Genomic DNA, 72,089 nt, shown 5'->3' on the forward strand with positions numbered 1-72,089 from the left:
CAAATATACTCATTTGCTTGGATGGACGATCGGGATCCTCACACACCCCCAGACACCTACCTTCCTCTACCATAACAATTTACATGCAATTAGTAGCTTGCATAATGCTATATTGCAAAGATCTGCATGTGCAAGGGCATATGAAACCCGCTATCTTGTAACAACTCTCTGTGATTTTTAGGAACTGTAAATCTGTCTGGTTTAGGGCATCTTTTGTGACATGTCTCTAAAGGGTCCACTGAAACAAAAATATGAATATCCAGTTTACAAACATGAAAGCACTTTCAGGACTGTGGGTTATATTTCTTGGAATGGCTTTAAATAAATGGGGATGGAGTGTTTTTAAAAAGCTCGGGAGATAAATTGTTTAGATGCCCATGCTTTCCTAAAGCAGCAACCTGAGAGAATTTATCCTACTTGTAGCCAGAATGTAGACTACCAGCAACTTGTACAAGGTTTTGCGCATTGCAAAAATCAGAAATCATCTAAATAATTTGCTGGGAGCTGAGCTAAAACACAAATCTATTTAATGAGCTTGAAGAATGGCAGTTACCAGTTCAGGGAAACCTCCTCTTCTGTCTCCTTGAAGAGTTTCCAACTGCCTCAGCAGGCTGGTCCATACCCCTGCTCCAGATTAGACTGGGTAATCTGAAATGAATATGGACCCCCTTGGTCTCTTCTCCTTTCCCACTCAATTTTTCTCTCCCTTTAACTGTTTGCCTCATTAACTGATTATTCCTTCTTTGTCTCCCTCTCCTTGCCTCCCTGCCTCCTCTTTGACAGAAGGTGACACGCTGCACACGCTGGGAGCGTCCACCAGATGACTGAGAAAACAAGCTCTGGCTTGTAGACTGCTGGAGGAAATGACAGATGCCCCTTCCAAAGTGACTGCCACGCAAGTGCCAAACAGAGAGAGATGAAAATCAAGTCATTTTCAGGAGGAAATGTATCATCTTACCAGGACCTGAACAGCTAACGGTAGCCTGGTCGTGGCAGAAGTATGAGGCTTTCTGCCCAAGCTGTTCCTCTGGTCTGGCAGTTCTTCAGCAGCAGCCTTCCCAGGCACATTTCCCCTTGACAGACTAAAGATCTCGTTTCCAAATATACAAATTTGACCTGTGCCAGGTTGCACAAATAGGGCACTGCATAAGTAAGTACTTGCACCTTGCTATTTTCATTAATAGATTGCTGAAATGCTTTACCGAGATCAGCATCCTCCGCCCTGCTCTGCAGAGGGACTGACACACAGCAGTGCTCTGACCAGCTCCGTCACAGAATAAAGACAGAGCCCATACCTCATGTGTCCCCAGTCAGGGCTTCACCTCCTCCCCCAAAATACAATGATTACTTAATTTATTATTATTTTTTTAATTCTCTCCTACAGAGGCACACTTCAAATACTGTGTGACCTAACTAGACATCAATTCACAGTCTAAGTGGTCACCCTTTCATACAGTCACATGATACCTGGCACTCTCTTCCTGAAAGGGCCAAACCAAGCCATTTTGCTTCCAACTGTTATTTCTTGTTGTTGTTGTTGTTGTTGTTTCAATAACTTTATAAACAAGAAGAATGAAAATCAAGACCCAAACTCCATTTGCTGGATATGACTTTCCATGCACACTCCATCAGTAAGGGCTTTTTTGACACCCCTGGCCAAAACGGTGGATTGGTTTTGAATGGCTGCCTTGGGAGTCTGAAGAGCTTAGGACTGCTTAGAACATAAGCAAAAGTTTTTAAAGCCAAGAAAGCTGCCAGCACCTTCAGCTTCAAAGCTTACATGTATTTTTGGTCCAGTAAACGGTGTAACATCATCTACTTTGCCTACACGCTATTTATGTTAATGCTGGATGGGTTTAAGTGCTGCGTTCAGTTTACAGCTGAAAGTTGTGAAACAGGTAACAGGAAAGCAAGAGCAGTTCTGAGAGCCCTTCCCCTTTCAACACAGTTTGCTATGGTAGCTATTTTATGCCTCCTAAATGTAAAGGAGAATATGAATACAAGTGAATGAATCTTTCATACACTCCAACCTCAGAAAGCACCATTCTGCTCATCTAGCTTGATATCCTTTGTTTAAAAGCTAAACAAAAATAGCAACAAAATCCCCAGGCCACAGAGTTTCATCAAGATGTTGCTGAATCAAACCCATAACTTTGACATACCAGGGCCAAGATAAAAAAAATGAAATCTGCCAAGTCTGCATTTTACAAGAGCTAAGATGTGGGGAAACATTTTTACTTTTCCTTAACAGGAATTGTCTTTAAAAGGTTTGTAATGCCAGCGCTCTGCTGCTTCTTCCTACACCCCCAGCCTTGTCTTTGGCCCCGTTACACAGGAACGGGTGCTGTGCTACAGCACAGTCTGACCACCTTCTTCTGCCTTGCGACTCCTAGCACAGCAATACCTGAAGATCCATCCAGGTGGCTCTGCACTTGTCTGAGCAGTACCAGATCCTGCAGGAATAGGCCAGATCTCCAGGTTTACAAAAGCATCGGCTACATCAGACTAGCAAAGGTACACTATACATACAGTCTGCTGTGGGGAAAATTTGGGCTTGTGTATGGTGGCTGTGTCCCTGACATGGTCAGGCAAATTACATCTGTGACACCCGACTGGTCCCCCAGCCCCATTCCCCACAGCAGTGTGCAGCAGTCTCACCTGTGTCAATTGAAGGGAGAAGGCTCTCTAAGACAGGTCTTGCTGAAACAAAGCCCCAACACTTTTTGTCTAGGAGACAAGTTGAACACTGACAATTTTTTCTTTTGCTGTAAAATTGCAAAACCTATTTAGAAGACTTTTCCTCTCACTGTCTCTTCTTTTTTGGGCTCCAGAAACTTTCACTTTCACTCTTCCCCAATGTTATGCTGAGGCAACTGTATAGCTCCAAACCATATCAGTAAAATGATCCAGATTATAAATGGATCCAAATTAAAAACATGCCATAAATAGTTATTTTTTAAAGCCTGGTGTATCTGACGGTCTGGTGTACATGGCATCCACAGGGAAAGTTATATCAGCTCATTAAACAGGTGAGGGTGAACTAGAGAACCAAGATGGGAAGGAGACGGAGGGCTATGGAAAGCTCAGTGGCCCATTGGCAGGCAGAAAGAGTGCCCATGGGATGCCAGCCCTGGCCTTGGGCTGCCTTGGTCTTCTGTAAGAAACAATCCTGTCCCAAATAGTTCCTGCTTATCCTCATCTTCTCACCTGTAGATACTTGGTCCCTCTCCACAGTGCCCAGCACTTGTGGAGCTGCTCTGGGAGCTGGGCCAGGCAACTGCTCCAGGTCAGAAGTGATGCTTTTGTACCCAGGCGCAGGAACTCCTAAACCGCCGTGTCTGCTAACAGAAGTCTGGAATTACTACAACCTGGATCTGCAACTGCGTGTGCTTTGTTAAGCCGAATCATTGCAGAGATTTAAAGAGCAGTCAGGCAAAACAGCTCAGCTGGCAGTGACCTCCAGACTGGCAAGGGGCAGAGAGACTGCAGTGACGGGCGACGACAATTACTACACCTCGAGCACAGTCACACCAAACATTTAATAAGCTACCTAACTCCCTTTCCACCTCCATTTTCTTTTCCTGTCACTTCCTTGTCAAACTGACCAGAAATAGCAAGAATTTTTAAAGACTAAAGTCCAGGCAGAATCAAATTAGTTGTATCCTTTTACTTAATTATGCTACTGGCATCCAGGTGATCAAAATCAGACTCCTGAATCTGGGCCTAAGAGTAGTTATATTGAACAACGGATTGAACAGAGAGGTCTGGTTGCTTGTAAAAGACACTTCCCCTCAAAACACAGCCACACACCACACTCCTTTCTGAGACCACCTCTATAAATGCTCTGCAGAAACAGACACTGTACTTACATAAGAAAAGGGAATGTCGTTATTTAAAAGCAGTGTGTCAAAATTGTTAGTCTCAATAGTAACACATAGGGTAAACAGACAGGAATTATATGAAAAGTTCTCAAACACTTGTCCTGTGCAATGAATCCAATCCCTTGTGTCTTTCAGAGCCTCACAGAACAAAAGCCAAGAGTGTCTACTCTGAGATATTGTATCTCATCCACCTACCGAAAGGTAAGGATTTCCATTATTAAAAATATGAAAAGGTGTGTTGTGGGCATGCTACAAGTAGAGCACAGAACACTGGAAGCCCTGAGACAGTAAGGAACTCTTGAAGTGGGAAGCTTCTGGAAAATTCAACAGAGTAACATAGACCTCACGCTGCAGAAAGGGACGAAACACCCAGCGTCATCTCTAAACCCAGATCTGATGACAGTATAAACCAGAGTGTGTGATCAAGATATACCAGCCAGATATAAAGGCATGCTTAAGTCCTCACAGTCCTGGTCCACAGAATGCTGAATTTATCCTCTGCCTACGTGACATACATAGTGCAAGTCAGGGATCTTTCTGTGGGGACAGAGCAAGCTGTTTGGGGGAGTCTTAAAAGGACTTAAGTACGGTAGCTGAAGTGTGTCCTTTTGTCGTCTGATTTAACAGGGCTTTTCACACTTCAGTTTGAGTTAACTTGACAGTGGACAAATGGAATATTAACGTACCTGCATTGGAATGATGTGGCAAACAGAAGGCTGCCCATTGTACTTATTTTTTTTTTTACCAGCCACAAAGATGATTAGAGGGCTGGAGTATCTCACCTCTGAAGAGAGCCTGAGGCAGCTAGGCTTGTTCAGCCTAGAGAAGAGAAGAGAAGGAAATGGAGGGATCTCATTGCAGCCTTCCAGTACCTGAAGGGAGCATACAAACAGAAGGGGAATCAGCTTTTTAAAAGGGTAGATAATGTCAGTACAAGGGGGAATGGACTAAAGCTAAAGGAGGGAAGGTTTAGATTAGATATTAGGGGAAGTTTTTTACAGAAAGAGTGGTGAGGTGCTGGAACAGGCTGTCCAGAGAGGTGGTGGATGCCCCATCCCTGGAGGTGCTCAAGGCCAGGTTGGATGGGGCCCTGGGCAACCTTGTGTAGATCCAGGCCTGGAGGTTGGTGGCCCTGCCTGTGGCAGGGGGGTTGGAGCTCTATGATCCTTGGGGTCCCTTCCAACCCAGACCATTCGATGATTCTATGATTAACTGCTGCTTTTACCTCTGAACTATTAACACGTTTTTTCATTTCGGATGCCAGTGTCACACCTATAAAAATGTCCAGGAAGGACAAATGAGTAGTGACAGGTATACATATAGACCTTTTATTCTGCCAAATTCATTCCAGCAGCAGTTGATTTCCAGAATCGATACTGACTGACAGCCAGTCATTCTAAATATCAGCATCCTCATGAATCAAATCTTATTCTGTACCACACTGAATCTACACAGACAGCATAAGAAGAGCAAAACCCTGAGAGCTTCAGTTAGGCACTTCTATGATTGATGTGGCTAAGTTCACTGTACGCACACATGTACTTGCTGAATAATTTGTCCTTAGCATGCTTTCCAATTTCCAGGGGAACGCAGAAGCCTTAACCAATCCATCTACGTGCTTGCAAGACTGATAATACAAGCCTTTTTACAAGAAAAGAGGTGTTTCCCCATCCTCAGCTAGACGAGTTATCAACAAGTTTCGAGCAAAGCAAGGACATTTCAAGCCTGTAAACACTTCACGCTAATCTCCAGCAATGATAATGAGATTCTGACCTTGAATTGGTGTCACCAGACAGCAGCCAGTGGCAGCAGACCCATTTGTTCTGAAAAAGCCATGTTTTCGTGTGATTTAGATGCTTGGGAATACCTGCTGTTCTTGGACTACCTACATCCAGGACACCACACTAGAGGTAGCAGTGGGATGCTACTTCCTGTTTTAAATCACTCAGCAATTCCCTCCAGTGCCCTAGGATCCTAAATTTGCTGGTTACCTTTCTGTGTGACTCCTCCAAAGACCATAGGAGTGCCCAGATGCAAGGTAACTGAGAATGCTCAGCACCTATGCCTGAACCCCAGCTGGATCTCAATTTCAGGTTGAATTTGGGCATTGCCAGTTCACGCATGGAATTCCTAGAGCCAAGGTCCTGCCAAAGAAAGGCCAGAACTAGCTCTTCAGCACACAATGTGCTGAGCCTGAGACAAACACAACCTATCTGACCTCAGGCTGATCTGAAATCCTGCTTCTCCTCTGGGCCTGCAACCAGTGATTCAAGCACCCTCCCATTGCTCTAACCTGGTCAGAAATGCAAGGCTGAAAACACCTCCTGGATTTTGGATACTGAGCTGTCCTAGTGGCTGTTAATCATCTTCCTGAGAGCCGAGGAGGTCAGGTCTCAGGGGCAGGTTTGACTCATCATTATTTCAAGATAACCCAATCTCCCAGGCAGTACTGTGAGTCTCTAACCGTGGACTTGAGCGTCCACTCAGGTGAGTTTAGACATCCAGGACCTTTACTGGTTCTAGTTGTCATGATTTTTTTGGTAAGGCAGCAGTGAAAGGGGCATCAAACCTAACCTGGAACAAAGCCCACTGTACACAAGGTCAGAATATATCCACTATTTTTTTTTTTTTCATTAGCACTTAGATATTTGTGGAGCAAGAACAGGTGGTTCCTTAACAACCCTCCGGAGCATCTTTAAGTTTCTCGTTTGTACTGAACATTTAAAAAGGAAGAAGAAGAAGAGGATTTAAAAAAAAAAAATTTAAAATGTCTGAAAATAGCGCAAAAGCAGTAAAGCAGTCACTGACTTTTCTGGAAATTACTCTAGTTCTTTAGTGAGTGAGAAGGGTTAAGCAAAAACGCTAGATTATTAGACATTTTCACCAAGCAATGAAAGTAAGCCCCGAGCTTATATTTAGCAATCCCTGGTCTTCAGCCAAAAAAAAGTAGCAATAGCTTCCATTTAAGTTTTGGTGCCAATTCTCTAGGTTAGATACTGAATTCTTTTTTGATAGTGTAGGCAGTACCAGTGAAATCAGTTCTTGTTATTCCATCTAAAAAAGGCAGTCACCGCACTGAGCCTAATTACTTGCATTCCCAGCTACCCAGGACATGTCAGGAGGACACTGGATGCGTTGAATAAGCAATTCATTCAGTGCTGGCAGTGAAAATGAGCGGCTTTTTAAAAGCCTGTGATTGACTACCTGGTTTTTGCAGCTCTCCAGCCATTCAAGAAGAAAACAGCGCCGTTATCTATTTTAAGCGCTGTGCCGTTTCAGACAATTGCAAACTATGTTAGCAAGCTGCAGTGCAGGCATTCTCAGAGGTTTCACACAATTACCAGAGGCCACGGAGCTTTGATAATTATTTTCACTTTTCACCTGCTTGGCCAGAGAAAGAGATTAATTTCGTGCTGTAACTGAACTCCCAAAGGGACCAGAAGCCTCCGACTGCACACACGGCAGCTCCTCCATACACTCCAGCGGGCTCTGGGGAGTAAGAACAGCCCTGCCACATAAATAATACGTGATTTACACCTGCAAGTCAGCCGGCAGCGTTAACACACTTAGAGGTAAATCCTGTGGTGGGATACCAGAGCAGACTTTTCATTTGCTCATTTGTACTGTTTCAACAGGCAGCTTAATGCAAAGAAAACCTTTGTGCTCAGTCAGGTGGCATATTTCCAAGCGAAGTACTTTCCAAGCCGTATCATTGCATGGTGGAACTTGTTGCTCCAGAACACTGAGGTGGCCAAAGGTGCAAGTGAGTCCAAAAAGGACATTGTGCAGGCTAAGTTCAGAGGTGGCTGCTCAACGTGATGGTCTAGATGCAACCACCTTCTCAGGAACCTCCCTAAAGTGCCGGACCCAGAAAGAATGATTATGAAGAAGGTAATTTGCAGTGTATTCTGATTTTACGCGCTTCCTGTAAGTGTTTGCTCCTGCCTGTTGTGGGGCACAGGGCACTGGGCATGGCAGACTTCTGGCTCAACCAAACATGGCCATCGCCCAAAATATATAGGAGGGCAACCAGGCTGGTGAAGGGGCTTATGAGGAACGGCTGAGGGAGCTGGGGATGTTTAGTCTTGAGAATAGGAGGCTGAGGGGAGACCTTCTCACCACCTACAGTTACCTGAAAGGAGGTTGTAGAGAGGTGGGCAATGGTCTCTTCAGCCAGGTGATAGGAGATAGGACAAGGGGAAATGCCACAAAGCTGTGCCAGGGCAGGGTCAGATTAGATGTCAGGAAAAAAACTTTCACTGAAAGAGTTGTCAGGGCCTGGAACAGGCTGCCCAGGGAGGGGGTTCAGTCACCATCCCTGGAGGTGTTTAAAAAAAGGATAGATGAGGTGCTCAGGGATATGATTTAGCATAGGACAGGAACAGTTGGACTTCATGATCTTAAAGGTCTTTTACAACCTTGTGATTCTGTGACACTCACCAGCACTAACTAGAAATACTGGGTGACACGGATGTTGTACAGTAACCTCCCTGCAGCTGTTACCTTTCCTGCAACCAATTGAATGTCTGTCTGTACACGGGGGACTATAATAAAAGGGATATTGAGTGTTAATAAAAGTTAATTACAGCCAGTAGGTCTGACCAGGCTAAGTGACTCCCTTCTTTGTCCTTCCTCTGGTTTCCTGGTATCATCTCCCCCACAGGGCACACGGCAGAGTTACATTTCAGACCAGGTAATGTTATCTCTGCTTCCAAGAGATATACTGTTTGTATTTTTTGTAAAAGAATATAAATAAGTGAGTTTAAGAATCTTTCTAGCACCGCTTAAATACAATCCAAAGGCTCTGGCAGAAAGTCTTATTCCCCGTTTGTTTCATATGAACTACAGCAGGCTTAAGCACCTGGTTGTTAAGTTGGTTTTTAAAAAAAAAAAAAAATTCACTTGGAAATTTGGCCGGCTGATGAGAAAGGATATTTCCCCTGACCTTTCCCATAGTGTACTGAAACCAGAAATGCAACAAGGGAAACACAAAGAGCAGGTGTCTAGAGGGTAGGCAGCCCTTCTGGGCTTGTAAACTAGATCTGCATCCAGTCACCTGCCCTGTAACCGATGAGCTGTTATAGTAAAATGCACCAAATTCCCAGCAGCTCCCTGGATGATTCGCCAGGCTTGTAGGGCACATCTTGGGCACCAGGCAAGGAGTACTCAGTTTTTATTTAAGGGAGACTCGTGGCTTCTATTGTATTGGCATTTTAAACCCTATTAGGCTAGGGTTCTAGTGGTGTTTTTATGGCATTGGTTGACCCCTGCCAAATCATCCACATTCATACATCAGAGAAAGGGGAAAATACTACTCTTGGCTTACAAACATCAGAGAAATGGAAACCTATTTAGAGAAATCTTTAAGACACCTTTTGTAATATAATATATCCCGCAAAACTTACAGGGTAACAATGTTACCCTGCTCTCTAGCCCTGACAGGATCATTACACATTGGTATTTCAGTTTATTCCACTTCCAAGAGCCTCCTCTCAGATCAGGGAGGAAATTTCATTAAATCACAGCTTTTATGTGCCAAGTGTAAGTATCATCTGGCTTCTGTTTTCCTTGAAGTGCACGGTAAGTATAACACTAAATTCTTACAAATATCAAGAGATTCGGGGCCTGTTCCTGTGAGGTGCTAAATGTCTTCATTCCTTTGCAGGTCAGATAAGCCCCTACCATCTATCAAACGTGATGCTGAAGCATTGCTTTCTTTTAGCATCCTTATTTTTAAAAATGTGGTTGAATGGGGCTCCAGGCACAGAGTCAGCTCTGCTCTGTTACTTACTGGCAGTTTATCTGGGTTGCAGATGCAGGTGGAGACACATCATATGGCCCTATGCAGAACCGGCTTGGCGCTGGTTTAGTACCCCAGGGACGGCACTGCACAAGCACACCTGTACTGCTCCACACTACTGTCTGGAAGCAACGCTTTTGGGTGGAAGCAGTCCAGCTAGTAAACACTACTGCACTGCTCTGCCAGGTTGCAGTCAGTCCCCTGAAGAACCGTGGAGCTGTCATTGCTCAGAACTCCAGGAACTAAAATATTGAAAAGCAATAGAGCTACTGCTGCATAAAAGACAACAGAACTAGGGCAGCTCCAAGCAGACTGACTAGTGGCCTTGGGTCAAAAAGGAAGTATTGAGGCAAGGAGGAAAGATTGCATGAGCAGCAGCTGCTCTGGCTACTAGTCCATACATGGTGGAAGGAAAGAGGCTGACAAGGTGACCACAGCGACAAGCTCTGCTGCCCTCCAAAAAGGTTTATTGGTCTGGGTGCAGCATTAGATGGCACCAGCTTGGGTTCAACATCCAGGCAACCCACTTCTGAAACCAAACCCTCCAGGTAATGTGTCATGTCATCACCAGAGCGTCTGTTGTACACAAGGTCAGTTGCTCTGAAGACTGCTGCACCAGGCTGCATCATGCAGGACAGATGCTTTCAGAAACCCAGTCTTAGGGCTCAGCCCCATCCTTATTATGCCCTGTTGTCTGGGTGAAAAGGGCTTCCCACCAAGCACGTGGGTTTCAGGTTTTGGTGGGTCACTACCTTTGCAAATGCTAAACGTGGCTAGCACTAGGCTTCAGATTCCACTCTGTGGGTCAAGGAGCAGAGCTGGCATTGACATCCCCTACATGCCTCAATAATTTCCTTAGTGCTGGCTCCCACTACATAAAGCAAGTGCATTGTGCTGTCCTGGCCATGTTCATGTCAGTTTAGAGCTAGTGGTAGCTGCAGCAGACGGTGACGGGCCAGGTACCCCACCTGCCGCCCTGGCTCTAGCCTACCATCCTCCCAGGTGGCAGGAACCGCTCAGGTGAAAAACCCTGTCTCGATATCTAAGAGCTTCCCGAGTCCTTCTGGCAGCAGAGATTTCCTGCATTGTTGCTTATTAAAGAGTGACTTTCTTTATCTGGTTGGTAGCCCTGTCTTTGGGAGCTGGCACCAGGCAGGCCAGTTTTGTTTAAGCATAACGCACACATCAAGGGAAGGACCAACCAAACACTTCAGGGAAGGATGACCAGTTGGAGAAATCGAAACACGTACTTTGACCAACACATACACTCTGATCATTTGCTTTGGGAAAAATTAAGAACCCCAGAACAGAATGCAACTATAACTCTCCACCTGAAGTTTCAAGTTTACTTCTGCTGAAGGAGAATCTTTCTGCATGTGGTGTTCTAAGGGAGTGCAGGTCAGCGGTGGGCGGGCAATGGTTTTGCACCTGCGTGAAGCATCAGTGAGTGGTACAGTAACAAAATAGGATGCTTGGGTATCTGCATTATAACAACGTGTGCAAGAAAATTGGAGAAGCTGTTAAAAAATGGAAGTCATTTGGGAGCATCAGAAAATGGCTTTTAGTGAGAAATGAAGGCTCTTACTCTGTTAAAAGTCTGTTAAAGTGAGCATGATGTGACCTGTTTATGGTTTTGGTACCTCCATGGGAGAAAGCACTACTTGAAAGGCCCTGAAATTTAGGGTAGAAAAGCATAACAGGAACCAATGACTTGAAACTGAAGCCAGACAAAATCCAATTAGAAATAAGGGAAAAAAAGAAAAGACAAAAAAAGAGACAAAGGGATAATATTTAAACAAATAGTAGCAGAAATGATGGACTCGCAGACTCTTGTCTTCAAGTTAATACCATGTGCTTCTCTGGAACAGAAACCTGAGCCAAGCAGAAGTCCTTAGGATCAATACAAGGGTAATGAAAGCAATGTAATGGCCTGTAACACACAGGAGGTCAGACCAGATGATTTAACGGTGCCTCCGGCTTCATAATCTAGGGACAATCATACAAGATTGAAGGGTAGAGGGAAGAGCAGTGAAATGAGTCAGAAGTAAGGCAGCCATTGCCAGACTGCTGTGCTACAAAATTAAGAACTATAGGGCCTCGTTTTGTCTTTCATGCCTGTCCACCTGTTAATTTTGTTCCTCTACCGGAGGATACTTTGTGGATGGATTTCATCACTAACTGTAAACGTTCTCACAGGTTTCTGTAGGTGGCACACTGCTAGGGTCATATTGGGACTTCTGTTAGAACATCAGTGATTGCCATTTCCAGGTAAAAGCCTGCTTTTCAAATTTGCATTTTCCACATTTGGTCTCAAGAGAAAATTTTAAATGGTTGAAGGAGGCCAGTTGTCCTGGGCTTGGACTGAAATCAGGGGGGAAATCATTCATCTGTAAGGAGTTCCTTGGCATTCTTTTCCACTGTGAATTCCAAAAGCCAGAGTTTCAGGTGGCAGGTCCTTGGAGGAAACCAGCCCTGCTGAACCACTCAGCACAAGGAGTAGTAGCAAACGATCACCGGAGAGCAGTTTTGAATATTTACAGCACCGAGCACATCCTTCCTTGAGTTGAACTACTGACAGCTTTATGGAACAACAAATCTTTTACTGTGGATTTTAGGAAGAAATATTTGTGTACCCGTATTTTCTTGATACTCCACAGACAAAAACCAAAGAACTCTGGGATTTAATGTGAATCGATGGAGGCTGCAGCTGCGTGGGAGATGTGTGGTCTCATGTCTGCATAGCATCCCACACTGAGAGGTCCTGATTCATATTGGGATGAGTCTAAACTAGCTAAGCAGAGGTACTTAAACATTTTTCACTAAAGGCAACCTGACAAGACAGTGTTTTCACACTGTGTCTCTCTCACAGAGAAACCCACAGAAAGATATCCAGTCTCTATCTTTTAGATCGAGGGCTGTCCAGGGTAGAGGTACTACACACTGTGCACGAAGACAGGGATTCAACCAACTAGCATGGGGGCCTTCTGGTGTCACCATGTATTATTTCAGTTTGTTTTAATAATTTAAAAATTGTTTTGCATGAAATACATGGAATCTTTGTTCACTTCTTTCTTTTTACTGAAAAGTTATTTACCTGAAGCCCTTGTAGAGAAGGTTTATGGTATGGGACATTAAGCAAACTGTATCCCACTCAGAGAAGAGTTATGAAATTATAACCCTACTCAGACCTGACCATTAATTTCAGGATGCAAAGAGCAATCTAATATCAGGATGCAATAATCACTGGGGGCATGATGCTACCTTTGTGAAGGCTTCAGCTTTGCATAACACTGGCAGCTGGAAGTGATAGAGATGTGTGGTTTAGTGAGCTACTTGCTGCCTCATGCAACCTTTGGAAAGTTACTTGAGATCAGGCTCATAAAAGGACTGAGGCACAACCATGCCTGCTGCTCAGCTCCCAGAAGGGATTTCTTGAACCAGCCAGAGCACCTACGTGCCCTATCCACCAGAAAAACAGTTGGCTGCCTCCTGTGAATCTCCAACCCTGAGCCCGGCTGCCCCTGAATTAGGCAATAGGAAACAGGAAAGATCCAAAGCTCTTCTATCAACTTGAAGCCTGAGGTTAAACACCGTCAGCGCCTTCCTTGACTTGGATCCAGGGAAATCACCTACTCTTTTCACAGATAAGACAGAGCCAAGGGACAAAGCAATGATTCTGACAGACCAGTTAAGCGGAGCACTCGGAAAATGGGAGACTCATTCAGTGCCTTCCTCTACTGGAATGATTTCCAACATGCCTATCTTAACTGTCATTTACCTAAGCCACCCTGCTGTGGTCTACTTGTGATCACTCTCTGTCCCTCCTGTCAGAGCTGGGGGTCTGTATCACAGTGAGTGCAAACTTCTGAAGCACAGGACCGCACAGCATGGTGAGAGAAGGGCCTTGCTGGGCCCAGGTCCCCCTCTCAGCCCTGCTTCTGTATTTCAGCTACGGCTACCGACACCAAACGTCCATAGGATCACCTCTAATGAAACCTCTTCTGGCTGTTCTTCAGTGTGAAACAGTCACAGCTCCTTCCCATGCTGGTGCCTAACACGCCTCTGCCCAAGGCTGCCTGAGGCCATTGAAGGGCGGGAACTTCCAAGCCGCCTCAGGGAGGAGACACCTGAGCCAGCAGCAGCTTGGGAGAGGATCCATTGGCAGCAGACACCAGGTGAGAGTGCTAGTGTCCACAGATTCCCTGATGGCTCAGTCATCGGGTGACTCAGGCTGTGTGGGGATCTGTCTCTTCCTTACTCACAGCTTTGGAACTGAACTTTCAAGTATCAGTCAAAACAGACAGAGAAATATAATTTTCCAGCATAACTGAGCTTTTAGGAAAAGGCAGCAGGGAAGAGGACAGAGGAACTACTAGGTCTGTGACCCACCACATTTTTTGCAATACAAGCAGTCAGGCAGGTTTAAAGGCACTCATGTCTTCAAAACTGTTTCCTATCCTGTGATGGAAAGTACTGCTGGATACACTGATACAATTTGGTTTTATCCATCTCCTCTACCAAAGGTACTGGCTTTCTGTCACAAAGAACTGGCACCTTCATTTCTAATCTTGTTTGAAGCACTGTATTTTCAAGTCTGGAAACAAATGGAAGGCAATTAATGTGAGTGCTTAAGTCTCAATAATTTTCACATTAAATAGGGGAAAAAAGTATATATGAGTCCATGTGTCATTCATACAATATCGTAAATAGTCAGACAGGTGATTTTGGTCCTGTAGCAAAAATATATAACAAAAATATTCAAGAATATTAATTATACTTAAATTTAGTAGTCAATTTGTTAACTGATTACTGCCATTTGCAGTACATCTGTTCATATAGCGATGTAAAATAATCTTGGAGCCTATCATGACAGATGTGTGCAGGGCTGCAACAACTAATCTTATCTGACAATCGGCGAGCGTCTTTCAGCAGCTACAGCCGGGAAAGGAAATGTAGCATCATAGTTTTGTTCTGATTAACTCACATCTTTAGCAGTTAAGGTTTGCATTTCACCATCAGAGGTGTGGTGGCTTATTTCACTAAACAAAGAATTGGCTTATTAAATGCATTACAGCACTGTGTATCTATCTAAAAGAAAAAAATAGCATTAACAAATTTAGTGTATTTTATGTGTTTATTATATATGTTATACATGTTAATTCTGAACATTCTTGTTCCCATATTACAGACTAGTAACAATTGTATCCAACTCACTGCCAGTACCTCCCACCAAAGGGGCTTCCCCCATCTAAGCACACCTAGTGCCCTCAGACTACATTAGTGCCCAGTGTCCCTTCACTGCCCACCTGGTGCTACGTCTCGTGTCTCCCACTTTAGCCTTATATACGCACCAGTACCAGAGCAGGCTCTAGCACCCCCCTTCAAACACAAGAGTGCCACCTCTGTCCCTCCGATTCTTTCCTTCTGCTACTCATCCACATGCCGGGTGCCACAACCCCTTCTGGGGATGAATTTCAGCTAGCAAACAGGCCAGAGACCTGACTCGCTTGTCTCAATTTCACAGACTGTGGGTTTTCCAGAACAGAGCTATTACATAATTTCAGGCAGCTTCCTTCAAGCAGTCAGCACTTCAGCTGCCAAGAATACTGTGCAGGGAAAACATCAGCAAAATAAGGCATCAAACTTGATTCAAATTACTTCTCCCTTGATGACTTGTAGAGAGCTTTAGAAGTAACGCAGTTTATATTCAGAGGCATCCTTAACCTAAAGGAAGGAGAGTCACAAGTGCTGAGTGTTGATTAAAGGCCCCAGGTCCCTTCCTGCAGCAAAACGATGGCGTTACCAGTCAGTAACACCTCAACTAGATGTCCCACATTGCCCGCGTGGTCTGCAGTCGACATCGACAAGCATCCGGACCCACTTCCCAGGTCTCATGCCAACCTAGAGATATTGTCTAATTGCTTATAAATGACCAGGTTTCTAATGCCAGAAGCAATCATGGTAATGATCAAACGACCTCCTGCATGCACATGCATAGCATTTCAGCGAGTGATACGAATATTAAGGTCCTGACCACCATTAAGCTCCAAACCAGAAAGTCTCTGTACTAGAGCTGCAAACTGAGTTAGACCTATTAAACTTGCACTGCATGTATTGCCTTATCCCAGACAGTGTTCATTGGCAATGGATACACAGCTGCCTGGGACAGATCTAAGACAAAGGTCTGGGGAAGTATTTTTGTAGCGTCATTTTTTAAGTCAGTGACTAAAGAAGCCAGATTGCAATTTCCTATCACTGGGGGGTGCAGCACAAAAGCAGGTTCTCAGCTGTCACACGCCCAACTTCTTTACCTCAGCCTAGACTTCATGCCTGGGCATGTCAGTTTGAGACGCCAGATCCTTGTTCAGATTTTCCATGACTCTGCATCTTCTGATTCCCATGAGCCTGTTTTCAGAGTCCCCGTGGGTGAGAGCAGTTGTAATAGTTTACTCATTAGAAACGCCTCTTTCTATGTGTAACCGCTATAGATGCAAATACATAGAGAGACATACTTTGTAATTATGGAATTACAAGGACCAAGGCTTTTATCTAAAGGTTTGTTAGGTTGGGGTTTTTTTTAATTAAAACAAGGTTTCTGGGAGTCTGTATTTCATTCTCTTGAACAAACTGCAGTGTACTGGCACTTGTAAAAAATTAGAGTAGGTTACAAGTGAATAAATCAAAGTTAATATGAGAGACTTAGTATCTATCAGTTTTCTACATCTCTATTGAAAAAAACTTACATTTTCTGTTCCTCGAAAATTAACAAATGAATATTTTTGTAAATTATTAGAACTGTGTAGTGGAGTTTTTCTTCTGGGACAACTCATTACTAACACATGAGCAATTTGAGAAGGAAATCCTCCTACGACAAAACAAGGCAGGAATAATGCAATAGCATGTCTGTCATTAGCATAACAAAAAAAAAATCTGAAGTACAAACTCAATTTAAAAAGCAAAATTAATTATACTGCACCGAGGAAGTTGCTCCAGAACGGGTCTTGAGCTTGGAGCAATCACTTTCAAGTCTGAAGTAGTTCTGCATAGCAGAAAGCTATGATTTTGGACAGTTTTTCTGTGGTATTTTCGTAACACCGTGTCCCCATAGTCAAAATAGGACAGACTCGAAAACTCAGCGCTGCACTTGTCCCCAGGCTGCCTGGATTTGATGGCGTTAACTTCGGGCAGGGCTCTGTTCCCGGTTCTTAGGCTGGCATGCGGTGAGGCTGCCGAGGGGAGGGAACGCCATAGGGCAGGCTGACACAGGGCTCGTGAGCGTTCTCGTCTCCAGCCCGCGCCCCAAAGGATCTGCCCGTCACCAGGTCAGTTTCAGGGGATCCCTGTGAAGAACCAGGACCTGTTGAGGGTGCCCCGGCCGGGCTGCCGTGCGGCGGGCTGCCTGCACGCCCCCCAGCCCGAGGGGAGCTGCCGGCAGCGCAGGCCCCGTACCGAGCAGAGGGGCAGCAGCACCCGCGCTGCGGGGACCCGCGGCAGCCACCCGCGGCCGGGGTTACCGCTCTCCAGTGGCGCCGCCACCCAACCCCAACCCAGTGGCGTTTAGCCGTGAGCCGGTGGCCGAGCGACAGAGGCTGCAGCCGCCTCATGCTTCCTCAGCCCTTCTTCCCCCCACAGCCCCCTCAGAGGTTTAAGGGCTGAGCCGAAAAGCACCAGGGAAGAGGGTCTGGTCTCCGCGCGGGCCGCCGCTTTCCCCTCAGCCAGGAGCTTGCCCCTCAGCCACAGGCGCGCCCCCATGGCGGGCCGGGGGGAGCCCCCTCCCCCGCCGGAGAACACACGCACGCACACCCCTCCTCACCTCCCCCAGCCCCACCTGCCCCACCGCCCGGCCCCGCTCGCCCTCGGGCGGCCCTTTCCCGCCTAGCAGCGTCCCGCCTGGCGCTGGCGGCCCGGCGGCGGGACAGGGGGGAGGGGGGGGGAGGGCCGCCGGCGACCGCGCGAAGAAAAGGAGCGAAGCGGCCCCGCGCGGGCGGGAGCTCCGTCCCGCGCCCCGCTGCCGCGCGCTGACTGCCCGCGCGCTGATTGGCCGATCGCTCGGCCGGGGCTCCCCGGCGGGCCGCGCCTGATTGGCCGGATTGTAAAGCGATGTCTGAGGGCGCCTGGCGGGAGCGGCAGAGCTCCGCGCTCCCCGCCCGCCGGGCCGCCCGCTGCCGCGGTGAGGGCGCGGAGCCTCCCGCCGCCGACGCCACAGGGGTCAGGGCGGCCGCTCTCTCTCTCTCTCTCTCTCTCTCTCTCTCTCTCGCTGTCCTTCTCTCTTGCTCGCCCGCCCGCCCTCCTTCCCCGGGAGCGCGGCTTCGGGCTGCTGCGCTCCCGTCGCGTCCCGCCGGCTACGGCAGCGCTGCCCCAAGGCGGGAGCGGCTGCTCTTTAAGGGCCGGGCTAAAAGCGCCTTCTCCCTTTGCAGATGGAGAGGAGCCTCCTGACGCTGCGGGACCTGGCGGGCGGCCGGCCGGGGCGGCGGGGCCGCGCGGAGGCCCAGAAGGTGAGCGGGCGCGGGTTGCGGCGGGGATCCCCTCGCAAGTTGCTCGGCCTCTCCCGGTGCGGAGCATCCCGCCCGGCCCGGCCGAATTGGGGAGGGGTGTGTGTGTGGGGGGAGTGTGTGAAGGGTGGGTCGGGACCGCGGTACCCCAGCGCTGGGAGTGCTGGGGGTATGTAACCCGGGGGGCTTGGGGGGGGGGTGGTGCTCGGGCCGGGTGCGCGGCCCCCTGGCTCCCGCGGGCGGTGCTCGGGGCGCTGCCCGTCGGGGCGCTGTGGGTCCGTACGGCAGCCCCGTGCCGAGCGCCTGGCGCAGTGGGGTGGCTGGTGCTGGCTCAGCGGTAAAAAGGCAGTCGGGCAGAGTCGTGCCGCCGTTGTCAGTAAGCGAAGCGATCGCGCTCTCGCGTTACCCCCGGGGAAAAGCAGCTTCTCGGTGTCGCTTAGTAAGTACAATCCAGTAGGTGATCCCAGGCATCCCTGTGGTCGCCGTCGGAGGAGGTGGAGGGGGCTTTTGTACAGACTCGTCGTTCGCATAGTTACCAGCGCCTGACCTGACCTGGGAACAGCACAGTCCTGTTCATCAGCAGTTTGAGCTTGCCTCCTAGCCTCTGTCCATACACTGGTGCTCCCAGGTCAAGACGCTAAGCAGTGCCACTCAGCGAGGAACAAACTCATCCTTACCTTCTTGTTCCACCAGCCAGGAGACGGGATATCTAGCCTCAGGCTTACCTGGCTCAGTACTGTCCCCTGAAGTGGACTGGATTCATGATCCATCCATTCTCAGTCTGAATCCTCCGAAGATCACATACTGACATATTGTCAGACTCAGCTCCTATTTCGGAGATTTGTTTCAATTCCTGCTCGCATTCTAAGTTCATTAAGTCAGGCTTTTTCGTTCTCTTGTATTTGTAAGCTAACTCTGCTGGGATCTCATGCTTCTACGAGCTGCCCTTGTAGTTTTGTGGAATACAGCTAGAAGGTCACAAAGCATTGCTAGAAGAAGTGAAGAGGGGGGAAGCGTTTCTTCTCTTAGTAGAGAATTATGATGCTCAGGAAATAAAGACACTGAAAGGGTTATCGGGCGTTGGAACAGGCTGCCCAGGGAGTTGGTTGAGTCACGGACCCTGGATGTATTTAAAAGACGGATAGATGAGGTGCTCAGGGATATGGTTTAGTAGAGGACAGGTACAGTTGGACTTCATGATGTCAAAGGTGTTTTCCAACCCAGTGATTCTGTGACAGTAGATGTGTGCTTTTCATGTAGTGCCACTACTTTTTTTTTTTTTCATTGTAATATTTACAGAAACATGAAAATACGAGGTAGTGGAACAGCAGATTACTTCAGCTGCTCTCACTGCAGTTCCATTAGCACCAGCCATAGTGAACAGGAACCTGAGGGGAAGGTAGACTTTCTCCGTTACAGATTAAGCTTTGATTCACTGCCAAGTGTGAAATTGCAAGAATATATTGAGTGCCAACATTACGTGAACATATATTCCAAGGAGTACCATGGCCTCTAAATTGACCCCTATTTATCACAGTACAGTAAGTTACAACTGGCTGTTAATTGTAAAAGAACATATTTATTACATCCTTTCAGGCAATTCATAGGTGAATGTATGCAGAAGTCTTCTTCCTCAGTGCACGAGGCTTTTGATATGTCAAATTCATTTCCACTCTGAATGCTGCAGAACTCCTTCTAGTAAAAGCCAGCTTCAATTGTTACTAGAACTTTCTCCTTTCTAACTAGACTGTACCTGTTGATATTTGGAGTCACCTGTTTGAATATCTGTATCAGCTAGTGATAGCTGAATTGCTCCAAATAAAAGGCAAGACTTAACCTGGGAAAGTTCTTAGAGCAACAGTAAGGTAACATTTTCTTTCAGGCTGTGTTCCATTTCAGAATTGGATTTTTCACAACACAGAATAAAACACACAATCACAATATCCATCCTCAAAGTTGCAATGTTAGCTCTTTAAAACTTGTTTGGAAAAAAATAAGTGGTAATGTTAGTCTGAGTGAGAAGACTTGCTCAGTGTGTGACCAACATCAAAAAAGCCACAGCCAGACTGAAGAGCAAACAGCTTCAAGCCTGATGGCTAGTTTAAAAGCAGTTTGCTGTGGTTCCAAAGGCCTCACTCCCAATCCCAGCACATTACAAGCTCTGCTAGCTTTCTGGTGATAATCTGTCTGCTTCACTTTCCTCTTTCACTCAAGACACATACAAACGTTTCGAGGGATGAAGTCTAGAAACAACTGAGCAATATTAGCTAGAGGTCAAAAAAACCCCAGTGTCCTGTTCGTTGGGTATTAGGGAGAATTAAGTGGTAACTAGATGTTGCAGTTTTGTGAGGCTGTGCTGCTGAGAGGGTTTCTTTAAGCAGCAGTTAGGGTTTTCTGCCAGCCTAAACTGTAAAAAACGGTCAATTCAAGGCCAAAGTCACAGCCCAAGAGATAGTCAAGCACCTCTGTGAATCACATATAGGAGAAAACAACCCGTAAGCAGCTGCATTTTGCTACTGGAGAAGGGAGTGAGAAGATGTAACAAGCTGTGCGGACACCAAGGCTGGAGAAGGGTAGGGAAGGAGGCGCCCCAGGTGCCAGAGAGAAAGATGCCCCTGCAGCCCGTGGAGAAACCCATGGAAAAGGCCGAGACCCCACCTGCAGCCCGTGGAGGGGCTCCACACTGGATGGAGCAGGTGGAGATATAAAGAAGATGCTGTGACCCTACGTTGGAACAAGCCCCTGCCAGCACTTGCAGCCATGAAGAGAATCAGAGACACAGAGACGAGCGAGAGAGAGATTTGGACCAGAACAGGTTTGCTGGGGGAGGCTGGTGACCCCACAGAGGACTGGGACTAAGAGACATTGTGATTTGTGACTGCCTGCCATAGCAGTGACCCACACCAGGGCAGCTGGTGAGCAGATAAAGCCCTGGGGAAAGGATTCACGTTGGAGAAGTTCGTGGAGGACTATATCCTGTGGGTGAGACCCCACAGTGCAGCAGGGGGAGGGTGTGGAATGAGTGCCCCGACCCCGGCCGAGAAGGAAACCAACTTGCAAGGGACTGACCGAAGCCCCATCTCCCAGTCCCTGCTCCCCTGTGCTGTGATCGGGGGGAAGAACGGAGTGAAATCATGACTAGGGTGAAGTCTGCTAAGAAGGGAGCTGAGGGGGAGGTTAGAGGTGTTTTAAGATCTGAAAGAGGAAAACAGCTCATGAAGAAGTAATCGAGAACCCCATTTTTTCCCAGTCCCTGCCCCCCTGTACTGCAAGCAGGGGGAAGAAGGGAGCAAAATCATGGCTAAAGGGAAGTCTGCTTAGAATGGAGGGGTGGGGGGAAGGTGCTACCAAGAACCCCATTTTCCCCAGTCCCTGCCCCCCCTGTACTGCAAGCGAGGGTGAAGAAGGGAGCATAATCCTGACTAAAGTCTTCTAAGAAGGGAGTGGTGGGAGAAAAGTGTTTTAAGATCTGGTCACACTCCCAAATCCATTTTTTTCTTCACTGTTCTTTGTAGTTGTAGTGTAGTGTAATAAAGTAGTTTTTCTGTTCTTCATTTTGTGTTGAGTCTGTTTTGCCCACATCGTTGATGACATAGTGATCTCTCCCTGTCCTTATTTTGACTCCTGAGCCTCTTAATATATATTTTCTCCCCTGTCCTCCTAAGAAGGGGAGTAATAGACTGAATTTGGTGGGCATCTGGCCTCCAGCCAGGGCTAAACCACCACACTAGACTATCTAAGAACAGAGCTTTAGTCTCCCTGGGCAAAAAATACCCCAAACCAGTATGGACATTTCTGTGCTCTGTGTCAGGTTTAGGATACCTGGACCTCATTTTAATTTTTTTTTTTTTATATCCTGCAAAGAAAGTCAGTATGACATCCTGTCTACGTCATTCCTTTGGTCTTCATGAGCTATTAGCACTAACAGGCTAGAATGAAGCAATGCTTCTTGCTGCTCAAAACAGATCTCTCAGCTCAAGGATACCATTGATGCTGCTACCATGACAATGATTTATTCAGTTGGTCCCCTGAAATTAGTTGATCTGTAGCGATAATTCTTGTAGTAAGAGGAAGGAGCAAAACTGGAACCGAAGATGAAATATTTTAAAAAGTCTGATTGCAGCTAGGGATAGGAAGGACTTGAGCTTCATTCAGGGAGTGATAACAATCAGATGAAGAACTCAACTTTTCCTTCTAGCAGCTCCTAGCTGCAGCCAACGAATAGTTACGGAGGTTTTCTTTGTTGTTCTGAGCTGTAGATAGTAAGATTTGCACCTGCACTTCACTTGCACATGAAGTTACATCCAGTTTAGTTTGACACTTTATGACAACCTGAGCTGCATCCATGGGATGGCTTTTCACCAGGGACTTCTGAAGCAGAACAGCGTGTTTTCTTGCTGAGTGTAATGTGACCAACACACTATTTCAATTTCAATCCAGTTTAGTGATTTATGTTCGTGGGCAATGCTGTCTGGTAATAACAGAGTTTAAAAGCCTGACAGGCTGTAAGTTTGAGTGGCTGACCTCAGGTTCTGTAACTCAGGGCAGTATCTCATATACACTGTCTCCAGTACAGCAGCATGTAGATATCTTACCACTTCCAACAAAGGCAGAAGACTTCTGCTAAATATAGCTATGAGTACTGAGGCATGAGTCACTACAATTACCTCTGTAAGAACAACTAAATTGATTGTTGCACTGTTTCCTCTCCTGTTGTGTCTGAAGAGTTTTGTTTTTAATAGGAAAACATATTTGATCGATCCAGGATGGCCCCAAAGACTCCCATTAAGAATGAACCGGTTGATTTATCAAAGCAAAAAGTCTGCACCCCAGAAAGAAGTCCAATTACACCTGTTAAGCTTGTTGACAGACCTCAGCCTGATCCCTGGACCCCCACTGCTAACCTGAAGATGCTTGTTAGTGCTGCTAGCCCTGACATGAGGGACAGGGAAAAGAAGAAGGAGCTCTTCAGACCCATAGAAAACAGTGAGCAGAGCGACACGCCCGACTCGTTACAGGTGAGGTTCAAAACATTGTTACCTGATGTTTGGTTAGGACTCAGATCTTTGGTAAGCTGTGCCTCAGTTTTCTTCCAACTGCTCCTTTGTTCCCTATTGAAAAACTGCAGAACTGCAAAAACATGCTCAGGGACAGTTCTCTGCGCAGCACTAGCTGAGCAGTAGGAATTTCAAAGACTGTCTTACTAGTAACTGACCTGAGACCCCTCAAGAGCCTGAATGTTACTTGAAAGGACAGTGTGGGAAGTAAAGCTTACATGTGTCATTTTCCCCAGCTGAAGTACTTCTGAACTGGATGAGGAAGACCATTGCCAGATCATTTTAAACAGGCAGGCAGCATTTTCAAAAGCTCTCCAGCAATGGTGTGGGCATATTTTTCAAGATACTTTTTAAAAAACTTATACATTGTCCACAACAGCCCCACAGAGTGGTCAGTCAAAGCCTTTGACCCCCTTTTCATCCCAGACTCCAAAGTAGTAGTTGGTGTGGTCAAGTGTCTGGAAGGCTTTTACTTTTCAACACTCAAGCAATGTGGGGGCTGATCCCTGTCTTGCATTAGGAGGCCCGTCCATGGAGAGTACGATACCATAATAAGCATCACTACAGTTTTCTTCCTTCATACATTTTTGTTTGTTTCAACAACTGCTTTCCTTTTCCTGGATTATTTCTTGTAGGATATCCTTCCTTGGTGGTTTCAGTGAGTGGAAGGTAGTTCTGGGGTCCTCCTGCTAAGAAAGGACATCTGCTAGGTACAGATCACTCTACAAGTGTAGATTTTACAGCATCTAGAGCAACAGTAGTCCAGAAATTTCTCCATCTTGGAAAGTTATAAAGGAACAAACAGTTCTCTAAAGATAATTCCTAACATAGCCTCCAGTAAGTAAAAAGTACTCAGTGCTAAAGGTTAGAAGGTTAGCATATTACCTGCTGAGATCATACAGCTTTTTTGGGGTACAATTCAAGTATTTTCTAGTTAGTAAAACTTACACAGAAAGTTAACTTTAAAAAAGATGCAGAAGTGTTACTGTAAGAACATTGCTCTTTCCATACCATATAAAACTCAAAAGAATTCCATCAGAGCAACAGCCTGCCCCAAGGTCACTTAGTCACAACCAGCAAAGGACAGTTAAGCTCTCATAAGCAAGGAAACTTGAGTTTCCACAGCTGCCACCGCTCACAGCTTTTCTTTGGCAGAAAGCAGGATTATATTTTTCCTTTTTTTGACACAGAAGCAAAACTCCAACGTTACCAGTGCAAAAAAAAATAATCCTCCATCATTCTAATTTTGTAATAAACAAATGTACCTCTTCATACACTCCTGCCATCACGGTTTTGTTCTTTCCTTGCAGGGACAGAAAGACCATATTTAGGCCATCCTACAGAGTCCACTTAAGATAACAGTTTGAGATTAAGGTTCAGTGACTGGGTGTTGCCTTTTGTAGTGTCCTAGCATCAAGCCCCATGCTCCCCAGCACTTGGTTTCTTAAAGTTAGGGAGGCACTGTAAAGGGCAATAAAATCTCTTGAAAGGGGATGTCTGATAGTTTGTACATCCTCCAGCTCATCAGATCCAGAGGTGTTTGAGGGAATAGTCCTCCTCCTGTCAAAAATGCTCCTTCCAAGTAGGGTCTTACCACTTGCTAGTCTTGGGTGTTTGGTCTTACTGTTTTGTTTCCTTGTGCATAAGCATTATTTCATGATCTTACAGATAAGAGTTTCTCTGTAGGTGTCTTGTGTGATGAATTGAAAAAAGCTTGCAAGCAAAACCGTGTCAACCAAGTGCTCTGCACTTGCAAGCTGTCCCATGGTTTTTTTATTGGTATTAGAAAGTCTGAGCTTAAGTATTGCTAACAGCTGAAATGTGCCTCACTTGGCTATGCCTTGCTTCTAAAGCTCTGCACTAAAGGGTTAACATTTATTTTTTAACAGTATGATATGGTAGACGACAGCACAGTTGATGAATTTGAAAAACAGAGGCCCAGCAGAAAGCAGAAAAGCTTAGGACTCTTGTGCCAAAAGTTTCTAGCTCGCTATCCAAGTTACCCACTGTCAACAGAAAAAACTACTATTTCTTTGGATGAAGTGGCTTCAATTCTGGGTATGTATACCTGCAAAATTGGGGGGAACTGTTAGCCTGGGGTAACCTACACTGGAGGGCCTTCAAAAGATCACCCTTCTTACAGAGTACGTTCAACATCTGCCTCAGCCTGTATCTGGATGCTCTTCTAATCATACTAATCAAGAGCTGGGAATGTCTAATATTCCTAACTGGCTTTACTGCTTGATAACACTGCCGTTTTGAAATCTGCTTTCTGACAGTGCTTTTTACTAGACAGATCTATCTACCAGCTGTTTACCAACTCTGTTGCTTTCCCAAATTTTCCATCTGCTGAAGATCAAAGGAGTTAGGAGTCACAAACCCTCTGAAAGACGACTTAGAAACAGTAAATTTTGTCACAATGGACCGTTTGGAGAAACACTTGCAAATGAGTAGATGCAGGAAATTGGTGGGGTTTACTGCCTGACTTCAGTAACGTGCCTGACATTGCATGTTCTAAGATCTCATGATTTGCCAGGGTTATCACAGCCTTAAATGTTGTCTTGTGAGGGGAGAATTGCCAGGAGACCTGCAAGAGTAGAATGAGAAAACGGGATGTAATGAGGTGGCAAAAAGCTGCCGAGTAGCCTGTTTTCTGGGTCTGCTGTTAGGTTTGGTCTTTTTTAAAAGATTAATGAAACATCGGAGAGAAGAAATCAAACTTGGGAGAGATGACTCAACCAGGTCACATGAATAGATAGACCTTTTGTCCAGGTCCTTGGAGAGGTTGTCTCTTAGGTAGGAAGCGCTTTACAAAATTGGACTCAAACTGAATAAATATTGTATCTACATTTAGAACTAAGGCATTTAACAAAAAAAGAGGTAGCAAAAAAGAATTCTGTATGTTTGTGGAAGAAGGAGGAATAGAAGAGTCATGTCCTCTGTGACTCTGGTAAGAAAGTCCTTGAAATACTTGTTTATTTGCCTTGGTAATGGGAAGTGGAAATAGGAGAGAATTTTGATGAAATAAATAGTTAAATAAATTACTTTCTAGGCAAATAGTTCTTTTAGATTTTCTAGTTACTCCTTTCTGTGTTTGCATGAGAAGCTCCAGCCTTCTACAGCTGAACACGAGTGGTGTTACCTTGCTTTCCTAAATATTACAAACTTTGTTTTAAAGCTTACTGTTGAGGACTTTACTTTGCAGAAGGGCATGTGCTTGTTCTTCTCCCTTAGGTTTTCACTTCCTTGTTTGCCCATATCTACTTGCTTGGGGTACCACAAAATTATTCACTGCCACTGTTTCTGCTCTCTGTGTAACACATGGTAGTTGTAATACAGCTTTTGCTACAGACACATACTGCTTTGTTCACTGAAGACCCATGGAAAGACCACAAAGGGGGCTATGCTGGTGGTGTCTGACAGACACCAGGATATGTGTAGCACTCCTGTTTTTCCAGAGTACATTTCACTGCACGATCTGTACACACTTGGAAATACTCATGAATTGTTTATCCTAATACCTGTTTGAGGCTGGTAAGTATTATCCGTGTTCTCCAGATGGGGAAACCTATGCATCAGGGTCTTGCCTTCTGTGGGGAAGCCTTTCAAAACCTTTCCCCCAGCTGCCACGTTCTCTGCTCAGCTGATGTTATCTGTTATGGGATTTCTAGCACAGATGATGCCACCAGTGTATAGTGCACTGTGTTATACATAACTGCCATGCTTCAAACAATGCTGGAGATGAGCAGAACAACTGGCCTGTTCGTATTCAGCCCCCAGCCTTGCTCACATCAGTCTGGCTGGACCCAAGTTAGACATATCTCATAGATTTCCCGTTGGCACAGACCCAGCCAGCACCAAGGACTCGTTTCTGCTGCATTTGGGCACAGTGGATCTCAGTCTTCCCTGCTTTGTACCTTGTGAAGCCTTTGATCCTCCTTTGCTTGGTACATGCTTAGCAAGTAATTGTACCGTTGGAAGTGCAGGTGGAAGACCCATTGGTTCCTGCAGCAGTGCGCTTTATGTTTGCTCTTCCCAGACCCTTTCCTGCCCTCTGCTATGCTCAGGCTTGTGTACAGGTCTGAGCCTGAGCTCTGAAGCTCTCTGACAAGAAGGGCCAAAGTGCCCTGGAAAGCTCAGTGTAGTCTACACAGGGGCTGGGCAGACTGCACTCAGTTCTTCTAAACATGGTATAGATGCTGTAAGCTGCAGCCATGGCTGCGCCAGCAGTTAACAAAACTAACAAAGAATATCATATCATGGGGCTTACTGTACATATGTCAGTTCTTAATTGTGTAAATTTGGATGGATCTAAGGTAACGTACCCAGGTGAACAGTGAAAAATGTGTTCTGAACACTTAGCATTAGAGAACAGTTATTCTCTGTTCTGCTTCTGCTGAAGAGTGTGTTAAAACTTAGATGAGCATCTATGTCTCTCTTTATTTCTCCCCCCTTCTTAAAACAGGAGTTGAGCGGAGACGTATCTATGATATAGTGAATGTCTTGGAGTCCTTGCACTTGGTTAGCCGTGTGGCCAAGAACCAGTACTGCTGGCATGGCCGGCACAACCTAAGTCAGACTCTGAAAACGCTTCAGGAAGCAGGAGAGCTGCAGTATGGAGAGCTAATGACCTTCTTCCAGCACAAGGAGCAGGACTTGGAGTACAAATTTGTAGAACGGAAAAAGGAAACGATTTCAGATTCTCAGTTACTGGACTTTTCAGAACCAGACTGCACCTCTGGTAAGATAACTAATGTGTGAGATGGGATGCACAGACACAACTTTCTTTCTTCAATTTCTTATGGGACTTTTTCCCTTGCTTTGCTTTTAAGTTAAGTAATTAAAAAAAATTATTCTGAAATCACCTCAGAGGTGACAGAATTCTTCCTTCTATACTGTCCATAACAACATAGGTCTCAGGACAGATTTTTTTTTTTTTTCCCCTCCCCGCTCTACAAACTGGCTGGAACTTCTGCCAGGCACTCCCACTCTTCTTTCCCCACCCACACCTGGCAATAAATGCTTTATCCTGACAGAAGGTGCCATCTTCCATTTGTCAGCTCATTGCATGCTGCCCATGTAACACACAATGTTTCAGTTACAAAGCCCACTGGAGTCACAAAATTACAGTGGTGCTTTTGCACTGTGTAACCTAACTTAGAACCAGCTTTGGAATCTGACTTCCTAGCAGCTGTTTCTGCAAGCTTTAGTTTCTGTTGCCTTTTGAAGAGAGAATTCTGTCTGCATTACTCAGTTATTTTCTGCCTTTCAAAAGATTTCTGCTTCTTGGCAAGAAAATGCTTTACCCTCTTTGCGTGTGAGAAATGTACTTGCTGGTTTTCCGGCTGTCGTGACGGGTGACGTGTGCTAAGGGGCTTGGGTGTTGTTTGTAACACAGGGTCTGCAAACAGCAGAAAGGACAAGTCGCTGCGGATTATGAGCCAAAAGTTTGTCATGCTGTTCCTTGTCTCCAAGACCAAGATAGTCACTCTGGACATCGCAGCAAAGATTCTGATAGAAGACACGCAGGATACAGCGGACCACAGCAAGTTTAAAAGTAAGCTGGTTGTTGAGAGACTAATGGGTCGGTGTCGTGGTTTAGCCTCATCTGGAAACTAAACACCACACAGCTGTTCACTCACTACCCCTCCTCTCCTCCCCAGTGGGATGGGGGACAGAATTGTAAAGATAAAAGTGAGAAAACTTGTCAGTTGAGATAAAGACAGTTCAGTAGGTAAAGCAAAAGCCGCACACGCAAGCAGAGCAAAACAAGGAATTCACTTACCACTTCCCATGGACAGGGAGAATGTCAGCCACCTCCAGGACATAATGGTTATTTGGGAAGACAAATCACTCCATACACCCCCACCTTCCTCCTCCTTTCCCCAGCATTATATGCTGAACATGACATCGTTTAGCATGGAGCATCCCTTTGGTCAGTTGGGGTCAGCTGTCCCAGCTGTATCTCCTTCTAACTCTTGTGCACCCCAGCCCACTCGCTGGACGGGTGGTGTGCAGAGCAGAAAAGCCTTTGGCTCTCTGTAAGCCTGGCTCAGCAGTAAGGGAAACATCCCTGTGTTATCAACACAGCATGAATCCAAAACACAGCCCCGTACCAGATACTGTGAAGAAAATTAACTCTGTCCCAGCCAAAACCAGCACACTTGGTCAGTTATTAAAGGAAATGGGCATGTTTGGACTGATGTCAGTAGGTAATGGCAAGAGCAGATGAGAAATCTTGTGCTGAAGTATGTATGATTTGGGGGTTTTTTAAGTGCAAATACCAGTTTGTGAAAACAGAGCTCAGGGTGGGAAAGAGTCAGTTTGACAATTATGTCCAAGTTTTAGCTTTAGAATGAAAAAAAAAAAATCTTTTTTTTTTGTTTGAATTTTTTTAATACATCAACCATGTTTCCTGCAGCATTCTGAATGACGTTTGAGAATGTACTAAAATGAAATGCGTTGTTTAATTTAATGGAATTAATTTTCTTCTCTGCAGAAATGTGTTACTTTTTAACCCAGAAATTTTTCACAGCTGGATGGCACAGTTCCCTTTTCAGTTAGTGGGGATTAGTACTTCAGTGCCTTGAGCAACATAGAGAAACTCAGCGTTAGTAAATAATTCTTCCAATTAGAGACTTTTATTTCAAGCCTAAATTTCTACCCCAAGTGCCAGGAAGGACATTGGAAGTTTAGCTGGACAACCTGCAGGTATCATGTTCGGCTCAAACATGTTACTTATTGGAGGCACAGAGACTTTTCTTACCCTTGTAAGATGCTAAAAATATGTCCTCCTGTCATCAGCTGTGCACTCCTGTGCCTCTTAAACCCAGGAGTTCGTCTTGACCCCACAGGGAGGTAGCTGCTTCTTCTGGGCAAGCCAGAGACGTAACTCCTCCCTAACCTGTTGCTATCAAAATGAGGTAGGTGAGCTTAAACCTGAGCAGCTAAGATGGATGACCAGCATGGATAGGAAGCAGCAGTGCCAGCAGGCAGGTGGGAGCTGGTATGGATGGCTCCACAGGAGGTGGCTTAAGTCCGTCCCAGTATGATTTTACACCCCTCGGCTGTGAAAGCTGGGGGGATAACCCAGAATGAACTGACCATGTAAATACATACCAAGCACTTCTTAACGTGAGTGGCTTGACTATTTCTGCCCTTCCTTGTTAGCAAAGGTACGAAGACTGTATGATATCGCCAACGTCCTCACCAGCCTCGGCTTGATCAAGAAAGTTCATGTCACAGAGGAACGAGGCCGCAAACCAGCCTTCAAATGGATCGGGCCTGTGGAGTTCCCTGGGAAGACCGGTAACTCGCACAGCTCGGGTCTCCTTCCCGTTTGTTTGGCCAGCCCCTTCCCGAGCGGTAGCTGGTTGTTTTCCCTGTGTATGGAATGGCTTGGCACCCATTGTCCACCCTGGGGTTACTGCCTGCTGGCCAGCCTGAGATTTGCCCCTGTCAGAACTGAGGATCAAGGGCTGTGGAGGGAAGTGGAAGGACACCGTGTCTTGACAGCAATTTTACACCAACTTACATAACTGTAGGAGTAACTGAACTGTAGAGCAGCAGCAGATCATGCCTACGTCTCCAAATCTGGTTCTACAGCTCTTTTAGGTTGCAAAATCTTGTAAATTTCTGTCATAACTAGGCAGTGAATTACTGTCTTTGTAAGGGGGCTTACCACATATTGCTGGGCCGTTTATGGCCCATGTCTCCTTGAAGAAAAGGTTTGTCTGCCAAGGAGGCAGCACTGGGCCAGAGCATCTCTTAAGTTCTGATTCCTGGCTGGAAGCCAGAGTGTGAGAAAGCTCTTTGCTAATGTATTAGGGTCACCCAGTGGCAGGACCAAGTAAAAGAGAAGTGATAGTGTTAAAGCCATCTTAGTACTCCTTCTCCTTTGTGCATGCACTGGAGTGTACCAACTGCTGGAATGGAAAGGAGGGAAACCCTTTCCTTGTCTATCGGGGCTTATTGAGCTTGGGTTTGCCCAGTAACATGGCAGACGCCTCATGGATGAGCTGTGTTCCCTGAAGGACTGTTGTACAACATTATGTTCCTGCAGATGAGGGGTGTAGCCCAACATCTGATCCCCTGCCAGAGACTCAGAGAGGAGCTTGTGCCCCGTATCAGATCTGTGCTGCTGGGAAGCAAAGGTTTACACGTCATGCTTCGTTTAATGGTGCACAGCCTTGTGAAGGGACCAGGAGGAAGGTCAGTTCTGAGCCCAACAGCCCACGTCAAGAGAGGCAAGGTAACTACTGAGAAAGCATGCTTTTTTTGTATCCTGCTGGATCTGCCTGAATGTGGGCCCACCAATTTAAGGCACTTGGTTGGGTGAATCAGTCTAATTAAATATTTGAATTGCCCGTGTAAGATACCTGTATTTCTACTGTCTATGTGATGAGACTTCCATTTTGGACCCTCCAGTGCCTAAAGCTGGATGAATGGGCCATGCTGCCTTGAATCTGCTGGAGGTTTTTTTCTGGCAAATGTTTCTGTTGTCCACTAACTCCTACTACACTGTTTTCTTCTGATAATATGTGGTGTAGATAAAGAAACATTTAGCCACAAAAGTTTGTTTTATTTAGTAATTCTTAATATTGTGGAATTTACCAAAACAATCTACTGGATAGCTGTTCAAACAGATAAAGCAATTACTGGGCTTTTCACAGCTCCCTGTTGTGGGAAGTGATCATAGTGAGCACATCTCCAGGGGGACTGAGAGTTCTTGCAGATTCTGGCTCTGAGTGGTTAGTGAATGTTATGAAAACATGCCAGGATAGAAAAATATGTTTGGTAAGTTGATACTAATTGAATGCCCCTTTGTTCTTTCAGCCTGTGTTGTGAATTCAGATGAATATTGCTCCAAAATGATAAATCTAGCAGCTGTCTGCAGGCAGAAAATAGAGGAAGATACTAGGTAGGTTGGTCTTAAGTCCTGTCTAGTTTCAGCTTCATGCTTGTCACAGTTTGAGGGTAGATTCCAGTGATGGAACTGAGGTAGAAAATTGCCAGGGAGTCTCATTACTGTCTCAGTGCTGATATGTCTCAGTGTGGCTTTCTGTTTCTTCTTTCCTGTCGTGGCTAATTTATACCCCCCTGTACCACTGATGTACTTTAGCTTCAGTAGTTTTTCATCTCACATCTGTTTATATAGGTCATCCCTGCCTCCTTTGACCTGTTGTCTAGGTAGGCTCAGCAAACCATGGTTCTGTGGAAGAGCCTCTCTGTCCTATCAGTGGGTCTTCTCTACACCTGTCCTAATTCGAATTCATTTGGGAATGATTGACTCCAGTCAAGTGCAATCAAAAGCGTTCTGCCAAAAACCTGCTGAGTCTGCTTCTGTGTAATGAGAATTGATAAAAAATTGCCCTCTATGTAAAAGTAGTGATTTGGATGGGGTGGGGATGGGAATTTTCCCACATTTATATCCAAAAAGGTACACAGGGGTTAACTTTGGACTAACTATTTTCCCTCTTTTTGTTATTTTTTTTTCTTTCAGGAATAAAGCTAGTGCCACAGAAACGATACTTGATTCAGCAAGGAACCCAAGCATAACCTCACCCCTCTCATTTCTTCCAGTTCCTGGGGACTCTGATTTTTGTATTAACCCTTTGCCCCAGGCAGTTTTCCCTGTGGTTCAGACAGATGTCCCGTGTCTCCCCGTGCCAAATGGCATCAGCAGCCAAGCTCTACATCTTTCCACGCCAGCGACCTCCAAAACAGAAAATGGAAAACCTACTCTGCTCCCCAACCAGCATTTCCTGTGCTTCCCCTCTTCATCCCTTTTTATGTTGTGTGGTGGTCTTCAGGAAAATAACTTGAGGGAGACCCTGCCTGCCACAGGAGATGTGGGAAACAGGAGGGCAGAAGCTCAGGCTGCCGTACCTCCAGCTGCCTGCCAGAAACGCAGCTCCCCCAGGTGCGCATCGCCCTCTGCGCCTGCAGATGATGAAGAGCCAGCTGCTAAAAAGCAGACTGTGGAGCACAGCGATGTGCCCCTCTCACTCATAGTACCCAAGGTAAAGAAGTGAATTTCATTATTACTTAGGCTTCTGTGATAGGAAAGACTTTTGGTCAAAATGGTGTTTTCAGAAGTGGAAATTCACGACTCCGCTCTCGTTACAGCTACAAATGCTGCCTCCCACGTGTTAATAATGTTGTAAGGGTGCTGTGCCAGGAAGTTTAGGCATCAACTGGGGAGATGTTTCCTCACTGCCAAGGGAAAACAAACTGTCATGGCTTTGTATAGTGAAGTGATGGTCAGCTCTTCTTTGTAATCAGCGTCCTGATCAGTGTCCTCAACGAAACAGCCTGCCAGAGGGGAAGAAATCAATGTGACTATTAATCCTCATCTTCACCCGTTAGCTTGGGCTTTCCTAGACAGCAGCAGTATTGCTTAGTCCACTGAGCTACACCAAGTGTGATTGGTGCTTTCCCTCTGTTCTCCAGCCTGTCCCTCCTCTCTCTCCTGCCCAGTGTTGCCCACAGCAGGCTGGTGAGCATGGAGGTGATGGTGAAGGTGAAGTGCATCTATGTCACATTTTTCTTAAACACTGAATATAGGGGGTCAGGCTCAAGGTTGTGTCGGTGTCTGAATATAAGCTGTTTGAGACAGGTGTTTTTCCATACCAGTAAAGGAAAACGAACCCCCAGGCTCAGGTATTTCTTGTCTAGTGCCTCCAAGTACTGAAGGTGAGCTACAGCACAGGGCTGAGGCATCGCTAATACTGCTCTTCAAACGCTCAAACAAAATATTTGACTTGGTGACTTGCTAATGAGTTTTGTGCTGCCCCTTTGCACAGATGTATGTTTTATTCTGTGGCTGAGGAATGTGCATGAGAGACATCGTACTGTGTTATTTCAGTTTGGATTCTTTATTTCCTCTTCTGTTTTTGCTTAGAAGCCCTTTGAGTGTCCCAAAGCAGAATCTACCCCAGAAAGTGGCTGTACATCTGCTGAACATCTAGAAACTTTTCATCTTCACCTCACAAGTCCTGCTGCTCCAGAGGCTGCAGACAAGGAGTCTACTAAGCCTTTAGATTCTCAGGAGCAAGAAAAACGGTGCCAAAATAAAGACCCTGATGAACCCTCTCCAGGAAAAGAGGACATCTCTAAAGAAAACGCCAATCAACCCTTCCTACCACAGTACCTTTATGTTCGGCCTACTGCTGGTAAGGACGCCTGTAAGAGCTAGAGGCATTTGGGCTTCTGCACCTGTTTGCTGAGCTGTTCAAATAGGGAGACATACAGATAGGTGAAGAAGTCTGTATTTGCCACAAAAACTGTCAGCCGTTTTCTCTAGTAGCTTAATAGCTCTAAAGTCTCTTGACTCCAGGTGAACGTTTGCTTCTGTGACAACACTGGCGTTTTTCTGAGGTACCCAAAGATTAATAGAGATGAATAATGTGGGCTTTGCATGCTTGAATTATGTGCAGCAAAAAAAAGACACTTATCCAGCACTCAAAACTCAGAGGAGCTGAAAGTCCAAGTTTGGGAGTAAGGTGTCCACCAGCCTTCCTTTGAGTGGGTAAATTTTAGTCATGTACAAACTCTGTACTGTCTTGTCACGTGCATCGTTGGGATCACCCCACAAAAACAGAGGCACTGGGAGTGTAGCCAGGTCTGCTATACAGTAGGGATGATGAAGTAGTAGCTGTAAATACTACAAGAGGATTTTGTGCCCGTCGTTTTCCATGCCTGTGGTTGTGTGGGGTGGAAGAGTGTTTTGTGGGGACAGGATACACGTGGCAGATTCCTCTGAGTAGTACTTTAGTATTTTATTTGCTTGTGGCACAGGGTAGGGTCGATGGGATTTCACTTGCAGGATGGAGATGCTTGGTTTGAAACTGTTGATCCTGTTCTGCAAGGTCAGCGAAACTGGGAACCAGAGCAGCTTCTGTTTCAAAACAGTATTACAGCCATTCCCTGGAAAACTGGCGCCTTTGGGGTATATCTCTGTGGGTGTTTTTCTTTCCTGACTAAAAGCAATGGGAATGCTTTCATATAGCAGAGGATGTGATTTCTGTCAGTGAAAAAGAAGTTTGTTTAGCCAAGATGTTTCTTGTAACTGAAGTATGAAAACAGCAAGGTGTGTGGTTGGTACTTAAATATTAAAGTAAATGGATGCAGATACAGTCAACGGGCAGTAGGGGGGGAGGTGGAGGAAGGCAAGGAAAGGGAGCTTGACAGAAGAGTCTCAGGCTTGTGACAGTTCTCTTCTTTCTTTTTTTTTGTTCTTTTTGTCAGTTTTCTTCCTGGGCAGTCTTTGTGCTCATCCCTCTTTCCTGTTCTTGATGACGTTATAATAGCTTAATTCCAGTTTGTCGACTGTGTTAACGCCTGGCTTTTTCTCTCTTTGCTCTAGGATTAAGCAGTTTTAATTTCCTGTTCTCTGCAAACCAAGGCCCTGGTGCTATCAGCCTGGCTGCGAGCCAGTTACCTTCTCTGAGTGTCCCCTGTGTCGTGGTGCCGTCAGCAGCCTTGGCTTCCTTCCCTCTCGTCTGTTCTCCCACAATCACCACTCCACTTTCCCCAGTTCCCGACGGCTCCTCAGCTGCTGCCTCCATGAATTTCAGTATGTCTGGCCTGGCATCGACAGCGCCTGTTCTCATAGGCACCACGGCAGTGGCTACCCCCAAGGTCTCACCCGCGCCTTCAGTGGATCCCCAACAACCAGCTCCCCCTGCTCTGCACCTGAGTCCTGTGCTTGCAAGGTCCTGTGGTGCTGTTAAACTGGACTCCCCTGTGTGTATGGGGCATCCGGTGACCCTTCTGAAGCTGCAGCAGGTAAGAGGGAAAAGGTGGTTTTGAGTGATGATGAAACAGCAGTGCCAGGGGACTGGGACTGAAGGCAGGTTGCACTGCAGGCTAGCACTGCCATGTCAGCGTGGTAAGCTGGGAGCTGGTGTCTTACTCATAGTCTGCGTGCCCATCTGTAGTGGTGGCAACACTTGGGACAGCGCTAAAGACATAGGGCAGCCTAGCACATCTAGCCCCGACTAGTGAACTGGTGAGTTGTAAAGCTCTTGGAGGAATTCTAAAATCATAAAAAAAACATAAGATTTAAAAGTTTTACAGGAATAGAGGGGAAAAAAAATAAGCTGCAGGGTGCTTTCCCCTCATAAATCCCAGTTGGTACTTTTTCCCCATCTGGCAATATCATTGTGTGTTGTGCAGTGGCTGCAGAAACGCACAGTAGGTGGACAGGAGGATTGCTTGTCATAATGCAGGAGGCAGCTGACTGCAACACTTCTCAGGTAGCAGCGTCCTGGCTACCTCCTCACGCCCGTTCTGACCTCTCAGCACTTGAAGGAAATGTAATAGCAGTGCCAGAGCCAGGGGGAAGTAACAAATCTTGGGGATTTTGTTGACCTTTATAAGAAAGAGTCTATAAAAGATCTATCACAGAAACAGACTTTTGAGTAACAGGGGGGAAAAAAAGTGCAATTCAGAAGTGAAGGCCTCATCTGAAGTAGGAGTGATGTAAAATAATCGTGTTGCACTGCGGTACCTGGGACTTTACAACTATTAGCAGTGAGAGTTTGGCACCACTTTAGCTTCCATTCTTAAACTTGTGATTTGTTTTCCTGTTGTCTAATGCGGTGACAAACAGATTGAACTTTTGGAAGCTTTATGAATGTTATTTCATGTTTATCCTGTTTGAGCTTTAGAAGAAAGCTGTAATGGAGACTGACTGGCAGCCAGCATTAGAGGTTACAGTTAGAGTGGCACTTAAAACAGAAGTGGCCAGGGTTTAGGAGACTCATTTTAGATCTATGCTGATGTTAGCAAATAATAGAAATGATTAAAACATCAAGGAAAGGAAAGAGCCAAAGCTCTTTCAAAGCTAAAGGACAAGATTGGCTTCATGACTGAGTATGAGCTAGTCATGAGTCCATTGAAGCTGGAAATGAGATGGAGCCATGATGTACTGGCAGACAGTTCCAGAACAAAAAGTAGGGGCAGAGCCTGTAGCTTTTCATGTGGAGCTTCTGAAAAGGTATGTGACATGGTTCCTTTGTAGCAGTAGGGCATGGGGGCTACAAGCTGTCTTCTGTTTGCATGCTTGCATGTAGGCTTTGAGAAAACCCTCCTGAATGGCTTTGGTTTTGTTTCACAAATAGCCTTCATCAGCTCCCCTCACTCCCAAGAACATTCGTCCCGCGCGTCACGACGCGTTCTTCAAAACTCCTGGAAGTCTTGGAGACCCTGTTGCGTGGAAGAAAAATGAAGGCAACCAGACCAGAAGTGCCAGCTCTGTGCAGAGGAGACTGGAAATCTCTAGTACCAGCCCTGACTAACCCTGCTCATTGCAAAGGTTGGGCAGATCCTCCTAGGACCCTGTATCGATTACAAGAGAACAAGCTCTTACCTGGCAAGAAGAGCGCGTCGAAACGTCACCCCTTTCCGCATGCTTCCCCGCTCTCTGTGCACCCCCGGTTCTGTTAACCACCTTCTTCACACATCATCCTTGGTATTGAAAACCTTTTACTGAATCGTTCCTTCAGTATCATATTTGGGGCTTTAATTTGGAAAACTCTCTTTAGTGCTGTGAGGAGACGTGAAGGGATTTCCTTGGAGTCCCCGAGGGATCTTTATTCACGGGTTTAAGTGAGATGTCTAGCACTTATCTGGGGCAAGAATTTTATTATTACTATTTTTTCCATGTACTCTACTTACCCCAAGTGAATCTGTGGTGAAACTGATGAACTCCCGTGGTTGCAGGAGCAACTGCTTCCTTGGTTCCAATCTGTCAATTCCTGCCTCTGCAGTGCAGCCTCTTGCTGTTTATTTTTGTACCTTGGAGTGGGATTTAGTGCAAAAAAGGGTTTGGTTTGGGGTTTTTTTGCAGCTTCAGAATAACAGATTTTCTCAGGGTAGGATTACTTGAATGTCAGTTGGTCATTCTACAATTTGCCCAGCACTTGTGGTTAGAAAAACTTCATAGTAACACATATGATTGAATGTATACATGTGAAAAAAATACTAAGACCAAAATAACTGTGAATGTTAACGTTTTTATAATTGTGCTAATGAACTGTATTGGTCCTCGGGGATGGTTGGTGTGGGGTTTTTCATTTACTCTGAGCAAAATGTACGAGTTAGACATAAAGAATACCATAAAGAATAGAAAACCTGATTCCTTAAATAAGTTTGACAAAGGAATTTGAGAGCGACGAGCCACCGAGAGGGCTGTGCTAAGATCTGATCTCTCCTTGGTCCAGTGACCAAGGGGCAGCGACCAGGGAACACTGGTTATTAACCACATGATTAGATTCAGTCTAACCTGAGTCTACTTAAGTGCCTACTTAGCGGTTTATTTAAGGGGTATGTACTTAAGTGCCTAACTCTTCACTTAGGGGAATTTTGTAACCAATTAATAGTGCATTTGAGTGTACTTGGAAGACGGGAGATGTTACCTTGTGATGCATGTTATCTCTCTAAACCATAAAAAGAAGCTGAAAAGAGCAGGAACCATACATTTTGGAAAAGGGAAAATTTACCTGTATTTCTTATGAGAAGATAAAGAGGGGGGGAAAATAAAACCGTAACAGTTAACAAAGGCCTCAAATAATGAATGGTGCTATTAATAATATAGGAAATAATTTTAGAGTTAATGTTCTTCCACTATGGTATGTTTTCACTCATGTAGCAACCTGCAATTAATTTGTGCAGTTTTCTGTTGGAAAGACAGAAAGTATTTCTGTTGACATCACATTACTCTGGGTTTTTATCAAACATAAGGCCAGCATCATCACCTCTTCTCTCATTGGTACTGGTGCTGGTTTTCCAAGGGTAGATACACTGTTGGATGTGCTATTTTGTTGGTCAGGCTAGGACTTTGGGGGTTGGGAATTTGATGAGGGTTTTTTATTTTTATAACAAAAATGGAATCTAAGAAAGAAGTCTAGTGAGGCTGGGAGTTTGAGTAATGTGGTCTTACCTTAGAATAGACCTATAACATCCCTTTATTGACGGCTGATTAGCCTTTGTTGAAAGAAAATCTATAGTGGAATAATCATAGGAAAATTCAGGGGTGGTAAAGGGAAGTCTTCAGATTGCTGAATATTAAGGTTTGTGGCTTTTTTTTTTTAATTACACTACAGTTGTGAAAGTTTACAATTTTTGTTTCTGAGTTATTTCCTCTTATACACCCACATAAATGAATTTAACTTTGAAAAGCAGTGTGTAATTGGCACGGTGCTGCTGCCCCCACAATTCTGCTAGGGCGCATTCGTTGCTGTTGGGGCTGGAAACAGGCTGCTGGTGTTTAGGATGACCTGATGGATGTCAGTTCTCCAAACCTTGTCTTTTCTTTTCCCCTTGAGTGTGGGGCAGCCTTTTTTTGGTGAAATGGCAGCTGGGAGCCAGCTGACGCATCATTGCAAAAATTGCCTTTCACTGTCAGTACTGTTGTTCTGTGCCATGCCTAACCTAACTATACTTGAAAATGTGGGGACTGAAAATGGCTCTTCAGTTTCCAACTTCTCCTTCCAGTTTTGAGTTTCCATAAATACAGCAGGTCTGGAAATGAGGATTGATTCCCTTGCTGTCAGAGCTGTTTTGATGGATCACAATTGGGAAAGCAGATTTGGGTCTGGGAGAAGAAGGGGGTTTGATATGCTGTCATGTGTTTTTGGTTTGGGTTTTTTTTTAAATGCAAAATATTCACAGAAACCAGGAGTAGGACCACCAAAGCAGCAAAGGGGTCGGTGCTACTTGCAGTACCTGAGCTGCTGAACTACACCGGTGAGGGGGAAGGGTTGGTTGTCAGGAGGGAATGAGTTTACCTTTCCTATCTTTGCCTTCACTGAAAGCTTAGAAGTAAAATAAACTAGGAACAAGTCATCAGCAAAGTAGCTTTGGAAAAGCAGAAGTTGTATTTGCACTGAGGCAAAGTGCATACCCAGGATGTTCTGAAGGTTTGTGAAACCTTTCTGTCCCAAGACAGTTGCTGAGGAGGGTGAGTGCATAACTTATACTTGAATCTACCTGCCACGTTTACATTTCTGATTGTCTTTTGTAAATTGGTGCTATTTCTGTATTTAAAAAGCTGTGTTTTTTAATGTAAAGCTGCTTCCAGTTTGTATCTTTGCACTGCTAGTTTAATATAGATATTAATTTTATTGCCGTTTATAACTGTTCTTTGGTGATTAGACATCCTGCTTCTCCTGCTCTCTCTCCATCTTTTTAGCTGTCTGCATATAGCTTTACTCCAATCACACTGTTGGGTTGAATATTTTTTTATACTATCTTTTAGCAAAATATTAAACTTTTACGGAATAAAAATGAAATTAAAACCAAGGCTGAGGCTGTGAGTTTCAGTGTGTAGAGCACCCTCCACCGTGCATCCAGGTGAGCAGTTCCTCTTGGACCTAAGCACCGAATAATCGGCAGAGGACAACAGCTCAACGGGCACGATTCCTGCACCAGCTGGTGCAGGCATGAGGACCTGCACAACGCAAACTGGCTCTTAAAGTCCTGGAGCTGGTCAGGGGAACACCCAATGGCCCTGGCCCAAAACCACGGGAGGTGATCCCTGGTCTAGGCCTATCCCGGCACCTTGCGGCCTTGCAGCTGTCCCTCGGCCCGGCTCTCCACAGGATGGCAGCAATGCCTGCCCGACCGCTGCCACAGACAGCCAAGAGCAGGGCAGGCCCTGATCCAGAGGCCGGTTTCCCACAGATGGAAGCTGGTGTTTGCTTGTCCCTGCTTACTAACCCCCAGCCGCTCCTAAAAAACACAGATGCGGAGATGGTGGCTGTAGCTCTGTTTCCCTTTCTCTTCCCCTTCCCTCAACACGCTGACACATGCAATGCACAGCTTGCCCCAAACCCTGTTTGCCCCCATTAAAATCAATCAAAAATTCACTATTGATTTCAGGAAGCCTTGGTCCCTCTGCCTGAAGAGATGGGAGTTAGGGTCCTGTGTCACCAACAATGGTGGCAAAAAGCCTGTGAGTTTCGACAGGCCAGGTTCCTCAAAGCTAATTTCTAAAAAGAATATTGAGCAGGGCTCCAGTATTGTTTGTGGGGTTTTTTGACCTGTGGCTCCTCCAATAACTTTCCTCTGGCAGAGGAAGGATAAGTTTAACAAGATTAAAGATGTTATAAGAAGCACTGACCTCCCCCTAACCCTGTTCCAGGGCATCTGGCAGGCCCATGGCCCCCATTTCCTCATGGAGGAACAGGGCTGTAGCTTCTAGCAGCTCTTGTCCTTACTGGTGCACTTAAAACTCTCCCTTTTGAAGTAAAAAAAAATAATTAGAGGGGAATATCAAACTCTCTCTGATTTAGTTCTCTCTACAAAAAGGGAAAATTAAAAGCAGTGCCATTGTGGATGAACAGCTTAATGCTTCACAGTTGGGGCTGGGCAACCCAGAGCCCACTGGGAGACAAATATAACCCCCAGATGCAGAAGGTGTTGAACACTGCCAGCAAACCCGGCCAGCGGTGGAAGCAAAAGGGAAACCTCTGGCAGGCGGCAAAGTAGAGACACATCCAGGGAAACAGGTCTTCACCAGCTGTTTTGGTCAACAAAGAGGGGTTCCTGTGAACTGCTTGAGTCGTGGCAACCAGAGAGTTCCTGAGCAAGGCCTGCACAAGTAAGTTATAATTTCATAAAAGGGTAAAAAGAAAGGCTGTGTACACAGAAGGGGAAAATTTAAGCCTGACTTTGATCCTCTGAGAAGATCATGTGGGCAGTAAGTATTAATGTCCAGATTCTTTCCAAATTGATTTATTACACCAGAAACACAACAAGAATTTAGGATATTTTTTTCAAGCGCTTTCTCCAAGACCCTCTGGAGCGGTGAAAGGAATCCTAATGGTCTCAGTCAGCACTGGTTTAATGTCCGAGAGCCCAAAGCTTACCCTCCGCTCTCCTTGAAAGCCATGACAGCTTCACTGGTGAGCGGGCAAAAGGCTTCCTGGCTCGTCTAGAAAATGCCATGACCGCCAAGTCTGATAGCACAGGGGACAAAAAGGTCTGCCTCAGGCAGAGCTCTTCCATTCTGCTCTGTTTTCCAAATAAACAATGTTCTCATTTTCACTCTGGACATGAGATGCCAGACTTCATGCCTTTCTCCCATCTCTGGCTGGATATTTCTCACCCTGGATGTGACAGCAGTTTAATTTCATAGATGACATACCAAATTTGGATGGGATGGGAGCATGAAACTTGGGGGGTTTTTTCCAACACTTGCTTTCTTGTTTCAAAACTGACAGCTGTGAACCAGCAGTTTACAGGCTTCCCCCTAGGTGTAGCGTGGGAGTGAAGGCGCTGTAGGGAAATCAAACAAATCTGCAGTACGTGTAAAATACTGTAACTTGGTATGTGCCTGTAATGGGCGCTGAAACAGGCCGATTTGGAACAGCTTTAATCTTTTAGGAAGAAAAGGGAAAAGATTTAAAATCTGGAAAATAAGATGTAAAGATTTTACTCCACATCAATACATTGTCCAGAAGGAAACATCTCGCTTACTTTGCTTTGCCTCTCCACAATCCCTGCATCTCACCGGTAGCATACAACATGTCATTTAATAACCCTACACCCCTGTAAAACCTTACCAGGAAACAGTTAGTCCTGGGCCTGAAATGCAGTGGGAGTTTAATGGACGTAAGGTGGTAGAAGACAGTGGCTGGAGCTCTGCTCTAAGGCTTGCCTGGGGGTGTGACAAAACCAGCCACTGGCACCTTACCTACATTCAGGTTCCCATTGTTACTGCACCAAAACCAGGACCTTTGGAAGATGTTGGTGAAAAATAGCTCCACTGACACTCTAGGCCTAAGTTGCAAACACTTGTGTTCCTCTCATCTTTGTATTGGCAGAAAGTGAGGCCACAGTGGCTCCAGTGGCCTCACTCTTGGTTTGCTTTGGATCGAAGGGGCGGAGGATCCATCCCCTGGTTCTGGGCTTAATTCTGCTCATCATCTACAGCATAAGACTGAGCAAAGCCAATCTTTGGCTTCTCTAAAAACAGGGCAATGACAGTGAAGCAGTAATATCACCTGGCCTTGCAAGAGCCAAGGATACAGCTCATGGAGGTGGAAAAGGGAGACAGAGAGAGCAGGGGGCAGCCCCATTGAGCCGGGGTTAAGAAACAAGTGGACAAGTACATTCAGTGCTTTGAGAGCAGTTTAGGGCTTCTCTGCTTGGCCTTGCTTGGAACTTCACGTTATATGAGGCTGCCCAAGGGCATGTCAGAGCCCACTAGCCTGGGATAACACCTGATGGTCTTGAAGTGACCTCCTCTTGCTGCCTGACCATTACACATGTCATTGATCTTTAATGTAAGATTCCTCTTCGGAAGTGTGAGGCTGAAATCGCATAGATCGGAGCCCATTACGTCTAGAAGACATTTACAAAAATACTTCAAAATGCATTAGGTAGAAATGATTTTAAGAGGCTGAGAAAGCAAAAGCTTTTTCAGTCTTCCCAGCACATGCAATTAAAGAGGAAAGAACATTTCAGATGCAGCCAGGGAATATGTTTTACTATAATCAGATAACTATGCAATGCCCTGCCAGAGTACCTAGGGCTGGGCTCCAGGAGCCTCTGCGGAGGATAAAAGGATTCACTCAGGCGCCAGCTGCCCTCCTCTCCCAGTTAAGGAGTCTCTCCAGATATTTCTTCAAGCTGGTGCAAGCTGCAAACGCTTGCATGATCCTAGACAGTTGTTACTTGTAGGAGAAAGCAGAGGAGGGCAAGTACCAGCTTTTTCCTAGCAAAGTCCCAACCACTTGTTACACCAGGTAAACATGCCTGTAGCCTCCTTTTGGCTTCCTCAAGATGTGGAGAGTTTAATTAAGGAGAGCAAAATGATCCCAGAGGTTCATAAACCTTTACAGCCTGTTGAAGCCCAGGAAATCTTTGGTCTAGGTTACGGTTTTGCAGAGAAATCCTTGATTTTTGTAATTCTAGGCAAAACCAGATCATATTTATTTCCTCTTTCTCATTTTCAAGGAGGGATCCCGCCTGGCCAAAATGAAAAGGAAAAACATAGATGCAATGACAAGGGGCAGAAATCCCTTCCTGAGATCCCTCCCCAGGTGGTGGCTATGGGGCTGCACGGAGGCATGTTCAGAGGCAGCACTGGGGTCAGTCACTGTCACACAGCCAGTTCACAGAGGGAGACCTCTCCAAACCCTACGGCAGACACAAGATTTCAGCATTGTCAGTGCAACGGAGAGGAGGTGAAAAAATACCTGGATGGATTTAAAATGACGAGGAGAGCCAGACCAGCTCGTGGACAGGGTATGCTGACTGCCATAGGCTGTGAGGTCACCCGCACAACAAGCACCTGGATTTTTCCAGCCTCTGTTTTTGGCTCTGCAAGCTCCACCTACCCATTGCCTTTTGCCTGTGCCATCTCTTATCTCTGAGCCCCTCCTCAGTCAGGGCAGGGGAAACAGAAGTTTGGCCTTTCCCAGAGGAGGTCCACATTCCAGTATCTTCTGCCGTTGCTCCTGCTTACGTGCAGCTCTGGATGTCCACTCCTGCCATGTGCCTGACAGCACGCTATGGTCCCTCCTGGCTCAGAGCTGCTGGGAGGGAGGTCTCTCCAGCTCAAAGCACTCACTTGCAGGCTCAGCTCCTCCCTGATACCTGACCAGTGCAGGGCTTGGAGCCTCAGGGCCATTGCAGGATGAGGCTGCAGCAGGACATCCAAGTATCTCTGAGCCTTCTGGCATGCCCTGTGCTGCCCAACACAGCCACCACCTCATAGTCTGCTCAGGAGCAGACCCTTATACTCCACAGGAGGTACAGGATTCACTCCCACTTCAGTCCCCCAGCTTGTTGAGCTCAGTCCCCTGCGGGGCATTCATAGCAGCGCATTGTGCAGCAGAAGCAGAGAACTGCTCGGGGGGAGGCAGATGAACATGGATGTTGGCTGCCTCTTGCACAGGTTTTGCACCCAGATAGTGCTACTCCCCTGCTGCTCACTGCAACACCCACTCGCCAGCACAGGGTTCTTCACGCCACTCAAAATGTTTCTGGGTTGGGTGGAATGGAGAGGACTTTGGCATTTCCAGACCAGCTATGAATAACTGGGTGCTGGATAGCACATGAATGAGTATGTTACTGCTTTGTGGAACCTGGGAAGGCGTGAAGGTCTGTGTTTTGATAGGGTTTTCTCCGTACCACATGGTCCCAGCATTTCCACAGCAGTCTGTCTGGGCTTGAGTGAGGCCTGCAGGAATCTGACATCAAAACCAAAACCACCGCAAAGCCAGAGCCCATCTCTGCTGCAGAGTATAAACCACAGCATGAAAATGTCTGCCTCACATTGCAATTTTTCTGCTTTGTGAGTGATATCGACCATGAAAGCTGCTTCCCTGTGAAGTTTTGTGAAGTTGTGGGTCCCCATCACTGCAGTAAACCTAGGTTTTCCTTCCCATGGCTCTGTTGATCTCTGTTCCTTCTACAGCCAGCTTCCCTTAACATAGCCTGAGGTCTACCACAATTGAGCTCACACAACTTTGGGAGGAAGGGGTTAACAGACACCAAATATCCAGGGGAATCAACTGAACAGCAGGAAAGAAGGTGCTGTGACTCAATAAATCTTGATTTCTTGAAATGAAACACAGGGCTAAAGCCTAGAGGGTGATGTCAGATTACAGCTTCCAGGTATCACTCAGGTGAAATTGCATTCAGACCTGTTTCAGAACTGGACCATGGAGAGGAGACATGGGCAAGATTATCTGATTATTAGTAGATGTAGATGAGTCCTAAAAACTCAAGGTGAAGCAAGGGCTAGCTGCTCCTCAGAGAAGAAGAGCTGGGAGCTAAGTGTGGTCACAAGGCTGACAGAGGCAGTGGTCTCAACAGTGAGGAGCCAAGATACCGTGTGGCACATGAGGGACCAGATCACCTCAGAAAATGTGACCAGGAGCTGCACCCCAGAAATCACCCAGGTAAGTGACCAGGCTGATCTGGGGCCAAGCCAAGAAGCTGAGCCAGCAGATCCAGGGTGGAGGTAGGATCCCAGGAGCATGCACAGCTGCTACCCAGCTGCTGCGTAGCCCTGGTGGGACCGGCAGTAAAGCCTCAGCTGAAAAGCAGCTCCCAAGGCAGAGAAGGGGAAGGCCCTCACCTTTAGCTGTCTTCACCACAGCCCTTAGCAGCAAAGGAGCAGGCCTTGGACTTAGCCAGCAAAGCTTTGCCAATAAGACACCAGAGGCAGGGATACTCTCCAAGGCAATGACTTTAACATTGTAATTCAAGTTCAGGTGATTGATGAACAGGCTAAAATTGACTTAAAACAGTATCTCTGCAGAGCCATGTCCACACAGGTACATAACTCAATCGTGTTTTCCAAAGGAAATCGGCTTCTTTTGTGCCAGGGTAGATTCCAAGATAGGGAGGAAGGTTACAATTACAATTTAATTCAATAGTGTGATAATGAGACAAAGTGATTAATTACAGTTCCATAATGAGAAAGAGATTGTATACAGCCCTGAATCAGCTTTAACATACCACCTTGTAAACTGACTCCGTGTTCACATATACATACTGGCATTTCTGTACTCTAATTACTTGGGATTCCATGTTAAACCACAGGGTAAAGCCTGCAATTAGGAGGGAAGGAGACCTTTGTTGTCTTGGGCCCCTCCTTGGCTAAAAGGAGCCTGGCTGAGAAGATTACTCCTAACCAGATGGAAGTAAAAAGAACTTCCCCCTGCAGCAGTACTTCAAACAGAGGACATCTGGATCAATGACTAGTGGCATGATGAGCTGGATTAAACCTGTTTCCAACCAGAGGATCTGCAGTCATACTCTATATCATACTCACACAGCACCAGCTGAATGCGACCGTTCCTGGGATGACAACAGAAGGCACTACCACTCACTGAAGCAGTAACCCACCCCTGGGATGCTAGGGGAATTTTGTCCAGCTAAAGGTGTCTTCTAGCAAACAGATTCAAAGTTTAATCTTGTATTTGCTAGAATTGATGGATTTTTGTTCTTAGTAGCTTATCAGAAAGCTGTATTATAAGAAGTTTGCAGATCCCCCCCCCATCAGCCCAATATTAAAGGGTCTAACTGCCACACCCCAAGTGCAATACCTGCCTAAACACAGCTGAAGATACTCAAACTCTATTCTGATGGGAATTCATGTTTTTATGTCCTTCCTATCCTTTCAAGCTGTTTCTTGTCTGCTCACCAGCAATGCAGCTTGTTTACAGCAGCCTGGAAAAGTATGTGAAAGGGGGAAAAAAAAAGACAGACATTGAAAGCACTTTGGCACACAAGATGCTAAATTAAAACTGGTGCTGTGGAGAAGAAGAACAGTAAAAGAAATTCAGAACCTTTTTGCAGTAACAACATCCAGCCAACAAGTCAATTGCAGCTGAACCAGAATAGGATCAAGGTCATTTCCATTTCAACCTAGGCAACTGTGAAGCAACTGTAAGATGATGGAAACTTTGGAAACAACTCTGTAAAGAGCACAATGTCAGCAAATCCAAGCAGTCACTTACTGAGTATTCCACTGTGATGCTTCTTCATGATGGTCCCCTGAAACCATTCACCCGGTCTTCTATGGGGCTGCAATATCTGGCACAGCTCTGTTGTTCACACAGCGCTGTGCAACAGCTGGAGACAGTGCTGCCTCTGCCTGTTTATACTAACTGAGGGTGAAACCCTTCGTGTCAAACATTCTGCATTTCCAATAGATGTATGTCCTTGTATGGACATCTGGTGTCCTCCCATGTTTTCCTGTTATATCATTGCATTCTGACACAACTTGATGGGTCCCATCCTTCTCCAAACTGCAAACCAGATGAACTTCCTAATTAAGTTCTGTAAAATGGGAAAGGACATTGCAGCTTGAGCCAAATCTGTAAATGTGCTGCCTGGAAGGTGGTGCAGCTGTTCAGGCATAGCTCTCTGGGCATTACCACCCTCACCCACCCACCTTGTTTCAGGGGGCAATTTGTTCTAGGACTACCCACCTGGTACTAGCTTGTTGGAGGGTTGAGAAGCTTGTCTCCCATGTCTTGTTGACATCCTTTGAGACAGGACTTAAAGGGGCACATAATTATATTTGTTCTGTAGGGACATTGCCTGCTTTCTTGTCCCAAGGTGGCATTTAGAAATCAGCAGTACTAATACACAGGAAATATGGAGAAGCTCCTGGAAGCAGGGGTAAGAACTGCCTCGTTGTGGCAGTGCTGTCCTTCTGGTGACAGAAGGTTATGCCACACAGTGCTTTAGCCAAAAAGAACATCTGTCTGCCACGCAGGTACTTTTGATTCTACTGAAACTGCAGAATAAAACTTCTGGTAGTTGAGATGAAATCAAGAGTTCTGTCAGCAGAAACCAGTAGATCTATTTGAATCCATGAATCACATTTGTGATTTCTGTTTGAGGAGTCCAGTCTTTTCATGCTTCCTCTCAAGACAGTAAACGTTATACCACAAGTAAAAGATCCATTTATATATCTATATATAAAACACCAGAGGTAATTTTTAACCTCTCCATTTAATGGCCTCATCATTCACTCTCACCACAGTCACCTCCTATTTTCATGAGTCTGTAACTCAACAGTGCAATTGTGGTTTGCTGTTCAGGGATAGTTTTTTTTCAATAAATATCCTGTTATGTTGTGACGTGATTCCAGGGCATTTTAGGGATGAGTCACTCATATGGGACATTCATCATGCCATAGTGTAGACCCCCAAAAAATCCCATTTGGGACCTGGATTAAATATCACTCGAAAGACACCAGAATTCATATTATGACGTACTACAGGGAGACAATTTGTTGCACAAACAGCAACATTATAAGAGAAGCTCCCTTTGATCTTTGCTTCCTAAGACTATTAATTTTGTGAGGCAATCACATTACTCAGAGGGCATTTAAGCATCTGAGAGTGCTTTAGTCACTTCACGACAACTTTAGACTAGGAAGACCGTGGACCTCAAGGTAAGGAAGAATCTTAACCAGGCTGTTTGTTGATTCTGTCAGTTATAGCTCATTACATGGATTTATTTTCTCTTAAGGATTGGTGAGCAGAGGAAGCAAATCTTTGGTGAGATTGTGCTGAAGTGAATGAAGGTGCATGAGGAAATAATTTGGTGCGGTTTGGGTAAGGACGTGAAGTAAACAAGAGTTAACTGTGCTTCTGCAGGAAAGGTAAGACAAAAGAGGCAAGGCTTATCAAAGTACATTCAGGACAACAAATATATCTGGAGATGCTGACAAGACTAATGCCTAAGGGAAATATTCTGTTAGGATGCTAGTTAGGCCAAGATGTGTTTTTGCCAGACATTTTTTAATGGTTGCATATGGGCATTATCTGCCATTGCTCTACAGTTCATACACTTATTCATCCAAGTTGGTGTAAAAGTGCTGGCAAGTCATGGTATCCTTCAGCTTCCCTCCACAGCTCCAGCCCTTGAGCCTCAGTTCTGACACGGGCAAATCTCAGGCTGGCCAGGACCCAGTGCTGGAAAAGAGCCCCATTACCTGATACACAGATATGAAAACATAATTCCCCAAAATAATTTAATCAAAGTATATGCCGAAGATACTGAATGCCATCTTACAGTTACAGGGGCTGCACTGGCACAGACATGATCTGTTCTAATCACTAGACCAACTGAAGTAAATTATTACAGGGCCTTGAGTGATTTAATATCAGAAGAAGCATTAAGTCAGGATAATATAAGGAGCATGCACATAACTCTCCTTTCTCTGAGTCTGATTGGCACTTAGGTTTACGGACCCTTTGCTTTTAGAGGGCAGGTTTGGACAGCAGGGATGACTCTCACTGCAAAACAACCCTAACTCAATCAGTCTTGATCTGGTGAACATACAAGAGGAATGTTCCCTAGAGCTCCTAGGAGTTCCCAGTCCATAAAGGAAACATGCACCAAGGTGGACTTCAGAAAGACTGAAATCATTGTAAAGGTACCAATAGGTTGGTGTGAAACCAAATTTACTTTAATCTCATTTTAAATCATCATTGTCCTGCCCCAGCAGTGATTTTGGATGGCTTAAGTGCACATTTCCACAGCATGAGACACTCTAATTTTTACAAAACACTCTATTTGTTTTAACTTTACTGGATTTAAAAAAATAATAATAATTGGAGTGACACTGACAATATGCTTTGAAAGCTATTTTATTTTAAAGCTCCAGTTATTCTCTCATTTTCTCTCTTGGCTAAGGTCAGTTATTTTACTTAAGCATATATGACTATTTCCCTTCTTATTCCAGTGTGGAGTCTAACCATGAAATTCTGCTATTGGCTGAGCCCCACAAAGAGCATATGCAGTTGATGGCACTGGGCTAGAGGTGGTGAGCTCTTTAGGGTGCACATCTGAGCAGAGATAAAATTCCTTTCCAGTCTACTGGACTTGATGAGAAAGAAATAGTTGAAGAAGGTTTGTGTGATAAAATATTTTAAGAATATCTCTGTGAAGTTCCTTTTCATGAATCCAGCACCTATGGTGTATAGGGCAAGGTCCCATGGCACCTAGGCTTTCCCTGCCCCGTGCAGCCACGTGCATCTTCATGGGCCATGATGGTTTCTTGGACACCCTTACTCTCAAACTCCCTTCCTCCTGCCTGTCGTCCTGCCGGTCTGAAGCAGACCACTTGTCTCTGGAGGTGCTGAACATGCAGCCTACCCCTCTTCCCTTGAGAGCTTCCTCAGCCAACAGCTCCAGTGAGGAAGGTGAGGCACACCCCATGCCCCCTCGCTGCCCTTCCTAAGCCACCTGTACCCGAATGGGAAGGAAGGTTGGTCAACACCACCCCCTGCACCTGAGGTGTTTCTTAAACTGTGTAACACATGACTTCTAATGTAACTTAGAGACGTGATTTAGTGCTGAATTTGTAAGCCCTAGGAAAAAGCAGCAGCCCAGAAACTCAGGGGGGTGTGTGTGTCTCATTGCTTCTGACCTATGCCTCAGAAATAAATGGCTTTTGTCATACTGTGATGTCCAAAAGAAAGAAAAAAGTAAAAAACTTGTTGCTTTATTAAAAAAAAACCCAAAACAGTCTAATCTGATCTGGCAGAAGAATGACTTACTTTCAATCATGCCATGAACACTGCTACAAGGCAGGCTTACCCAGGTGATTGGTCTGTATATTCCCATATCTTAACTTGCCTCCATTTCTTTTAAAGCTTCACCTTCAGGCTGCTTAATCCTTAGTTTGAGCCTAAGCACAACGTTCTTACAATGTTTGTTAGCCTCCCAGGCACTTTTCAACTCAGGTTCAGCAGGCTTTTTTTCCTTCCCTGGAAAATACACCCGAGTTCAGTTGGTCCAGCACATGAAACAATGCTCTTTCTGCAAATTTTTAGCCCGTGTTACGTTAGTAATTGAACTTTCCCTCAGCAACAAAACCATAATCAATGTTCAGCTTCCACTGAACAAAAGGAAAATCAGAGTAGAGTCTGCTTAGCTTCCGCTGCCTGCGAATCAATGAGCACAGACCATAAATGACTGTCTGCAAGATCTAGTTATCTGTCTCTGCGAAGAGAGGATGCTCCACAGGAGAAAATGAGATTGCAAAAAAAGGAAGAGGGAAGCTGGAGGATTAGTAATTACAGGAAAGGAACCTAATTGAGGAGACTAACACGGTCATGACGTAACGGTGCTTTGTTCAGGACTGTTCAGATGATAAAGCAATATAAACTCAGAATCAGCTAACCACTCACTTGAAATGTTTAGAAGCTGAAGGTTTGAGAGCACGAGCCTGAACCAAACCTAGATGGAAGGGAATGTCATTATTGACTGATTATAATTCAGTGTGTTCTGTACGCACAAGAAGTGCTTTCCTTTCCCCAGGAAGGAAAAAGGCTCTTGTCTTGCTGAGAAGGTTGGTGTTCAGGGCCCATCTCTGCAGTCTTTTAAGTCTCTTTATATTTGTTCCTATAGGAGAGGGGATCTCACCAATGTCTACGAATATTTAAAGGGTGGGTGTCAAGAGGATGGGGCCAGACTCTTCTCAGTGGTGCCCAGTGACAGGACAAGGGGCAACAGGCACAAACTGGAACATGGGAAGTTCCGCCCGAATATGAGGAAAAACTTCTTCACTGTGAGGGTGACAGAGCACTGGGACAGGCTGCCTGGAGAGGTTGTGGAGTCTCCTTCTCCGGAGATATTCAAAACCCTTTTGGATGTGATCGTGTGCAACTTACTCTAGGTGACCCTGCTTTAGCAGGGGGGTTGGACTTGATGATCTCCAGAGGTGCCCTCCAACCACTCCCAGTTTGTGATTCTGTGATCTTCAATGTAACGGTACTGGCAGGACAGCAGCAGTCTGGTTACTCCTCCATTGACATGAGAGAGTCTCAGCTAGTTCTGCACTTGAGGAAGACGAGAAAGATAATAAGGGAAGAACAGCAGCCCCAGAATGAAGAGGTTTCAGGTGATTCTACAGAGCTGGGAAAATGTAGGAAAAAAAATGGGGGTGGCCAGAATGTTTGTCCTGACAGCTCTGGGATAGGAGATTGTGCCAGGGGAGGTTTCTATTGGATATTAGGAAAAATTTCTTCACCAAAAGAGTGGTGAAGTATTGGGAGAGGCTGCCCAGGGATATGTCAGAGTCCCTGTCCCCTGGGAAGTTTAAAAATGGGTAGACGAAGTGCTTCAGGAGATGGTGGTATCTGAGGCGCTTCAGGGGATGGTTTAGTGCTTCAGTGGTGTGGGGTTAACAGTTGGACTTGATGATCTTGAAGGTCTTTTCCAACCTTTATGATTCTATGATAACTGCTCTTCCAAGACCAAGTCAGCCAGCAACATGCCAAGGACTTAGGCCAGAATGGCCAGCTCAGACCTCAGCCATAATCCACGTTGCCCACTACCTACATCAGGAATCTGCTTCTCTGCCCTGGGGGTGCGTGGGTGTCAGGCTGCCTATCTTCTGCTAGATGGCAGCAAAGCCAAAAGACCTGTTGCTTCACAGCCTAGATACTCAATGGTTTTCCTGGTCTTCTTTCCTGATGATCCTTCCTGGCAAAGTAGACTCGACCAGTTTTTTGTGTCCCATTTCATGCCATGCCGGACACGCAGCTGTTGTTCCCATATCTCCACGTAGCCTCCCCTTCATCATGGTGGAAATGAACTCCTTCAACCTCAATCAATACAAAAGAACAGAAGAATAGGGAAGTGGAGGCACAGGCAATAACTGCACGCTTGTTTGTCATTAACACAGGAACCTTGCATCAACATATAAATCAGAGCAATCTTGTCAGCTCTGAGTTGACAGCTCCTGCTTATTTCCATGGCATCCCTTGTGCCAGAAAACAAAAAAACCCAACACCACTCCCCCAACCCCCCCAAAAAAGAAAAAAAGTTACCAACCAACTTCTGATTTCCTTTTTATTGGTGGAAAGGTAGAAATTTGAGGTTCAGTAATATGTATGATTTCTAGTTGGGCTGTTATGAGCATTCACACTTTCTCAATAGCTCTCATCAAGACTTCTGTTGCTTCACTGTGCTAGAGAGATCTCCTGTAGCCGAAGAAACAGAGGTAACACCCGTTGGATACATTCATCTGGAAGCTCAGAAAAGACACAACAATACCTGCCAATGTCTTCCAGATATTCAATGCACAATAAGCTTATGAATTTCAATCATGTTTCATTTAACAGCACCCCCGGGCCCAGATAGGATTCTGCTGCTTGCCTGGGAAATGAGGAGCTCTAGATTATATGAACCAAGGAGTGATTGGGAAAATAAAAAGTAAAAAGTCACCCTGTAGCTGCTTGGAGCAACAAATGGTATCAGTGCCTGCAAAAAACTTTCATCTCTAGTGCACGATTTTTGCAACAATGCCCATAATTTATTCCTTAATTGCTAATAAAAGATTAGGCACTCACAGGCAGTGGCTAGGCAGTGACCTTGTAGTATTATAAAGACATTTAGTAGCAGATAACAGATACATGTAATGATTGATATGAATGATACATTTATTTATGGGATGGCTACCGCAGCCCCCAACTGATGAGTAGGATGCAAAGGGTAAGGTGCCCTTTTAATCTCATAAACTTGAGTCGTTAAAGTAATAACCGTATTTATGTCTTCAAAGCACTTTGCAAACATTAACTAATGAATCCTCCCTACATGTCTGTGTGGAAGACATTCTATAGGTGGAAATACACACAAAGAGAGGCAATGATTTATCCAAGGTCACAGGCACAGTCAGCATTAACAGAGATTAGTACACAGTGCTCGTTAGAACACATTCACATTGGGATCAGTCTCTTAAATATTTCATTAAAAACCATATTGCACACCCTTAGCATCCAAATCAGGCCAGTGCTGCAGCTGCAACAAATGTCCTGTCCAGAAATAAAAAGACCTTGTGAAGGGTCATCTCTACCTCTTGTCAGATATGCCTCTCCCTCTGCTTGGTTTATTCCCGTTTATCTAATTTAAAGAGAAATTACAGCACAGTGCAATTACCCACACACTCTTCCACAACTGGACTTATTTTCAATTAGTCTTTTATAGACAAAATAAGAGGATTGCTTTAAAAAAGCCTGCTTTCACAGGTCTGGCTAGATATATAGATATATTTCCTGGTGCTATAGCTAACTACCCTAATGAAGTTCTAGCTGAAGGAGTTGGTAAAAACATTAAAATTATATGTCCCCTCTTCAAATTTGCAGCTGGAACCAGCCCCACATTTACAGGGTATTAAATTCACTGGGCTAAATTCACAGCAGGGCTGATACCAAGCACAAACACAACTGCACCAGCCGAAGAGACAAATGCTCAGAGCTTGCTGTAACTGCTTATCACCACTCTCCCACGCTCCTCAGAAGAGCATCTCCTTAACCACTTCTGTTAGTCTAAACAACTCCATTCATAGGTATTGGTTAACTCAGCTCACGTGGACTGAACCAAGGGAGGGGCTTCCACAAGTAGAAAGATCTAAAGCAAACTAAAATCTGGAAGACCTGAGCAAAGAGGAGCAGAGCAGACAATGCCCTCTTTCACTGTTGGATCTGTTTGCAGTGCATGTTTTCTTGCACACTGGGGCAACACAGCAATATCAGTTACACCTTCAGTCATCAGGTACAAGGGCTGTTTCAGTCCCACTCCATTGTGGCATCAGTTCCATTGCACCTAGAATCCCGTAATCCCTCCACAAAAGGGCCAGGTGACGAGGAGAAAGAAAGCAGCATTACAGAGGGTGACATGTCAGAGCGCTTCGGTCATGGCTGGCACTCTCAGCGTCAAAATACTTCATCCTAAAGGATCCCTGATGATCAGCGTTTGGGAAGCAGATGAAGGCCATCTAGGATGACATGCAGGAGTTTAATCTACACCTCACCTGTAATCTGCATATTTACAGCACTGCTCAGCTTTTAATTTCCCTTGTCTGGGATCCCTGTCTCAGAATTGTCCCTGAAATCTATCACTGACATATGTATCTCATCATATCCTTGCATTGCTAATCATTCACCCCTGAAGAAAAAGGGTAATGTCCATCCTGCTTTACTGCATTGTTTCACTTCTTGAAAAATCTCTCCTGTCTACAGGAAAATCTTTCCTGTCTACAGTGGAAACTGGTTTTGTTTCATTGTTTGATCCCCTTATCTTGCTTTTGCTGTATGCTGGGCTGTAACCTGTTTTCCTCTGCCTGCAGTTAAGGTAGATGGAGCCTTAAAAGGGAGATACGAGTTTGATCAGTGGCAAAATAGTATAAGGGATAACTCTGAAACAAAAGAGACATCTTTATGTCTACCTGGACCATCAGTGAATCATAAGGCAGTTAGAATAAGTCTTCCTTCTTTTCTCCTCCTAAACTATGTTCCAACCTGTTCACTTTCTGGTGTTTGTTGAACTGTAGCAGAAATAAAACTGGAGATTTAAGGAGGAAAAAAATAAAAATTGTTACAGGTGAGAAGAATTTTATGCCTCTTCATAGTAAAGCAGCATTAGCTCATTTCTTACCAGGACAGACATCTTTTCTTTCCATTAACTTCTGCATGTGCTGCCTCAGGTGGATGATTAATAAAGGGACAAAGGTGGATGAGTTTATTTATCCAAATAATCCTATTAAGAACAGCAAGGAGTATAAAGGCTGGTAAGAAAAATAACCCACCTGTTGAAATGTATGGACTAAGTAAGAGAAAATGAATCCCATCTGGGTTTTTTCTATATTCTTAAGGCAGAATGAATAGTTGTGCAGGAAAATACATTTCTGGTGTGTTTTAAAATCATCACCGTAAAGTAAGAGGCCATTGTCAGACAGCAGAAAAAAAGATTTCTGGAAATGAGTACAATACCAGATGCCTGGGTTTTAACAGTAGGGCACAGAGATGCAGTTGGACAGAACCATTACTGAGCAGTAGGTGTGCTACACTTGAAAAAACAGAGTTCTCTTTGTCTGTGCCTCAGTTACCACAGGTACCAGCACAGTGGCAGATTGTGGCTCCTAAACATGTTTAATTATATTCAGTAGCGTCTCACCTCAGACATCTCAAGCTGGGGATGAAGGGATTGCCTGGGAATGAAGACAGCTGCGAGCACTGGCAAAGAGTCAGTGATGGGGAACTGAGGGACATTTGTCATTCAGGAATTACTGCAGAACAGGGTCAGTCACTGCTCACTCTAATTGATATTTTTTTGTCCTTTTTTTTGACCGGTCCCATAAAATGGAATATTCATTCCTATAGAGTATTTCTACTAAGAATAATTTTTCAAAAAAGGAAAATGCTGAAGGAAGAAGAAAACTGCCTGCCAAACCACCCATCCAAACAACTGAAGCATCACAGACACTTTATAGCAATTGGGATTAGAAACACCAGAGAATACACTCCTGCCATCCAACTACAGACAAACCTCCTGGGATCTTCCACAGCAGTGACTGCCAGATTGGGCCTGTAGCACTGATTTCCAAAGAGACCTGCTCTTGACAGGTGGGGTTGGAAGCCCCATTTACTATGAATAACATTTAGGATCAACATCATTATCTAACAGATAAGCAAGGCAGGAAAGCCTGTTTCTTGTTTAATGTTGGCCTCCTGCAGCTCAAAGCCCCCTAAGTTTTCAAACCATTTTTGAGGACCAGCAGAAGTGGCTGGCATCCAAAGGGTGGGCTTGTGTTGCATCCTTCTGGCTTCTTCTTCTTTTTGAAGGTGATTGGTAGCCTCTGTTCCACCCCTATAACCTACCTGTGCACCTTCTTCCATAAAGTGCAACCCACTAATACTCTCGGTAGGGGGAGATCTGCTGCAAGGCACTTGTTCTCAGTGTCCCACAGGCTCCCTGCCTGTGCCAACATACCCTTTGGGATCAGAGCAGCTGTGGATGTGCAGAGGTCCTGGACCCCACCTTTCCCACTGCACGGCATGGTGGTGCTGCTGCACGGTGTGTGGGTGCCACGCTCATGCCTTCCTGCCAGGTGCCCCAGAGGTGGCCTGCCCTTGGTCAGGGTGGACACACTTCCCAGTCTGACCAGACACACAGGCCTGTCCTCCAGGCAGGCTGCTGTCCATCACTCAGGCTCAGTGCTGGTGCAGCTATGGCTCCTCCAATTAATTTTCTTCGACATCTCATGCACAACAAACCAAAAGCAAGACAAGAGGCAACCCCAGCCCTCAAGTACTGCAGGGTGCCAGGCTGTTAGCACACTTCTGGCTCTGTATAAAACCTTCAAGGGGCTCGCAATCAATTCCCACAAACCACCACAGAGTCCTCACCACCCCCACTCACCTCCACAGATGTTTCCTTCCCACACACAGGCACGTGGGTGTCCTTGGGAAGTAAGCCACACTCTGGACTTCTTTTGGAGAAACGAGATAGCTATCTATTTATGAAAAAGAAAAGATGCACCTCAAGGTCACACTTGGCTACACCATCACTGTTGTTGCTGTAATCCTACCAGGAATGGGTCAGCCCCGTGCTGGCTGCTGGATCCCTCATGGGACAGGTGGAAAGTTTCAGGAGTGCTACACTTTGCAAAATGAGGTAAGTGCAACCTACTGAAAGGCAAAAACGGAGTTAAGGCAATTAAGCACTTGGGATTTTCCACTTTTTCACAATCTTCCTTTTTGTTTACACAAACGGGCGACATGTCCAATAGACACACAATGAAAGGAAGAAGGATTTCCTACACTTAGAGAGGCTTTTATACGGGCATGCAGCTCACACTTTGAACCAGGGAAAGAAGGAAACCAACACTCAGCATGTGCTCCCGTCTTCAAACAAGGGGGTAGCTCCATGGAACAAAAGCTAAACGCATATTTTGACATCTGAACAGGAAAGCCAGCATCTTTTATAGGTACCAACATCTTTATTCCATAGGAACAACTCTTGAGGCTTGGGATGTATTTGCCAGGCTCACAGTGGGAAAGAGGATTTCCAGGATGCAGACAAACTTCTTTAACACCTCAGTAGTCACAGTTCTGTCCAGCCCTGGCCTGAGGAAGGGGGACAATAGATAACGATGGTTACTCTCTGATGGTACCTAAGGCAAGCTAAAAAAATCCCAAGTGGCACCTGGAAGCAGCTCTACTGACTGCTCTCTGTTGACTGGGCTCTTTGGCACCTCTTCAAAGTGCCTGAAGTCAAGAGGTAGGAATGCAGGCCACAGTTTTGGGAAAGCTTTTCTGGAATCAGAGCTAAAGCTTGTCCCCGCAGTGTGCCGTTCTGCTCCCATCCATACTCCAGCAATCTACACATTTCCTCAAGTATGATAGAACTGGCTTTCAAAGAAATGCCTTGTTGAGCAGGGTAGATGGAAAGAGGGAGATCACTGCACACCTTGGAATGGAAGAAGGCAGAGAAAAGGCAATGTCATCTTTCAGAATTGTTTGGCGACGTCTTACCGTATGGTGCTGAGAAAGGATGTGATTGAATCAGATCTTCTCAAACACAGCAGCTGAGATCCAAGAGGACTCCAGATGACAACCCATCAGGTCATGTTTGCCTGTTTTACCAGTGGGATTGGATTAACCAGGGGGACTGGAGGAAGTAAAAGAGAGAGCTGGGGAGACAAGAAGGTTAATTAAGTATTACCAGATCTCAGTGAGCTGGTCTTCCTCCACCTAGACTTATGTTTCAGAGTTTCAAACAGCTAGCAACAGAGTTGGAATCGCTGTACATGGCTGCACAAAGAAGCTTGTGGAAATCTGTAAAGTCACAGTAGGCACAAAGCAGCCCAACAAACCATGCTGTGCTCACAGCAGGTCTGCTGTCTGCAAGAAGGAAAGAGAAGGAAGAAAACAAGGGGAGGCCAGCTGCAGCATGTTGACAGTGTTTAGCTGCTGTGCTGACTCACTTGTGGAGCTATTTTTCAAGTCCAGAGCTTACCTTTAGCCTGTCCATCTCTCCACAGCAGAGTCACTGAGGTTAATGACTCCTTTGTTTCCTTTGTAGTAACCTCTTGACTGTCTGGGTTGTGTGGATCAGCAATGTGTCAGCCCCAGGCTGACTCACCACACCGAATCCTTCAGCCAATGGAACTGACCACAGCTCACAAGCTTTACATAGACAAAACATCTAGGTCCTGAATTTCAAGCTGATAAACAGAAAGAAAGGTTTGGAGTGCCTACATTAGTTATCCAGGTCTTCCTTAGTGTCCAGGGACTGACGCCCTGAAAGAGCAATTCAGGTCAGGACTAAATTGCATTCCGAAGTTCCTCGTCTACGGCAATAAGAGAGCGTAAGACAATGAGACTCTTAATTTAGGTGCCTCATTAAGTGCCTGTGATGTGCTGGGATGAATTTGGGCGAAAGTGTTCATGCCACTGCAACAACAGAACCCTGGGAGGGTTGCTGCTGTGTTTTTATTCGGAGAAAGGCTAACTCATCATTTTCCCACGAGCCTTTGATCTCATCCCACTGGCTCTGCTCAAGTCACTAATCCCCAAAAGCACAAAGCATTCCCTTTTCAATTTAGAAAAAAGAGTGGGTGTATAGATGAATCTACCAAAAGGGTTTGGGGAAACCAGAGCAAGATGGAGGATATAATTTCAAACCCCTGTCCTCAGGAAGGGTTGTGCTTCTTTCTCCAGTTACACAATTCAGAGGAGAATGTCAGATGTTCTGCTACTGCCCTAAAGGCCGAGTGTTTAACCAGACATGCTCTGCTCTTCCCTGAGGACAGATGCAATACATGAAGTGCATTTTGAGAAATCACTGCTTTTATTAACTGCAATTATACAGGCCAGTAATAAAATCAAGAAAGGTCTATTACCCAGTCTCTCCCAGCTATCAAAATTCATAAAAACCAACATCATTTTGCTAAGATACAGATATTTTTTAAGCCAGCCAGAAACACCTGGGGTAGGAGGTGTTTGTGTGACCAAACTCCCAATTTTCACATGCCACATTTATAACCTTCCGTTCACCTTAGGATTTCACGGTAAGTGTTCTTGTCTGGGGAAGGAGATGACTCTGTATGGAAAATGGCAGCACTGTCTGAAGCTCACACTGATCTCTACATAGATCAGTGGAGCCTTTCATTCATATTTTCTGAAGAAAAACCATTGTTACTCAGAAGCTAAGCTGCTGTTGAGATTGAAGCTATAGATCATGTTTAGCAAAGGTCCTTTGGATTGAAGCTCCGCCACCCATCTTGTCAACCACTTATTCTAACTAAATGTCTTCTATAAATTTGCTTTTGGTTCATTCTGTGTCACCCATCAGGTTGTTGATGAAGTTAAACAACACCTGCAGTATTCCTCTCATAAGTCACCACCAAACACGTGAGCCACCCTTTGAGCCAGAGGTTCAGTCCTCCAAAGAGTTTGTTTGTGCAGCCCATATTTCCTTGGCTTCAAAAATGAGAATGCTGTGGGCAATGACATGAAAACCATTAATAAAGTCAAGGTGTATTACATTCATGGCCTCCACCTCCTCCACCCAGTCAGTCACAACCTTGGAGAAGGCAATCCATGTTGACTATTTCTGTTTGCTTTCTTACCCATAACATTTCTGTGGATGGACCTCAAGAAGACATGTGCCATGATCTTTCCAGGAACCAAGGTGAAGCTGAGTGGCCTTCACTGCAGTGAAGTTCCCTGTGTCCTTCCTTAAGGATTTACTGCTAGTCTTTTTCCTGTTGTCACAGATGTCTCCCGATCACCATGATTTGCCAGAGAAAGCAGTCAGCACTCTATGAAATCCCATTAGCCAGTTCTTTCAGCATGCTTGGGAAAATCTCATCCAGCCCCATAGATCTGAATATATCCAGGGTCTCCAAGTAGTGCCTCCTGTGCTGTTTCCCCGTGGCTGTCTGTCCATCCCTCCAGTCTGCAAAATGTGCCGATATACAGGACGCTCTGAGAGCAAGCTTTGCTTGTGAAAGCCAAAGGAAAGTGAGTTAGGTTAATGTCTCAGCACTTACTTCTCTCCTGCAGCAGACCCACATGCACTTTTGCAACATCTCCTTAAGATCGGCTACAGGACATTAACCTTCCTAATTCTGTATCAACATACCCAAGCAATGGTTCTGTGCAACCCCTTTGCTGCCTGCCCTTGTACCCAGTATGCTCCCTTTTCGTGTTGTAGTTCATCCAGGGACTCCCCACTTCACCACGCTGGGATCTTGCTGCACCGTGGACAGTTTTACCATTTGCTTTATGAATGTGTCACTAGCAGCCTGGGATCTGCCTGAATTGCCTGCACCACACCGAGTTACCTGCCTGACAGATGCCTGGATCACTGAAGTCCCCTCTGTGAGCTCACCTAGGTCCTCCTCAGAGGTTTGGGAGCTAAAAAGGCTTCTGAACTTTTGACCCAGATGCTAAGACATAGAACCACTTTTAAAACATACTTTTTTTAAATAACAATCTGTTATCTACCCACAAACACTCTCCTTCCATGGGTAGAATGAATTCAATGCTATATCTGGCTGCTTCTGTCTTCTGACAGTGTCTGAAGAAACGGGATTTCCTGCTACATCTGCAAAGCTCATTTTTGCCCCATGCAGGAGAATGATGAAGACAAGCCACAGTCAGGGGTTTACAAGATGAAGTGTTTATTTTTAGAGCAAAGCTAGAGTATAGAAGAGACCTATGGAAGTGTAATGTTGACATCTTGCTGCACTGCAGCTTTAGGGGCCTTGCACATTCTGTAGTCATTTCCACTAGCACAAAGTTCACAGAATGAAGTGAAGACGCCAGCAAACCCAAACCTTCCTGCAGTTGTTTATTTGGGTTTGTTTCCCTCTGACTTCAAGCACTGAGGTGGTGCAGCATCAGGCCTCCTATGCTGTATAGCATCATGTTCCTAAGGGGATATGGATAAGAATGTACAAATCTACTTGCAGTGTATACAAGCAAAAAAGATCTCTGGTGCAAAAAGGAACAAGAACTTATTCTCTCTTGGGAGAGGAAGGCCATAATCACCCAGGCCTAGTGTGCAAAGACTGAATGTGATCATCAACCAGATACATCAAGGAGGTTTTTAAGTCTGGGGTTGGAGTTTTACCAGTATCTGAAAGTATCAGTGTCCTGGTAGTGTCCATGTCCTATTGTCTAGGTAGTTCAGTCTTCAATTTCCCCATAACTAATGTAAAGATATAAAATGCTTTGGGTTTTTTGGTGAGCTTCTAAAATAATGGTCTGGCAGTACTTACACTCTGCCCTATCACCCACCTCCTTCCCAAAAGAATACGCCTTAGCCAGAAAAATGACTGCGTGTAATCAAAATAAGGGCTGTGCCTCTGCTTCTTTCTACGCAAATGGTTGCTTTTTCATTAAGAATAAACTCCTTTTATCCTGCTTTTATCCTGCACCTCAGGTCAGGAAAATCAGAATCCTGTTACCCTTGGAAGCAGCATCTCCTGCAGCCTTAACAGCTTTTCAGATCCTCTTCCTGCCTCCTAAATCACTCCCAGTGCCTTCAGCAGAGCTGTGTTTGTTGGCTCCCTTCCTTATCTTACACACACAGAGCTTCTGTAACTCCTTTCAAATGGACTTGAGAGGTTTTCTTCAGCACTTTGGGTATCAAGTTATCCATTAACACTCTTTGCTGAGGTCTAAGTACCCAGTGTTATACTTCCAGCCAGGTCTCCAGCCTCTCTCCCTAATCAGGATGTTTATTTTCCATAAGACTCTTACAAGTTTAATCTCCTCACTGGAATTTGCATTTGTCTAGCAGACAAATTCCCTCCCACTGGCACCTGCTGGCCTCTAACAAGGTAAGCCATTGTTACAGGGTACCTCATTCCTGAGCAAAGCCAAAATCTCATCTCCCTGAGGCCTCTTGGGCTTCCTCACTACTCTGGCCCTATATTGAAGTGGGTGTGTTTTGCAGGACTGTGAGGGTGCTCAGTTTGAAGAAATTTGTTGGTACCAGTAGCTTAGCCTGCTTGAGCCAGGTGGTCGTGCCTTTTGCCAAGTGGCTGTTCAGGAAGGTTTCCCACTCTTAGCAGGATTTTTCAATAATCTTATCAATAATGGGGATTAGCCCTGATTTCACAGCTCTCAGAGACCAGACACTGGTGGCAGGCACATCCATGCGATCCCCAGTACGCAGGAGGAACCAGCCCCTGCACCCAAAGCCTGTCCCTGTGTGGAGGTGCAACCTGCTCCACCAGTGGGGAACGCTGGTTTCTGGGGCTGTCCACAGATGCAGCTGCCATCCCGTGGCAGGCGTGTGACACCCGGTCCAGAGAGGATAACGCTGCCTCCAAGGCCTCAGCTCTTCAGCTTGCACAGGGACAGTAGATGCTTCTAGTTCTGTTCCTCAAGTGGATGCCAGGAGCTGGGAAGGGAGTCTGTGTCGCTGCCGCACTTTGTATACGCTGTGCTGCTGGCAGGAGCACGTTTCTGTTAGCATGACTGCATCCACACTAGGGCTGCTGCTGGCACGGGTCTCCTGCATTTAAGCACATGCCTCTACCCCAGCCAACATTCCTGTTGCAGGCAACGTTTCTAGCATAAGCCTAGCTGGAGCTCTCAGCTGGCTGCCACTGTGTGCAGCCTCTGTGTCCTCTGGGGTCTGTCCTGGGGCATGATGTCCCAGCGATGGCTCACGGGTAATGCTTACCATGGAAATGCTTCCCAGGTGTTTTCATCTTCTCAGCCTAAAGGAATTACCTCAGAGTAACGGTAGGTTTAACACTCATTACATCACAACACTCATTACCTTTTCCATGCCTCACCAGAAACTTTTCCTGGACCTCAGAGAGAAAGGAAAGTTTGGAGGGCAGTTGTTTTTAAAGCAAAACCACGTCGAAATACCCATCTCCAGCCAAACAATAGAGGTTTGGCACCGTCTGCTGCAGTCTAGCCAACTTCCAGCTGCATCTGAGCACGCTTACGAGAAAGAGTCACGCTGAGAGACAGCTACTGTCACATCCAGCTAAGGGAAAACTAAATGCAGGGAAAAGCTCTGCTTCTCACCTCCCACTGATTTCCCCACAATAAGTTCTTCCAGAAAATTAATTAAAGTTCCTTGTGTCTCCAATTCTATATTTGACTGCAATTCTTTGTAGCTGACTTATTCTGTAAGTGCCACAGGGAAGAGAAGCCTTATAAATCGTTGCACGTTATGTTGCAGGGAAACTTTCTTCCCAAGGGAATAAAAATTACTTGAGCTTAATCAGGCCATCTCCTAGGCCTTGCCTTAAGAGAAAACCTTCCTGAGGTTAAGCAGATCTAACAAAAAAAGTATGTGGTGCAATGATGGTCAGTGTGAACAAGTCCAGTTATCTCAAGTTGAAGGACACCTCTCAGCAGGGTGTCCACCACAGAGGAGAAGGACAGAGAGAAAGATCAAACAGTGGCAACCCCCAGCACAGCCAGGTGGGGGTAGGAGAGCTTGGGGACTACACATCTTAGAAGGTCTCTAGCTGCTCCATGCATGCTGGTTGGACCCAGCCTCAATGTAGGTCTTCTCCAAGTGGAGAGGGTCATTTTGGTGGCAAGGATTTGTGACCAGTGCAGAAAAGCAGGGAGAGCTGCTTTGGGGATTCAGCCTGAGCTGTGGCTTACGGCTGTTTCATGCTGCTGCCTAAAGGCTACCACAGAGCCCACAGGTGCCAGCAGCCAAACTGTTGTACAGGCCCGTAGGAAAGCCCTTGTGTCAAAGAGGAGGCACTGGTGCTAAATGGCAACAATGGCCAGGGAAAATGGAAGGGAACCCATCCATTTAATGCTCAGGGTATGAGGCAATAACCTACTTAAGGCAATTTTGCTTTACATCCCCAGGAACCCCTCAGCTTTTTCTTTTTTACAGCCCCTTAGCCGCTTTCCCAGTGGCAGTGTGCACAACAGTTCTGGCTGGGACGTGTGTGCCACTGTGCTTGACGCAGGGCTGGCAGGGGTGTCTTTCGCACAGGAGAACAGACCTGAAGCCACAAAGAGAGAGCTGCTGCAGCAGTGACCAGCTTTCAGCTGGCTGCCTCCCAGACAGGGATTTACAGTCCCTGACTACGCCAGCGTCGAAGGGTAAGAGGCAGAAACCTGAGCTAGCCAAAAGGAAATGCTTAAAGGAAGGGCGTAATATAACCTACCCCCCTCTCCCCCCTCCTGGGCTTGGATGCCTTCCTGCAGCCTCCCAGAGCCAGACTGCCAGCCTGACCTCCCCCCAGCTTGCTGTCTGAGCAGGGGTGCTCACACCTCTCAGACTGGCTGTGCTGCAGAGACATCGCCTCCCCTTTCCAAACCACGGCCGAGTAACTCACGCACCCACCTCTGACCTCCTCATTTCTACAGCTCACCTTTGGTACCTTGTTCTTCCCACCTTAGCAGGACCCACCGGTACCCCGAGGTCTCACCGATGCAAAGGTGCCTGTGGCTTGCTCAGGTCCCTGGGGCCAACCTGCCCTCCAGGAAAATCGGTTCTTATTCACCACAGGCCTAACAGGTTTCATGATTTCTTTTGATGTATTGGGCATGAAGCAGAGCCCCAGCCACCCTGTGCATGGACTCACCGTTCAGTGCAGCCCATCACCTCACTGGCAGAGCCAGGATGGAGTGAGTGTGAGAGGACTGGTAGAAACAAGGGAAGCTGAGGCTCGGGACATGTCTGGCTTGAGTCTGGGGAATGGGGAGAAAAGGTGTTTCCCTAAGTGTTTAATGAATTATCTTCTTGTCCTCGATATCCAAATCAATAACTAAAATGTTATGTTACTTTGAAAAGAAATTAAGTAAAGTAAAATCCTCCAAGTTGACGCCACTTTGCCAGTGACACTCACTGACAACTGCTTCTTTCATTAGACAGCAGCTTACAACTAGTCCCTATTGGTCTATTTGGGGTTCCCAAGTCCTTTGATGAGAAACCATGGTCTGCAAACACTGCTCTTGCATTAGAGATAGAGCTGGAAAACAGCTACAAATCCCCTGCATGCCTCAATTCCTCCAAAAATCCCTTTATCCCTTTTGCCTAGTTCTGCTGTCTAGGCCCATAAATACTCCTTGTGAAATGTACAGTTAATAGGTCCATAAATACTCCTCTTAAAATCTATAGTTAATTTTCTCTGTTACTGTATACTGCCTTGGTCTTGTCAGCTTGATGCACGTAGGTTGGAGTCAACTAAGCCAGGTTTCATTTAAGAGCAGCCTACACACAAGTGCTCAGTGACTGCTGTAGTAGGGCTTTTTCTACCCAACTGTTGGACAGGTCAGATCCAATCCCCTCCAATGGACATCTTTGCTCCTTGAAGCTTGTTCCCTTCTCCGTGGTCACTCCTCTCATACCTTCCTTTGTTGCGGAGTAACGGAGGTACAACCCACCTCACTGGCTACGGAGGTATTTTAGTGTGTACAAAGAATAGTATCACCAGGCACAGCACTGCTTCATTTTACACAGAATATGGGGAAATCGTTGTGCAAACCAGTTGTGCATATGGAAACTATCATCCCCAAACCTTGGCGAGCTTCACTGGAACACCAAAAGGCTCGTTGCCTCTCCAAGGACTATTTTCCTATAGTGTTTCAGTCTTTTCTTGCTCCCACCCATTTCAACACCAAGGCTGTTGAAAACAATTTATCACTTTCTTCTTTTTTTTGTCCTTCAGATGAAGGAAGAATATTTTCCCTGTCTACAAGAATAGCTGTGCTTTGTTACTTACACATTTAAATTAAATTAATCTGGGGCAGAAACCTGGACTGGAAAGCTTCAGCTGGGAGTCCAAAAGTTTCAGCAGGTAATTGTCATCTGAAAATAAAGATGTTAAACGGGGACAGGTTGAACTGTGTGTCCTGCTTTCAGCTGGGATAGAGTTAATGTTCTTCGCAGTAGCTAGTCTGAAGCTAAGTTTTAGGTTTGTGTTGGAGTCTGTGCTGATAATACAGAGATCTTTTGTTATGTGGAGATGTTGTTTGTTGTTGTTGAGCAGTGCTCAGGCAGCATCAAGGCCTGTTCTGCCTCTCACACCACTGCCCGGGCAGGATGGCTGGGGGTGCCCAAGGATCTGGGAGGGGACACAGCTGGGACAGCTGACCCAAACTGGCCGAAGGGATGTTCCATACCATACAATGTCATGCTCAGCATATAAGGGGCCAGGGCAAGAGGAAGGACTGGGGCTGAGGAGGGGGACAGTGGCATTCAGTGTGATGGCATTTGTCTTCCCAAGCAACCGTTATGCGTGATGGAGCCCTGCTGTCCTGGCGATGGCTGGACACCAGCCTGCCCGTGGGAAGTGTCTTGTTTTGCTTGTGTTGGGGGGTTTTGCTTTACTCATTAACCTGCCTTCACCTCAGCCCATGAGTTTTCACACTTTCACTCTTCTGATTCTCTCCCCATCCCACTGTGGGGAGTGAGCGAGCGGCTGCGCGGTGCTTAGTTGCCAGCCAGAACTAAACCATGACACTGTGCCACCCCAAATATCATCCCAACAAAGAGCAAAGGGAAGAAGCACCCTGTTCCAGGCCAAGCACAGATATCTATCCCAGTGGAGAGCTGGGGTTAAAGGGAGCCTCTAGTGAATAGTGGCACTTCATTACATGTTGGACCCTGGGGAAGGACTGGGTCTTCAGTTGTTCTGAAAGTCCTTATTTGGTGGATTTTGGGTTCCTTTATGCCCTTTTCAGTTCTATTGTTGAGCCACTCCCTGTCTTCAGTATATTTAGCACATCTGAAGTAGAAAGTACTATTTTTTCCCCATTATGGGGACTCTAAGACAGGGATATTGAGATCGGAGACGTCAGGGGTGTTTTGATTCCCAGTTCAAAGGTGAGTCAAGAACTGAAACGCACGCAAAGGTTTGGGACTGAGCAGCCTTCGAAAGTCTGTGCCCCCATTCTGTGGCTGCACGTCACGCTGGGTCTCCTGGGCTTGTGCTTCTACAGCTGGAGATGTTTTCTTCTGTGACAAGAGCTACCCCTGAAACTTCCTGCTGCATGAGGCAAGTGGGATCACTGCACTTAACTGCACGGAGAGGCAGGCACAAGGCACACCTCCGCTGCAGGCTTCTGCCACTGACGCTTCGGCCACCACCCTGCATCAACTCCTCACCCACTGCAATGCCAAGTCTCTTTGTCAGCAAGGCCATGGCCACACACCCTGCCTTCACTGACCGTGCTGACCACACCTTCACACCCTGTGCCAAATTTGGCATTTGCTCCTCATCCTTTCTCCCTGTGAGCCCCAAGAGCAGGGGGAAGAGGGAGGCATTTCTACCATAGTATGAGTGTCTTAAGCAACCGGCGCTGGACCCCGCGGCAGCGGATTTTCAGGGAATTAGTTCAGGTGTTTTGGAGCTGAGCCCTTCATAAATCTTCTTGAAACCCCACGGATTGATTCCTAACATTGGTTCCCGAGAAGCACACCTTCAACCTCCAAAGCACAAAAAATGTCTCTTTTGTTAGAGGATTTAGCTACTGTTCAGATTCATTAGCAAAGGTAATTTTGGCCTAATTAGCCTGCTAATTTCTATGTTATCCCTTGTAGGAATGTGCCCTCAGAAATTAGTAAAATGGTTTATAATATATGCTAATCACCATAATCTGATTTGTCTTTAATTATACATATAATGGGGAAACTAATTGGAAGAAGAAGGGTATCTGGAAGGGCCAAAATATGTAAATTGGGAAAAGAACATAATATTATCATGAAACAACAGAAAAATAAGCTTTTGAGAACATGGAAGATTATTCCTTTCCTATAGCAGAAATATCAGATTGCTTCACTTCTTTTAGAGCTCCTTATTGTAGCTGAACCATTTCATAAATCTAACTACAGCTGAGGTTTTTGCCTTACACTATCTGCCTGGTCTCCAGTGGAACACCTAATACTAGGACAAAAAAAACTGTGGAAAACTTTTTTGCAGAACAGAAGGTAAAGTATAAATAAAGCTGCAAATCATAATAGTGGTTTCCAAGTTATTATATTATTTTCTTTTTTTTTTTTTAGTTTCTAAATGTCCTACTTGCAGAAATCATGTCACTGAAGTTTCCTGAAGTTTCCTCTGTGTTTAAATTCATCAGTTTGGATCACAGCGGATCTTTTAGCAACTTTGCAGTTTATTTTTTTATTCCCTTCCTGTGGCTTTAATGGACAATAACATTGAAAAAACCCCAACAACAAAAAAGCAATTTCCTGGACATTTATTATTTCTGTTTACATTTGGTATGAAGCACTGTCAAATTCTATCCACACTTTAAATGTTGCAGCGTAACGTGACTGCGCAAAGCTCAGCGAGGGAAGGAGAAAAGAAATCACAGCTCTTCTGTAAAGCTGTCAAAGGGAGCCATTTAAAAATATCCTATTGCACAAAGGGACACAGATAAGCAAAAACGAAGATACTATAGCTGTCCATGAGTTTTAGTGCAACTATTTGAAAGGGTAGGCGTTTTCTGGGTTCCTTGTGTTCTGAGTATAGGAGAACTTAGATGTGTATTTGGTATTTGCTGGATGAAACCAGGCTTTTGCTTAATTGTAGATTTTATTATGGGTTTTTCCCCCTGTGGTTAGACTAAAGTAAAAAAATACCAGCATGTAACTTCATTCTGACCACTCCAGTAAGTACTTCATTGAACTCTCAGCCTAGCAGGCTGCAGTGGCAACTGGGAAGCTGAATGGGGGAAGCTCTGCCCGAGAGACAATCTGTCTCTTCAGTTTTAGCCTGCAAACCAGCTTCAGTAGCTTAATGCAGAGGCAAAATGGGACACTGACATAGAATCACAGAATCATAGGGATTGGAAGGGACCTCGAGACATCATCAGGTCCAACCCCCCTGCCAAAGCAGCTCCCTAGGACATATCACTCAGATAGGCGTCCAGACGGGTCTTGAATATCTCCAGAGAAGGAGACTCCACCACCTCCCTGGGCAGCCTGTCCAAGGGCTCTGTCACCCTCATTGTGTAAAAGCTCTTCTGCATGTTGGTGCAGAACTTACTGTGCTCCAACTTGAGGCCATTGCCCCTTGTTCTGTCCCCACAGAGCACTGAAAAGGGGCTGGCCATTTCCCCCTGCATCCCATACTTAAGATATTTATAAACATTAATAAGGTCCCCTCTTAGTCTTCTTTTCTCTAGGCTGAACAGTCCCAGCTCACTCAGCCTTTCCTCATAGGGGAGATGCTCCAGGCCCTTAATCATCTTTGTAGCCCTTCTCTAGACTCTCTCCAGGAGATCCCTGTCTTTTTTACACCAGGGAGCCCAGAACTGGACTGTCTCAGCACAGCCTGCTGCTATACCTGGTCATGTTCTCATCCATAAAAATGAGGCCCAATGCATCCCAGCAGAGTGTCACCACTTTGCTTGGGTCCAAGCTGTTTTCTTCCATACAAATGTTCTCAAGGAGGCTTCATTGCATAAGAAGCAGCAGGTTGGTTTTGAGGAAAAATACATCAGTATCTGACAATGTTCAGCGTTTCAAATCAGAGTGTGTTTAAATTATCATAGAGACATTCCAAATTTCTCTTTTTTACCCAAGCTGGCGTACTGCTGGACAGAGAGGTGGCCACACCGGAGTCACGAGGGGGAGACGAAACCATAAAGCAGAGCACAGAAAAGAAACCTTAAGTACATGGTTAGCAAGCCCAAGGTGTGATGGAAAGACTCTCATTTGCACTATCCTCCAGCATTTAAACAAGAAAAGATAATAGCTGGTTGGTTTCTTTAAACTTTGAAATAAGAAGTCATGCAGCAAAGGCCTTTCTAGGTTGTCAGGGTAGTTGTACTTCTATCACTTCTTTCTTGGCTTCATTAGGAATGGATTTGGCCTAGTGAATATCATGCACATCTCCCAGCTTAGGCAATATTAGGACATCTCCTAATTTAGGCAACTTAAAATACAGACAATTACATTTTTTAATGACTTGTGTATACGTGAGGGAGACCCCAGCCTTTCAGCAACCGGCAGCCGAGATCCCAGCACAGCTTGGACTGGGATGCCATAACATCTGCTAATCTTCTTAAGAGAGCTAACCACCCAGCGGGATGTGCCTTAAAGCTTGCTCTTAATTTTTTAATATATTTTATTAAACAGGGAGTTGGGGAATCAGAGCACATCCATACATTTGTTACTTCCTCTGTCAACAGGACAAAACCAGGCCAGCTACACAATATAAATTAAACATGAGCCAGCTGAAATATTAATTTAAAATAATATTATGTATAGGCAGAGATCTTGCATGATGACAAAATATTCAAGAGATTCTCTAATTGTCTGTGAATGTGCAGCATTTGCTGAATAATTTGAACAATTAAATTTCCCGTGAGGTGTTACGAATTGTTTCAACCATCCACCAGCCTTCTTGTTTGGCTGGTAACTTAAGTCATCTGGTACTGATTACTGCTATTGGAACCTTAAATGGCAACAAATTTAAGCAAAACCAACCTGTAGCTTGTATAAGTGCTCACAATAATGAACCAGCATTGTTACCATTGGGAGGCCATCAATAGCCTCATGAACAGCTGGGAGCTTTCTGAACATTTACAACCGCCAAACAACATGAGCAGCACTGGCCAAGCATGAAATG

General features: G+C 45.5%; 1 protein-coding gene across 1 annotated transcript; it reads left to right on the forward strand.

Annotated features, from left to right (window-relative positions):
* Window positions 1–18,098: 18,098 nt before the first annotated feature.
* Window positions 18,099–37,533, forward strand: E2F7 (E2F transcription factor 7; the record flags this gene model as incomplete). Its single annotated transcript, XM_084277284.1, has 12 exons — window positions 18,099–18,176; window positions 22,916–23,191; window positions 25,120–25,288; window positions 27,696–27,971; window positions 28,629–28,787; window positions 30,401–30,538; window positions 31,293–31,481; window positions 32,066–32,150; window positions 32,733–33,252; window positions 34,134–34,404; window positions 35,598–36,019; window positions 37,357–37,533. 12 exons carry the CDS (start codon window positions 18,099–18,101, stop codon window positions 37,531–37,533), a joined length of 2,760 nt encoding a protein of 919 aa, XP_084133410.1.
* Window positions 37,534–72,089: the final 34,556 nt, after the last annotated feature.

Source organism: Gallinula chloropus (assembly GCF_964237585.1).
Source record: "Gallinula chloropus genome assembly, chromosome: 1".
In the NCBI taxonomy this organism is placed as follows: Eukaryota; Metazoa; Chordata; class Aves; order Gruiformes; family Rallidae; genus Gallinula; species Gallinula chloropus.